At 33.6% G+C, this 72089-nt stretch overlaps 1 protein-coding gene and 1 long non-coding RNA gene across 2 annotated transcripts; one reads left to right on the forward strand and one right to left on the reverse strand.

Annotated features, from left to right (window-relative positions):
- Positions 1–18294: 18294 nt before the first annotated feature.
- LOC128281515 (uncharacterized) lies at positions 18295–18976 on the forward strand. Its single transcript, XR_008271733.1, has 2 exons — positions 18295–18555; positions 18725–18976. It is a non-coding gene; the product is annotated as an uncharacterized LOC128281515 (long non-coding RNA).
- A 23582-nt stretch (positions 18977–42558) lies between these two features.
- LOC108489627 (squamosa promoter-binding-like protein 7) lies at positions 42559–48863 on the reverse strand. The gene is made up of 10 exons (XM_017794296.2): positions 48143–48863; positions 46737–46909; positions 46412–46623; positions 46240–46314; positions 46027–46134; positions 45377–45494; positions 44918–45053; positions 44570–44729; positions 43731–44297; positions 42559–43310 (listed from the first exon to the last, which is right to left on the reverse strand). The coding sequence occupies exons 1-10, from the start codon at positions 48688–48690 to the stop codon at positions 43026–43028; spliced, it is 2382 nt and encodes a 793-aa protein (XP_017649785.1). The 5' UTR covers positions 48691–48863; the 3' UTR covers positions 42559–43025.
- Between the last annotated feature and the right edge of the window lie 23226 nt (positions 48864–72089).

Raw genomic sequence — 72089 nt, forward strand, 5'->3', positions numbered from 1 at the left:
TCCAATAATCGTTTGTCGAAACATAACTGAGAAACTCGGATTATCAAACTCTGACTGATGTTTCTGACGTGGTTGCATCTGTAGCTTTCAATTGATATTTGTTTCCCTTTTTCCATGAAAGCATCAAGCAATATCATTTTACACAACTGCAATAACTTCAACAACCAGGACGACTTTAACCCATAATAACATTTCCCGATTAAAACTAACCTAATAGATATATTTCTGTATCAAGTCTTCTAGAATCTGAATTTCTCATTCTGACTGTTCGTTTATTTACCCATGAATGCACAAAATTTATTCCCGGACTTGAGAATAGACTCAAATGCATATAACTCAATCAACTTTTCAATGAATAACCCACTCTGATTGGAATAACTTAGTCGATTTTATCTATCAGATAATAACATTTTAGAATAATCCTTTTTTCTTATTGTCAAGACAATCCAGATATACCATATATCATAATCCTCTCGGAACACCAATCGAAAATTACCACAAACTGCATTAACTCAAACGAATTATGACATCCCGTTATTGATTGTTGACACTAATCAAGAGTACCTAAGGAATGAAAACCAATATACAAGTTTGAGATTAATCTTCCTCCATCTACACTTTTGTCGATGTCAACCCTTGTCACGAAAATTAGAAAAGGATTATGTATAATAAAACTATTTCAATTATAATCATTGAAGTTTTGAACTATACCGAAGTCAGAACCATCAGATAGATTAAAACCATAGTACTATAATAGGACCGACATTTCAACCATATAGATAGAACAGTACCTCAACAGCAATAGTGCACACCAAAATAGAAGAGGAAATCAAGAAGTAATCCCAATAACAATCAGTGCAGTAATACAATTTCTATAATCTGAGATCCATATTACCGACTTCCCATAATCGAACTAGGATTTATAACAGTAATATATATTCCATCTCCAACCCATAAATATCTTTTACTGATGAACCATGTTTGATAGATAAGATTAAACCATAAGAATGACAAGAAAACCATGATAATGAAATCCAAGATGTGAAGCTATACTGAATTTTTTGAGAATAAAAACCACATTGAATAATAAAGAGATCGATGATATTCTAGAGAAAATTCAGAAGAAGAATATCACTCATACGCACTAGAAACAGTTGCGATAAAGACAATGTAAATTGCATATATGTAATTCAGAACATCAACTATTAGAAGTAGAAAATAATTTTATATGAGTCTGATCATCAAGTCTTCTATCTAACATAATAGATTAGAAAACTAAAGAAAGATAGAGCAATGCCGATCATGAATCAACCAGACTAACAATACTTCCATCTAACGTTATGATTAACCAGACTTTCTCTATGATAAGAATCACATCTGAAAATTAACAGTTGCATATACCTCTAAGGATAAAAGAACATATAGAATACCCATATAGAATACCCAGAAGAGATCGTTGTAAGATACCCGACTATAACAGCCGCATTCAGATATGTTTGCAATTTTCAACACTATCCCACTGACTACTAAAGTCATCAATAATCTCACATTATCCTAATCACTAAAGAAATCAATTCAGAAGAAATTCCGATTAACCCGTTCTCTAAATATCATACCTGAATAAGTCTATTACTCGCGAAAAACTTCTTCCTTAATAGTGACATTACGTATCTCGAATAATCTTCAGAAAAATCTAATATCTCTTCTAGAACTCTCTTTACGTCCTCGACTCTGGCCGCATTATTATTTATTCAACTATTGAACTCTTCAATTTCACACTTGTAAGCTTAATGAATATAAATCTTGTAAATTCCATTGTATAAGGCTGTACGGGTGAGGGGGTGAAGATCGTAAAGCCTCAAAATTTGATTCTCATATATATATATATATATATATATACGTATATAATCATTCGACATTTTCAACTATAAACAAAAACAAATATATCAGCATCCAAATCCCAACTCAATTTGACTCAATTATAACATGTACCTCTAGACTCAATTCCGAGCTCGATTTAGTCAGAGAATTGGCTAAACCTGCAAAGCTCTAATACCACTAAATGTAACACCCTAAATTTTCCTTTTCCTTTTTCTTTTTCGTTCTTTCTTTCTCCCATGTTTCTTCTCTGTTTCGTTTCAATTTTATTCATTTCTTATGTTTCTTTACCTATTTATATAATATATATAATATAATATAATATATAATAATATTCTTATTTATTAAGCAAACATATATATATATTTTAATCATAAAAATCTTTGATATTTTTATATGTATGCCACCTCAACTATAAAGAATGGCATAATTGTCTTTTTAGTCCCTTTAGCTTTTCTTTAATCTATAATTAACTTTCACCTCTATTGTAATTTAACCCTTTTACCTAATTATTTTTAATTCAAACAAATTTCACTTAACCTAAACCTAATTAATTACACAACTAACTTCGTAAATATTTATTAAAATATTTATGAATCCGATTTATCGGAACAGAGTCCCGGGAATGCACTTTTTTTTAATTTGGTCCTTTTTAATCAATTAACAATTGAAACGTTAAAATTTCTTAACGAAATTTTAATACCATCCTAAAGACATTTTGTAAATATTTATAAAAGTATTTACTGCTCAATTTATAATATCGAAGTCTCAATACCTCATTTTCAACCCAATTTACCTAATAATTTCTTTTAAATCACAAAATTCACTAATTCAAAAATATTTCTAAAATCACGCTTAACTTATAATTATTAATTAATAAATTTTTCTGACTTTTTCGTCGGATTTAATGATCTCGAATAACTGTTCTAACACTACTGAAAATTGGACTGTTACAATAAAATAATAATTAAACCATTGTTTTCTTATGACTAGTTGATGAAAATGATGATTTCTATTAAGCTAATTAATAACTAAATTATTAAAATTAAACTTAATTAATTAAGATTAATTAAAACTAATCATAATATATATATGAAATTGGTGGATGGAGAGATGAAAATTCATCTTCTCTAACAGGCCAAAAGAAGAAAAGAAAAAGAAAAATGCCATTTTTGAGTATTCAAGCTTTCAGTCATTCAATTCAAGTAAGCCCATTGCCATTTTTTTTATGGAAATTGAATCATGAAAGCTTAATTTAGCTAGCTTATGTACCAATTTGTAAAATCGTTAAGTAAAATCGTTAAAGTTTTTGAAAGATGTCGTTGTTGAGAAATGGATGAATTTGGTGCGAAAATGATAGAAATTAAGCTTAGATCATGAAAATGATTAAATTGTAAAACTTAATTGAAAAGATTACTTAAGAGGGAGAGTCAAGGTAAAGACTCACTTGATACTCACCTACTGTAGTTCAAAACTCCAGATTCAACCATCCTTCTCAAACCAATAGCAACAACTGCTTATAGAACATAATATCACCATATAACTCATTTACACACAAGATGTTATCATTTTAATCATTGATAACCCCCATGGAAAACTTTATTCTTACAACTTACTATTTAAATATCACATACAGACTTACTCATTCAAAACTTAACATGTCGTGTTATAATACTTACTCGTAGATAGGATAACCACTGATTAGATCTAGATTTATAACTTCCAGCTTAATGAGGAAGAGATACCATTTGATTTAAGAAAAAGAATCAGAGAACAACATTCAAGGAAGAAGAATGACCTTTTCCTGAACTCTTCTCGCATATATATATATAACCCATCCTACTCAGTGGAATTTAACAAGTGTTAGGCATTTCAGAATTTGCCTTCTTAATGGTCTACAGTTTTCGAGATAAATATAAATGAGAATCTCGCATTCTAAATATCAGACTAGTCTATCAGTTGATTCCTAACCAAGTTACTTTACAGCCTAATTGGCACAATACTTGAGACAAATAAGGCATATTATACCTTTGGCTATAATTCATATCATACTTACCCCTTTTCGCTTAACACTATCTATTCCTTTAAATAGTAGAACATCCAAAAATAAAATCTTCACTGACATAGAGAGTAGTTACAATATGCCCAGACCTATGTGCCAAAAGAAACATATGGGCAGATTACACTTCGCCAAACAAATTATTTTGCTGCTATACGCCAAAATCTTAGGTCCCCTAAACTTGGGGTGTGACATGTAATCATCCCATTCTTGAGTAATAGAATACTTTGGGAGCATTTACTCAAACACTTGGTGTGCTATTGCTTTCTTGTGGCTTTTCTATTCTCTCGTTGTTTCTTTATCCTTAAGTTGTTTTCGCTTTATTTTGGTGCCTTGGAGAATTTCCTTTGTAAATTCTCACTTTCGACATTAAGGTTGACTTATGTAGATTCAAAATAAAGGAATCGCCTAAGGTCGTGCAGCTTGCAAGACTAAAAGTCTAGCCCCGTGACATACACAAGGGCATGTCATAGGTACCCCACATGACTGAAGATAAATGACAATCAGTAGCCTATTTATAGGCTCTCTAACGTGATCAACAACAAGTGTATTGATAGGCTTGAAACACTCCTTTAAAGGTTGATTTTATCTATTAATTATCTTCAGTATTTATTTCACAATAGCCTTCATAAACAAGTTTCCCAACAGGTTGAAATATTCCCTCCAATAAATCTGACATATATCTCTAAAAAATAGCACTTCAATCACCAAGAGATAAAAGATTTTTATGCTTATTAAACCACCTCAAGGTATTCGATTGGGAGACTTAGTATCCAAGTTGATCCATGCTTCTATTTGTTCAAATATGCCATATTCAAATTGACCAAACTTAGCTTAACCGAAACTTGTACAAGGCCCAAAAGATGGCCAAGTAGAGAAACAAGTTCGTTTTAATGGTACATGAAACGAGCAAGTAAAAAAACACCCAATAAATTCTTACTCAATTTTCCTTAAAAAAATATGTATACATACGCACTAGTATTTCAAAATATATATAATACATAAGGTGATTATTAAATTATTTTTAAAAAAATTAAGGACTTTACACATACGATCATAAGTACAAGTATAACTCACAAATAATACATATCCGATGAAATAAAACTAGAATAAACTCAAGTCAAAGCACACTGAATTCAAAACCATAATATATTTAGATAGAACCCACATACTAGAATAACTTCAAAGAGAACCTATGCATGGCGCTTGAACATGGTGACACTCAAATTTATGCACTCAAGATTTTTGGACTTGAGCATTTGCTAACACTACCAAGGCTTTAATTATTAGTATATATATATATATATATATATATATATATATATATATATAAATTTACAAGTACAATTACAAGTAATTTATGTTGAAATAAATTATAATAAGAAACAATCACTATAAATTATAATTAAATATCCAAAACTAACTCAAAATAGATACGAAGAGATCCTACAAATTATAGAATTGAAGATATAAAACCGAAAGTGTGAAGTACCAAAATCTCAACATTTATTGATAATACCAAATGTGGGGAAGAAAGTAAAGATAGAAGAAAAGCAAATGGATATAGTATTGAGATTAAGTTGGGGAGATGGCATTGTAAATCAGAGTCGGAACCACCGTATCTCTCTTTCTAAACTTGTTTGAAATCAAAGTTGGGTAGTCTTTATTGGTCTATTTCCCACCCCCATTCTTGCTTCTTTTCATCCTATCCGTACGATTCTTGTTTAATTTGAATTAATTTTTGTAATTTTGGAAACAGACATTTGGTTTTAGAAATAATATCTTTGAGAAACAGTTTAATTAATCATTGAGTATTAATTAAGGATGTGGGATATTTAAGGATACATCATTAATTTATTGATTTATAAGAAGATAATCAAGTGAGAGGGAGACAAATTCCCATGATCACACCAACCAAATTAGTTGATTGGAAATTGATGTATCATCTTATTTAACATTTACTCAAGACTCCACTAAAAATTAAAAGTGAAAACAAAAAAACAAAAAAAATAGACTTTCAACTTATTTTTTGGTGATGGTAGATTAGATATACAATTCACCATGTTTAATACAAGGTAGAAAGTTGTTGGGCGAAGATGAGATGAGTGTGAGTCAAAGAGGAGGAATGGTCATGGATCTGTCCATTATGTTTGGATAAAGCAAAGGAAAATATATATTTATTTCTTGTTTGGATAATTAAAATTTATAAACCAAAGAAATTGTAACATCTTTTGTTTTGTTAAACCCTGAAAAACATAGTAAATGAATTATTTTTCATATATTTTAACCTTTATAGAAATAATATATAGTACCAAAATTAAATTAAATTAAATTAATGATACAAAACTACCAATATTCCGTATAAAATCATAAATATATCCACATTTTCTTGTTCTAAACAAATTTATTTGATCAAATTACCAAAAAGCCATCTTAAACAAATTAAATTTTTAGGACTCCTACTAATCTAACCAAATAAAGCTGTAAAAATTTTAAAATTAAGGAGATAATAATCTAGTGATAAGGTAAAAATATTGAGATATAATAAATCAAATATATATATATATATAAATTAAAATTGAATACTACTATTAGTCTAAAAATTATAAAATAAAAATAATATTATCACAAATTTTTTAAAAATAAAGAGATAATAATCTAAAATATAAAATCTAATGATACCATAAAAAAATAAAGATTGATAAGTTTTTAACTTCAAAGTTTAAATATTTAACAACTTAATGCAATAAAGAGTTAATAATTTTTTGGTTAAAATAAATAAATAATTGTAAAAATACTTGAAGGAAAAAATGATATTTTAAATATTGTAAAGTTGTTTACATTTTTTCTTTTTCCTCCCAAATTGGGGTATTAAAAATAGAGTAAAGTTAAGATTGTGTTTGGATGAAAATTTTAAATTTTGGAGATTTTAAATACTACCATTTTAAATTTCAAAAATTCAAAATGCTAGCAATTATAATTACTTTGCTTGGAATTATTATATTAAAATAAATAATATAAAAATTCAATATGTATATCATTATATTTGTAAAATTTTATAAATACTTTTAATAAAATGAAAAATTTAAAATATATATTAGAATTAAATAGAAAATATTTTTGAAGTTTTAGTATTTATCTTCTAGTGGAAACACATGTATTAAATAAGATAAAATTATAAGGAATTTTGAAAACCACCTCTTTAGGTGGAATTTGAAAAGGGAAATTGAGCTACTAAAATCTCCTTTTGAAATTACTATGAACTTCTCCAAATTTTTTCCCCAAATAAGTAAATCCACTTTTAGAATTTTGAAAACCTTAATACAAATAAAATCTCTCCTCCAAAGCCTTCATCCAAACAAACTCTAAGGAATATGAGCAATTCTCAACTCATACCCCTTTCTCTTTATATAAAAATAACTTATCCAAATAAGGAAAGATCACTTTCCGTCACATAGCTTCCCCTCAATTTTTTCCAATCCAAACATGTTAGCATAGAGAGAAAAGGGCTACTGAGTGGATAGACCTAGGTAGGGTGGCATTATGACGTGCCCTATGTTATTTTGGATAGGACGTAGTGATAGAAGTTTGGTGTGACAGCTACTGAGTGGGCTCTTTTAGTTGTTGACCCAAAGGGTTTCTACAAAGGTTCTTTTGAGGTGTCTGGTTGCATTGTTCGCGAGCTTATCACTCGGTCTTGACGATTGAGGTGTAACAATTTTTAAAAAACAAATTATGAAAAATTAATGTATAAGATAACCTTTAGACATTTAATTTCTTGAAGCTATACTAATATGCTTACCAATACTAAAATTAAGTGTTACATTGAATCTAGTGCATGAGTTAAGTGTCATCAGCTTAGTCATTAAATTAAAAAAATAAATCTTATATTTTGAACATCTTTTAGTTTTTTTAATAGTTTTTATTATTTTTTACTATTAATGTCTCTTTTTTTCTCTTATTTTTTTTCATTTTAAATATACAACATTTATAAAAATCAGATTTTTGAAGGAGACTACGATTTGTGGGGGTCCGGGTTTAACACATTTGTTCTTTGTTGATGATAGCATATTTTTGGGAAAGCTACAGTCATGGGAGCAGTTGCTATCAAATCGGTTATTCAACAATATGAATTACACTCGATTCAACATATAAATTTTAATAAATCGGAGGTTTTCTTTAGCTCAAATGTTTCGAGAATTGCTGTGATATGATTGTTCAGTTGCTTGGGGTTCTGAGGACATGGAATATTGAGAGATATTTGAGTTTGCCTACCATGGTTGTGAGAAGTAAGAGGGAAACTTTTCAAGGTTTACAAGATAGATTTAGAGGCTGGGTGGACAGTTGGAGTACTCGACTGCTTTCTCAGGGAGGCAAAGAAGTGTTTATTAAGTTGATTTTACAATCCTTGCCAATGTATACTATGTCTTGATTTCTGCTACCAAAAACTTTTTGTGTGAAGTTAGAATCAATTATTAGTAACTATTGGTGGTGAAATTCCCATAATTGAAGAGGAATTCACTACTATAAGTGGTCTCGATTATGCATTCCGAAGGAGGAAAGGGGTTTTGGATTTCGTGATTTAGCGAAATTTAATATTGTGTTGCTCAGCAAACAAGCTTAGCGTCTGATCATGTTTTCTTGTTGGGAGGGTGATAAAAGCTAAAAATTTTCCTCATTCGGATTTTGTGCACGCGGGTTTAGGCAACACTCCATCTCACTTGGAGAAGTATATGGTGTTTGGAAGGGATGCTATATTAGATTTAGAGCTAGTTTGGCAATGCTTTTGAAAAGTGCTTTTGAAAAGTGCTGTGAAAAAGTGCTTTTGAGAAGTACTTTTGAAAAGTTTAGTTTAAAATTTGAGTGTTTAGCATTGCTGTTAAAAAGTGCTTTTGAGAAATAAAATGTCCATTTTAGACATGTTATTATAAAGTAACAAATATGTATTTAAATAATATTTAAATTAGTTAATATTAATATATTTTAGTAAGAATATAAAAAATTATTATAACTTCTTTTAATATTTTAATATATAAAATATAAATTTTAAATATTTTTAAGCAATAAATATTAATTATTTATAAAATTTAATTAGAATATATAAACTATATTTTAAATATTTAAATATAACTATTAAATATTTGTAATTAGTATTTTAAAATTATTTTTTATTTTTAATTAATGATTTTAACACATTTGTAATTAAGTACCAAGAAAAAAAAAGAAAAAGTACTATGGTACTGGAGGGGTGAAAAAGTAATTAAGCATTAAAAGTGCTTTTGGGAGAGGAAAAGCTAAAAATTTTAGCTTCTCCTTTTCAAAAGTGCTTTTCAAAAGCACTTCTGAAAAGCTAAAATTTCATTAAAAGCGACATTGTTTCATGACTTTTCTTCCAGAAGTGCTTTTGGAGCCAGAAGTGCTTTTGAAAAGCAATGCAGAACTGGCCCTTAAAGTGGAGAGTTGGTGATGGTAACTCTATTTCAATATGGGATGAAGGCCCTGTAACATTCAATCAGAGAAGGTTAGTACAATTAATTTTGTTTCTGATTTATTAATCCCGGGCAGTAAAGGAATCTTAATTTAATTCATACCCTTTTCTCAGTTGATGAGACATGACGTATACTCTAGTACTCTACTCCTTGATCTCACATGTTAGTTTTTCCTACTTTTTGGTTTGGTGGCCGGACAACTCTGGCGAGTATTCAGTGAAGAGTGGGTATAAACTACCTCTTCTGGGTCTTAATTCTATCTTTACGAATGACTAGCATGCAATTGACTCAGGTTCCAAGACCTTTCATGCTTTATGGAATATTACAAGATCTCCGAAACAAGGTTATTTTATGGAGATTCTATCATGGTTTTTTGCCTACTCTAGAAAACTTTCTAGGAGAATTACATCTGATGTGATGTGTCTTAGGTGCGAGAACGGAAGAAAATCGACCAACATGTGGTATTGGAATGTCTTTTAGTGGCAGAGGTATGGGATACTTTAGGAGTGTGTTGGCTTGCAAACCAATTTTCTACTCCTCCTCAAACTATTTAGAGGATTTGTTTCAACAAATCAATGAATCTATTTGCCAATTAGTCGCGGTAGTGGTGAGTGATTTATGGTGGTCCCGTAATAAACTTCTTCATGAGAATGTTCAGCAAGTTAGTAAGGATTTGGATACTTAGGTACGAGGATATATCAGAGAACTTAATGCAATATCATCCGTTTATAGGATTCATCAATCAATAGAGATTGTTAAGTGGCTCCTGTAGGAACATTGACAACAATAATGTATCAAAAACACAAAGCAAATTTGTATTTGCAAAACAAAGTGAAAAACCAAAGAAAAAATGAATGAGAGAGCGATAAGTTTGAACAACAAAGATGATGAAAAAATCCCATGTCATTTCATTGATAATTCAAAATATATGTAAGTTACAAAAGCAAATTGGATAGTTACCTAACAATGTAACTGCTTCCACCAATACACCACTAACACAAAGTTAAATTTCAAACTAAAGCTAGCTGATACATCAACTATTACATCAAGTACAAATAAAAAAATAATCCTACTAACTTTGATTACAAGTTACAAGCTAACTACGCAAGTTACATTTGAACAAAATGAAACAAAATAAACTAAACAAGCTGCTGCACTTGGTTCTGCTTCATTGCTGGTCTGCTTGCTGAGCTGCTGGTCACATGTTGCATTGCAGGCCAATGCTCAACACTCCTCCTTGGACTGTATGCAACATACACCAATCTTGCTTCTTAAGTCCTCAAACCTTGTTGCACCAAGTGGCTTAGTCAAAATATCAGCCAATTGGTCTTGTAAACTGCAATGAATAAGCCTAACTTCTCTTGATTGCTCAGCTTCTCGAACAAAATGAAACTTATTCTTAAAATGTTTGGTTTTGCCATGAAAGAATGGATTTTTAGCTATAGCAACTGCTGATTGGTTATTAACTTTGATTTCAGTTACTTCCATCTGCTCTTCATTCAAATCAAATAACAACTTCCTAAGCCAAATAGCTTGGTCCACTGTTGCAGCAGCTGCAATGTACTCTGCTTCTGCTGTGGATTGAGCAACTATTTGTTGCTTCTTTGAACTCCAGCAAAATACTCCTGAACCAAGGGTGACAAAGTAACTGGAGGTGCTTTTCATGTCATCTGAAGATCTGGCCCAATCACTGTCTGAGTACAATTAACCTAAGCTCATTTTCCTTCTTAAATATGACTCCAAGCTTCAAGGTTCCCTTAACATACCTAAGTACCCTCTTAGCTGCCTTGAAATGAGATGTGTCACAACAATGCATGAATCTTGACAATAGACTAACAGCATGCATGAGGTTAGGTCTAGTTGCTGTTAACTAAAGTAGACAACCAATTAGGCTTCTGTACTCCTTCTTATCAACCCTCTCTTGATTCTCAAACCTGGTCAACTTTCCCCCTTGAGCCAATGGTGTACTCACTGGTTTGCAATTTGTCATGCAAAATTTATTCAAGATCTTCATAGCAAATGTATGCTGACTGATGAAGATACCTCGATCAGACTGGTTCACTTCCATACCAAGGAAGTATGTTATGATTCCCAAGCCTGTCATATCAAACACTTCCTGCATTTGTGCCTTGAAGTCATTGATCAAATCAGTTTTGCTTCCAGTCATTAGTAGATCATCCACATAAATTGAAACAATCAATAAGGTTTCATCTTCAGCTTTTTTCACATAAAGTGTTAGCTCACTCAGGCTTTTTTCAAATCCAAGCCTAGACAGATACTCATCAATTCTGTCATACCAGGCTCTAGGTGTCTGCTTTAGTCCATAAAGAGCCTTCTTTAGCCTATAGACTTTACCTTCTTTACCTGGAACTTTGAATCCATCTGGCTGTTTGATGTAGATCTCTTCCTTAAGGAAACCATTCAAAAATGCTGACTTAACATCAAGTTGATGAATCTTTCACAGTTTTTGAGTAGCCAAGGCAAACAAAAGATTGATTGTGTTAAGCCTAGCTACTGCAACAAATGTCTCCATGAAGTTAGTGACATATTGCTGACTGTAACCTTTCACCACAAGCCTTGCCTTGTGTTTGTTCAAAGAGCCATCAGCATTAAACTTAGCTCTAAAAACCCACTTGACACCTATGATTTTCTTCTGATCTGGCCTATCAACCAAATCCCATGTTTCATTCTTATGAATCATGTCAAGTTCAGCCTCCATTGCCTTCTTCCAACATCTGTCTCTTGTAGCTTCTTCATAGCTCGAAAGCTCAACTATTACTGCATTGCATCTATGATAGATGTCAACAATGGTTCTGGTTTCTCTCACAGAAGGATCATCAAAGTCTGTATTTTCTGGTTCATTTTCAGCTGGCTCTAGACTGATATCAAGCTGATCTTCATCAAACTGGCTTATGTCTGAGCCATCCCAACTCCAAACTTTATCTTCATCAAATTTGATGTCCTTGCTCACCAAAATATTCCTTGTTGAAGGATCATATACTCTGTAACCCTTCTTGGTACTGCTGTAGCCAAAAAATATGCCAAGAGCAGACATTCTCTCAAGCTTGGTTCTTCTTTCTGCTGGAATGGGAACATAACACATACATCAAAACACTTTCAGATGAGAAATAGATGGTTTGACTCCATACCAGCCTTCAAAAGGTATTCTATCCTTCACAGCTCGAGTTGGAAGCTTGTTCAGTAGGTAAACTGAGGTATTGACAGCCTCAGCCCAAAATTTACATGGAAGTTTGCTTTGAAATAGCAAATATCTAGCCATATCCATGACTGTCCTATTTTTTCTTTCACAAAATCCATTTTTTTGTGGAGTAGAAATAGTGGTTAACTGATGGTGGATCTCTGCCTGCTCACAAAGTTTTTGAAACCTCTCAGACAAGTACTCAGCACCATTGTCAGTTCTCAAGGCCTTGATCTTGCAACCTGACTGATTGTCTACTAGTGCCTTGAATCTGCTAAAGGCATCAAACACCTCAGACTTTTGTTTTAAGAAGTAAAACCATCAAAACCTGGTCAAATTATTAATGAACAGCATAAAGTATTTGTTGTCATTCAAGGAAGGGGACCTCATTGGTCCACAAACATCAGAGTGCACCAGTTCAAGTCTTTCTCGAGCTCTCCATGGCTGGTTAACTAGAAATGGCAATCTAGCTTGTTTAGCAAACTGACAAACTTCACAAACAGTGTCCCTTGCCTCAACTTTGGACATATCCTCAATTAAATTCAACTTGTGTAACAGATCAAGTGATCCGAAATTTACATAGCCTAATCTTCTATGCCATAGGCCGACATTATCAGCTAGGCTTACATAAGCCTTTTTTTCAAGCTGATGCACATCAAGTATGAAGCACTTGTCTACCATACCTACTATAATCACTTCTTGGCCATGAGAGTCTTCAATAACACATGAACCATTCTTGAAAACTAGTGAATACCCTTTTTCTACTAACTGACTAACACTTAACAAATTTTGATCAATGTCAGGTACAAAGAGCACATCTGAAATAACTTTGTTACCTGAACAAGTGTTGATTAGCACACTGCCTCTACTTTTGGCTTCAATCAGATCACCATTGCCAATTCTAATTTTTGAGCCATTGCTTCTGTCAAGATCCTTAAATAGACTCTCATCAGCTGCCATATGATGTGAGCAGCCACTATCCCCAAGCCAATTGTATTTGACCTTGCTTTTGGTGGCAAAACATGAGGCTGTGAAGACATGCTCTTCTTGAGCTTGAAGATCCTCAGCAACTTGGGCTTAAGTTTGCTGCTGTGCTAGTGTCTTTCCCTTATTTTTGCATACTTTCTCTACATGGCCAAACTGCTTACAGCTCATACATTGGATGTCTGGCCTAAACCAGCAATATTTCTCCAAATGTGTGGTCTTCTTGCAGTGGACACATGGTGGAAACTTCCTTTTGCCTGAATCTCTCCTTGGTTTGTCCTTTTTATCAAGCCAAAGCTTCTTTCCTTTCTGGCTCGAACTAGAGCTCTCTTTGGTCTTTACTTGGAAGGCTCCTTCAAGATGTTCTTCCTGTCTGTTGGCCCTTCTCTGCTCCAATGCATAAAGGGAGTTCACCAACTCAGAAAAAGAAATAGTTGTCAAGTCCCTAGAGTCCTCGAGTGATGAGATTTTAGACTCAAATCTCTCTGGCAGAATGGTGATTACTTTTTCAACAACCCTGCTATCACTAAAATCTTCACCAAGCAACCTTATCTGTTGATAGTTTCCACTATCCTGTCTGAATATTGCTTGATACTCTTTGATTCTTTCATCTTTAGATTCTCAAAATCTCTCCTCAAGTTAATCACCTGTTGTTGCCTTGTCTTATCCGATCCCATGAACTCCTCCTTCAGCCTTTCTCATGCTTCCTCAGGTGTGCTGCAAGCCATGATTCAAGTGAAGATTACATCTGTCACTCCATTCTGCTAGCAAGCTAAGGCTTTGTGCTTCTTTGTACTCTCCTCAGTATGCTGCCTCATTTGAGCAATTGTGGGATTAGCCCTCAATGGAGGTGGTTCAAAATCATTCTCAACTACACTCCACAAGTTTTGTGCTTGAAGGTATATTTTCATCTTGGCTACCCAAATGTGGTAGTTCTCACCAGCAAACACTGGAGGTGGAGGTGGAGTGAAACTCATCTTGTTGAAACAACCTCAACAGCTTCAAACTCTTGCTTTTCGAGCTTTTGTTTTCTCAAAATAAAACAACCAACAACAGAGGCCCTCAAAGACTTAGGCTCTGATTACCATTTGTAGGAACATTGACAGCAACAATGTATCAGAAACACAAAGCAAATTTGTATTTGCAAAACAAAGTGAAAACCAAAGCAAAAATGAATGAGAGAGTAATAAGTTTGAACAACAAAGATGATGAAAAAATCTCATGTCATTTCATTGATAATTCAAAATATATGTAAGTTATAAAAACAAACTGGACAGTTACCGAACAATGTAACTGCTCCTACCAATACACCACTAATACAAGTTAAATTTCAAACTAAAACTAACTAATACATTAGCCATTACATCAAGTACAAATCAAAGACTTAGGCTCTGATTACCATTTGTAAGAACATTGACAGCAACAATGTATCAGAAACACAAAGCAAATTTGTATTTGCAAAACAAAGTGAAAACCAAAGCAAAAATGAATGAGAGAGTAATAAGTTTGAACAACAAAGATGATGAAAAAATCTCATGTCATTTCATTGATAATTCAAAATATATGTAAGTTATAAAAACAAATTGGACAGTTACCTAACAATGTAACTGCTCCCACCAATACACCACTAATACAAGTTAAATTTCAAACTAAAACTAACTAATACATTAGCCATTACATCAAGTACAAATCAAAAACTAATCCTACTAACTTTGATTACAAGTTACAAGCTAATTAAGCAAGTTACATTTGAACAAAATGAAACAAAATGAACTAAACAAGCTGCTGTAGTTGGTTCTGCTTCGTTGCTGGTCTGCTTGCTGAGCTGCTAGTCACATGTTGCATTGCAGGCCAATGCTCAATAGCTACCTCCTTCGGATCTGTTAACCTGGGTCAATTTTGACGCAGCATACAAAAGCCAAACTATGCAAATCAGCTTCAAGGGTTGTAATTCGTAATCAAGAGGGTCTTGTGATGGGTGCTTGTGTTATAAAGAATGATTGTACATGACTCTTTTGATACGGAAGCTCGGGCAGCTGTGCATGCGCTCAAATTTGCGAATAATTTGGGTTTTACCTCGATTAAACTCGAAGGAGACTCAAAAATGGTTATCCAAAAGTTAGCTGATTTGAGGCCAGATAGATCAAATGTAAGGGCCATTATTGCAGACGGGAAGGCTTTAGCGCTGGATTTCAACGTTTGTCTATGAACAAGATCTCGAACTACCTTCAAGACAAGTATAGGAGATCTAAAGAAAAGACTTATTCGACCTTGTGATGAGTGTGGAAAACCCCATTGGGGTGAGTGTTGGATATTCTGTGGAAGAAGATTGTCCAATGATTGTTGGGGAAACCATAGAACAGTCTGTAAAGAGTGTTTCTAACTTTAGAGGAGATAAAAAATCTAGTACTAAAAGTGAGGCTAGAGGAAAACAAATAGTGATAAAAAAAGAAGTACAAATAAATCTAAGTCACAAGTGTTAGCTCGTGCATATGCTATTAGAATTCAAGGAGATTAAGAGGAAGAACTTGACATAGATACTAGTACGTTCATATGTTAGATCTCACAATATGTGCATCAATAAATTTTGAAATTAATTATGTATATATGCATGGAATTAGTAAAAGATAAAGATTTGTGATTAGAAATTTTGGATAGTTTAAGTATTCATGGATAAAAATTTCTTATAAATACGAATGAGAAAATATGTCAAATATATATATATATATATATATATATATATATAATGTTCTTTAGAGATCTAAGGTTATTTTGTAGAACTGAAGCAAAAACTAGCATACATATGGTACGTGATTGCAATTTTGTGAAGGCTTAATTTATGGTTTCAAGTATACTAAATTTTTTTGGTATTTAAATTTTTTTGTCTCAATTAAGTATTTGGAGTATGAAAATGTTATAATTTTTAGTTCTTTTTAAATAGACGTTAAAAAAAAGTTCAGCAAATGATTTTTAGTCCTTTTTCAAATAAAAATGTCATAATTTTAATACTTTAGTACCTAATTGGGACAAAAAAATTTATAGGTGCCAAAATAAGAAAAGTAGTAGATATTAGGGACCAAATCATGAATTAAGCCTTTTGTGAAAAGTATCTGACTGTGTGTCGTTTCACACTCGGTGCAAGCTCGTTTCTTCTCTTTAACCATTGAGGATTGGATTATTAGGAATTTAGGAAACATCGATAATGTGTGTACTGATGTAGGGAATTGGAGCATTTTCTATACAATTATATGCTGGTTTGTGTGTGAGGAAAGGCCGGAATAATTTTGTTTTTGTTTTCAATTATGGCTGCATGTCCTCTGATATTATTGTTGCGACAGGTAAAGCCTGGACAGCTTCGGTTTTATCTGCTAAGCAACGACAAGCATCAGTTGTAAGTAGGAGACCAAGGAGAGGGAAGCTCCTTTGGAAGGGTGGGTTACTGTTAATGCTGATGGCGTAATGTCTTGGGGTGGGGGACGAACAGGTGCAGGAGGGCTGGGTGGTTTGACTCGGAACTTGGGGCGGCCTGTCCTTGGCGCGAATGAAAGGGCCTCGTAATGTTCAGGTGGAAAGAGATAACAGTGATCTGATTTCGGTTTGAATAGAAAGTGATAACAATCTGATGTTGCATTTCTTTTATTCCAATTGAGACCTTTCTTTGATGTGAATCATGCATATATGTTTAGGCTCTTTTTTGGCAACATAATACATTGAGTGATTGGATTTGGGGCTATTATGAAATCATTTCTCTTGCTACGTTACAATTGATATCAAAAGAAGTTGATTTATGCAGTAAAAGTTGAAATTTACTATAGAAAATGAAATGGTCAACGCTTGTGTTATATCTACGCACATTAATTCACATCCACATTTGTGTATTAATTTACTATAGATGGAATAGTAAGACTTCGAAGGGCAGTAGTTTATGTTGTTTACTGGTATGTACATAAAACACCAACATAAAGCTGACATGAATTTTGAAAGAGATCAAGTTAGGGATGAAATAATGAGTCAAATTTTTGGTTTAGATGTTGAGGAGAAACAAATGGTTGTCACTTGCATCGTGTTTTAATACGTATAATAGAATTAGAGGAGAGACTTTTTAAACAACTAGATGGCTCAGATGAGATACTTGGAAACAATAAAGTTTTCCCCTACTTTTTTTTTTTATCGAAAATACGGATTTTTTTTTTAAATTTATACTGGTGCCGTTAACATGTCAAGCAACACTACTAAAAAATTATTATTTTTACAAACCCATGATCTGCTAATGATGATTGAAAAAGTGAAAGTAGTGTTGCCAATTAGTCAGGCGGCACTGATGACTACTGTAGTTTTCATACCATTCTCGTAATTAATTTGTTCCAATTCATTTATGTAATTAATTAATTTTTAAATAATATTTTTATAAAAAGGCCGCTCATTTTCGATTAGACTAAGGACATATTTAATTTATCTACTAATATAAGATGTTTTTCTGTATTACGATTCAGCTATGTAATATTGTTTAGTACTAGTTAAACGTTAGATAATTAATGAGCCAATATTTTCATTTATTTTGCTTTACATACAAAAATGATTGAAGATAATATACGAGAGTATTAATTTAATTTATAGATATTTTTTATTAAAATAATTTGTTCGAAAAATATAATTATACAAAATGAATATATGCTTATGACACTAGATCCAACAACCTTCTCCGAACCAATCGCTGCCGACCCTAACCCCAAAGCCCAACCACCATGCTCCCATGTTCCTTCAGCCTCGAAGTCGCGCGATTAGCAACCCCGCGTCGTCTGCCCCGTTACACCAGCATTTCGTTGCCGCAGCGGTTTCTTGCGCAGCTAACCTCCAACCCGCATCATCAATTCCTCGCCCAACCCAACAATATGCTCCGTCCCGCCGACCAGCATGCCAAGCCATTCATATATTTATTTATTTATGTATGTTTTCTTATTCATCAGAATGTTTTTTTATATAATTTTATTTATTTGCTTTTCTTCTTTACTTTTTCTTGTTTTGTAGGCACCTTAATTAGTTACTTTCATTTTATTTTACAGTATATCACTCCACTTTCATTTTGCAACTAAATGCTTGGCAATATCCTTTTAGGTTAAACGCATGGTTTGGAGCATATGAGAACAACGAATATGGCGGCTTTCAGGGAAGTCCTCTTACCTCTTAATTCATTCATTTGATTTTATTGAGGAAAATGTATAAATTAAATCGAATCATAATTTGGTATATTCTAACTGTATGTGGTGACATTGGTCTATTGTGTGTTTAATCCTTGTGTATTAATTGCGTTTTTACATCCTTGCATGCTATTTTCATTTGGGAAAATTAAAAAAATCACTTTGACAATCCTTTGAAGCATATAGATACTAGAAAAATTTTGATCCAATGACTTGATTCTAATAAGAAATCATGTAGATTCACTTAATTATTTGGGATAATAGTTGCATGCGAAACTGAATGCTTCATTGGTTTGCACTAAATTGATTAAAATACCTTGTTTACATGAATTCTTCATCGTAAATAATCTTTTGTTGTATCCTGTGTTTGGAAAAAAACAAATAATTTTGAAGAAAAAAATGAAAAAAAAATGTCAATAAATTCTCCACTAGTTGTTTGGATTATTAGTAAAGGCTTAGAGTTGTGATTAATTGAGTAACCAGAGTCTTAAATGCTTAAGTTGTCATTTGTCTTTGTTTCGAAAGATTGAGTGATGTTTTAAGCTATTTACTTACTTCGTTAATCTTAACAATTATGAGCAGAGCTAGTAGTTATCTAGAGATGTGACGAATTGAATAACCAAGGTCGGGTGCTTAGGTTGTCATCCTTCTTGGCTGTAACACTCTAGATAAGCCTTTCATTTCTACAAGAAATGGGATAATTTTGTTTAATTTTGATGTATTGGCAATTTAGCATGAATTAATATTGTGGAGCCTAATTATGATCTGATTTGAAAAATTATGTGCTTAATTGAATTGTAAATCGACGAGTTAGTTGAGGGAGACAATTGTAGGATATAAATTTTACTAATGACTATTTGTTAGTTTGAATTGAGGATTGTGGTGATCGAATTGACTTGCATGAATGTGGTATGCCCAGATTGATAAATGCATGAAATGCTTAAGTGGAGGGAATTTAATAATGCGCTTAATCAACATATTTTTATTATTTATTTTAATTAATTTTGGACATGAGTTTTGCTTAATTTGGCACTTAATTGATCATTTTTTTATGTAGGTATAATTATTGTCCAATGTGTCTGGGTAAGTACTTAATTGATCATTTTCTATGTAGGTATAATTATTCGTAAATTATTATTACATTCTTGGGAAAATTCTAAACCTAAACATGAAGGGCATGCATATAATTACTAAACCTAAACATGAGTTGGGCCACCCACTCAAAAAGCTAGAGGATTCAAGTAAAAATACAAATTCGAAAAAAGAATTTGGACAAAAAAATAATGTCCATTTTCTAAATGGGTCGGGACTCAAGTAGAATATTTTGGCCTGAACCCGGCCTAGCCTGAATTACTTGCCTATTTTAAGCTTATTTTTGGACAGAACCTGAATCTAGAAAATAGACCTAAAATGTTATATCAATCTGACCCGACCATGATCAGGTCTATTAACCACCCTCCTTATAATTTTTAGGTTTTGTTTTTATTAGAATTATATTTTATACATATGTATATATTATATATATACACATATATCTATTTATAGTTAGAAGGAAAGGTTAGGCGCACAACTAGAAGTATTCGTGGACCAGGTCGAGATGGGTTCAGGCTGGGCCCATCCAAAATTTTAGGCTCGTTTGTTAGGTTTGGACCAGCCCAAAAAATGGGCCTAAATTTTTCCCAAGTCAGTCCTTTCAGATTATTTTTTTATATATATTTTTAAATATATATAATACATAAAAAATACTAAATACATATAAATGTTTCTCAACAAATTGAAAATAAATTTAATAAAAAATATGTATACTTAAATAACACTAAAATAGGTGCAACTTAATAAGCAAATGCCTCTAAAATAGTAACTAAATTAACAATAAAACAAGAGTTATACAATATCCAAATAATAACAATAAAATAGTAGCAATATAATAGTGAAATGGTAGCAAAATAGTAAAAAATAACAAGAAAATAGCAAGAAAACAATAAAAAAAAAGTAAGAAAACAGTAAGAAAAATAGTTTTTTTTGCATATTCGGGCAAGGCTCGAGCCAAAAGAACCTTACTTGAGGCCTGACCCATTTTTTAAACGGGCCTTATTTTTTTTCCCAAGTCTAATTTTCGGGCCTATACTTTTACCTAAACTCTTCCATTTTTCAGGCGGGCTTGGCTCATAGACAGTTTTATGCACAACCACCTAAAAACAATTGCCCTGCTTCTTTTCTTTGTTTTTAATAAAATTTCCATTTAGATAATTCCTTTTCTTATTCTTTGTTTTATGAATTAATTTTAATAGATTAATTTTTTATAAAGTATTTGATTCGTGAAATTTAAATTCATACCCAAAATTCTTCACTTCAGCATTCGTTATTTCTTCAGTTTAAGAGATAAGCCTAATAATCTCATAAAATCGTGATAGCATCAAGTTAAAAAGGATCCAATGATTTGATATTGTGTGTCGTAGAATTGATAGGATTCTTAATTGTCGTAATCGATCTATCGAAGAACAAATTAACGTGATTAATTGAATAAGTAATTAGATCTGTCAAGGGAAGTAACTATCGGATTTAAACTAATCACAATTGAGGCAATTTATTCAAGTCGAGTCCTTCTAGTTCGTAAAGCTACCGAAAAGTTAAATTGTGAATGTAACGCCCCAATTTTCGGGAATTCTGTGAATGTTGGTATAGGTTTAATTATGTTAGTGGGCCTCTAGAAAGCCCAAACTTAAGATAGAACCCGACAATTTTAGTTAATTTTTGTTCCATAAGAAAAAGGGGGTGAAATTATGAAATAGGACCTATGTGAAAATGTTTGAAAATGCTATAGGCTAAATTGAAGTGGCCAAATAAATAGGAGTGCAAAATAGGAGGATTTGCATGACAAACCTCCCATTTTACATGAAGTGGCCAGCCATCATGTTGTTGTAGACAAAATGTACACTTGATATCCATAATTTATGGTACAAATTGATAATAGGTTAGGTAAATGTTCAATGATAATAGGTTAGGTAAATGTTCCATGATAATGGGTTAGGTAAATATTTCATGATAATGGGTTAGGTAAATGTTTCATGATAAGAATTTCATGTCTTTTGTATTAAAGAATTAAATGGATGAAATATGAAGTTTTATTAAAAGAAAAAGGGGTGAAAAGAACAAAGTTTTGTCCATCTTTGTTCATCATAGCAGAAAGTTAGAGAAGAGAAAGGAGAGGAGAAAGCTCTTGAGTATTCGGTCATTAGGAGGAGGAAAATTGAAGGTAAGTTCTTGGTACTTTGCTTCTATTTTGAGGTTCATGAGTTCTTCTTGATTCTACCTTAACTCTTGAAGTATATTTTGATTTTTAGTTGTGTTGTGAGCATTTAGTCATGAATTAAAATGAAGGAAATGGTTGTTGTTTCATGTTCTTTTGATGAAAAATGGAAGATAGGTGAAGTTGAGCCAAACAAATGAGCATGCATGTGCCTTAGATGCTAAAGGAAAAAAATCGGCTAACATGTTCGCTTTAAAATGATGAAATGGAGATTATACTTAAGTAAAATCATAGATATGTAATGATTGATTGGTGATATACATGTTTAAATAACAAGCATGCAAGTTAGGTGTGAAAGAGTGAATTTGGTAATAAATCTGCTTGGGACAGCAGCAGTAACGTGACTTTGGAAAATCACCATAAATTGTAAGAGATGAGTTAGAAGCTGCATAAATTATGTAATTAAAGCTTAATGAGTCTAGTTTCAAATGGAATAAACAAGAACATATTTTGAATTCTGTACAATTAGAAATTTGATTCGTAATGAAGAGTGGTCAGATTAGTCAAACAGTGAAACATGGGAAACTTTAAGAAAAATCTGGTATTGATTGGCCATACCAAAAATTCTGAAAATTTTATGGATAAAAGATATATGAGTCTATTTTCAGGGAATATTAACGGCACTTGATTTGGAGTTTCGTAGCTCCATTTATAAATAATTTAGTGACTGTTGCTCAGGAAGACAGCTTGCGGTGAAATTATGATTATGTGGTAAACATTGACAAAAATTTGTTAATGAGTTGCTTTTTGATTTCTTATAAGCTTACTATGATCTGTAGGTGTGGTTGGCGGAATATTGTAAGGGGTCAATACATAATTTGCATTTGAATAGTTAGATTAACGTGTTAGTAATCCAATTGTAGGCGGTTTGTGTGTGGATCTCACAAGATATCGTCGCAAAATGTGTGTAATCGACACCTTCTCATAGACTAGATTGGCAAAAGTTTAAAAGCGAAATGCCGAAAAGTCGGTATTTTGGGAATTTTTGAAATGTCTGAATGCTTGTAAGATAGTTGGGTTTGTATATTTGGTAATCTAAAGTAATAAACTGCAGTACGCGCGATTTCGTACATTTTGATAATTTGGGCTTAATGGGCCAAAGATCGGGTTCATGGGCCAACGGGCCCAATTCAGTAAGTATGTGCGGTAAGTGTTCTGATAGTACGTAAATAGTTAGAATATTCATGAAAACCCTAAAAGTAGCTAAATTACTATAATACCCCTATGTATGGAAAATTACTGTTATACCCCTAGGTGCAAAATTACCGTTATACCCCTAGGGTTAATTTTGACTGAAAAGCATGACGATCTGATTCTGTATGATGTATGCCATGATTATATATCTGTTGCATGGGGACATGGGTTATATTATGGAGGAAGCGTTCTGGTGGCTATGCCACAAATATCTGATCTGGTGGCTCTACCACATATATCTGTTCTGGTGACTCTGCCACGATTATCTGTATCTGGTGACTCTGTCACATTATTCGCTCCGCGCCATGCTGCAAATTCTGTGGTGTGTAGCTGTTGGGTGGGTCGAGTTGTCTCCCCACACGGTGTAAGGTTGGTACGGGGGTGTATACAGTTGGATATGGTTAGGTTTTTGTATAAACATGTAATATCTGTTCTGTTCTGCTATGGACCTATGGGTTTTGTTCTGAATTCTGTTCTAGGCTAAGGCCAACTTATTCTATTTCTGTGGTTTGAGCTGATTTAGACTATGGTTGGGTTATTTTACACACTGAGTTTCCCCAAACTCACCCCTTTTATTTTCATCCACGCAGTAATCCCCAACCATAGTGGGCTTGGGTCGTGAGGGAATTCGGAGTGGCCACCGCTCGAAAGTTTGATTTTCTTCCGTGAACTGGACATCCTTTTATTTACGTTTGAAGTTTTGGGTTTTTAAATGTAATAAGGCCGCTTAATTATTTTTGATGGTTTTAATATGTATTACTAAGATAGGTATTACTTATTTTAACTATCGAAATTGGATAGCTTTAGGGCGCGTTTTCAAAAACAACAATTGATTTCAAAATAACACGACAACAAGCAAAGCTTCCGCAATGAAAGTATTTTCCAAAATTAATCACTTTTCCTAAAAATGACTTAATCAAATCGGTTTCCTAGAAATATCCATGACATTAAGGTGTGGCAATGGTGGTATGCATGTCTAGGATTAGATCCGAAGGGAGCTTGGTACTTAAGCAGTCCGATAGACTCACCACCTCTTTTAGGTTCCCTACCGGTGCATGACTTCCATTCACTTTAACCTATAATGAAATTATCTTTTAAAATACTAAGTAAGTTTTTCTGGATCAACAATATAAAATGTTTTGAACGCTTCGATGTGGCATGTCGGATCCGGTCATAACGTCTGGGCCGGGTTTGGGGTGTTACAGTGGACGCATGTTTCAGAGTTATTCGTACAATAAGAGTTAACTATCGAACATTCCCACAATTAATATACACACAAAATAACCGATGGTGTAAGGCGTCTCCTCGATCACTATAACCAACTTATCGATTGAAAGAGAAAATTTGCTATCCTAATCAATTTGAAGCTGGAGCCTAAATAGTGGCTAAAGCTAATGCGTCGTTTTATCAATTCATTTAATTTTATCTCGTTCTATTTATTTAACTGTAATTTCAACTTATATTTATTTCTGCTATATTTGTTTTTAATTAGATTAAACTCCACTTTTATTCTGCAACGTTATAGACACAGCACCTGCCTACCACGCCTTCTGATCAAAAAGAAAATAATTTTAGAGGTTTTTTTATAAGAATAAACTTAAAAAATTAATTAATTACTTAAATAACTTATTTTTTTGATAAAATACGAAAATAACTCAAAATCTACAGTAAAAGGTGGTGGCAAAAATTGGTGGAGCCAAAGTGTTTGGCGCCACCAATATGCCACATCAACAATTTACATGAAAAAAATTAATTTTTTGGTAGAGCTATGTAAAATGACACCACTTGTATAAATACTAAGAAACTACTGTGATTTTTGAAAATATAAGGAAGACTTTGACAATTTTTCCTTTTTTCTGGTGGAGCCAAATAAATTGGTGCCACCAACTTTTAAGAAATTACCTCCGGACACCCTATTTTCCCATTAAAATAGCTAAAGACCAATTTTTTTTATTTTTTTTCCTTCACGTCAGTTTTTTGAATTGTCCTTTTACTTTTTCTTTCTTTTTAAGTTTTTATTTATTTACTTTTTTAAAGTTTTTTATTTGTCCTTATTTATTTGTCCTTATTTATTTTATTTATTTGTTTATTATTGATTTTAAAAACTTGAAATTTATTTTTGAAATGCTTTATAATATATTTTTAAAATTTTAAATATATATTTTTAAAATTATTTTTAAAATTTTAAATATATTTTTAATAATATAAAATATTTAAATATTTTAAAGATATGAACTTTCAAATTTATTATTTGTTTTATAATATTTTAAATGTATAGTTTAAATATTTTTTAATTTTACATATAATTTTTAAATTATGATTTTTAATTATTTTAAAGATAGTCAAACCTTTTTTAAATTCTATTTAAAATTTTAAAAATATATTTTATTTAAAAAATGAAATTTGAATTAATAAGAAAAAATAAAAACATTTGTTAAAAAAATTATTTGTTAAAAATATGACTTTATTTAAAATATATATATTAAAAAGGTAAAATTTAAATTAAAAATTAAAATATATATTATAATGGTCACATCGTGTTAGTGATATCAACGATGTGACCAGTCATTAACCTAATTATTAATTAAAAAATATATGAATGTTATATAATGTGGGGTTTGGTCCTCGGTTTGGCCCCCCTTCAGAAGGAAGGAAGAAAAGAGAAAAAAAAGTAAGTTATTTATAATTTTTATTTTGTATTTTTATATTTTATAGTTATTGTAATATAATAATTAATTATATTGTATTTATGTTTTTTATATTATCTGAGATATCAAAATGTTTTCTGGAGTAAATACGGATCACACTTCATCGAGGATCAACGAAATAGTAAAATTAATTATAAATTAAATAAAAAATCATTTTAGTTTCTCATTTTTCTTCCTAAGCTCTACTTTACTCAACTTGTTTGATTGCATGAAAATGATCTCTATTTAGTTGTTATTATTCCTTTTAACTCTTTTCTTGCATGAAATTAATCTCTATATGTTAGTTATATTTTTTTAACTTATTACACATTCATAAATTTATATATTAATTTTTTAATATGACGACCTTTCTACTTAATTATACTGTTTATTGTGATTGGTTTTATTTGTGGGTACAAAAAGTTATATTTATCTTTAACGAGTGAATTTTTTTATATAAAAGTTCTTGTATGTAAGATAAATTTTCGAGTTTGAATATGCCTAATTTATATTATATGTAAAACTCTATGTATTATTATAGATATCAATTCAATAAAAATAAGCCTTTTTTTATTTTTATATTTACCCATACCACCTATAGTTGTTTAGGACATTATTATTATTTTTATGTATTTTTGTAATTATATAGTTGCCTTTAGTTTTAATGCTTAACTATGATTAGGACATAATATCACATTTGATTTCTACGTGTTATTATTAATATTTTATGACAAATCTTTTGATTACTTATTTAATTTAGCTTCAATAAAAAATCCTTAGAATGGCTAAGTTGGTATAGTATAAGTGTGATGCTTTTTATTTTCTCAACCTTTCAATTTTACTCTTCAATATATAATTTTATGTTTAAATTATATAGATAATTGATTTATCATATTTTTATAAAAAATTTACCATAAAAGATTGGTATTGGGTTTTGAGGTCGCGGTTTCATTTTCCCAAGTACGATCCGGACAAGCGGGTCATGCCATACCTACAATTGGCGAGATTTGGGGACATCGCATTGATCTGGAGGTTTGACCTGAGGGCAAACTTAATATCTGCCTTGGTTGAGTGGTGGTGTACGGAGACCCTTACCTTCATTATACCATGCGGGGAGTGCACTATCATAGTGGAAGATGTCACTATGCAATTTGGGTTATGAGTTGACAATGTTGTGGTCACGAGTCGAAGCAAAGTGTTGGAACCCTTAGTACTATGCCATAGATTGCTTGGACGGTCCCTTAGTGATGGGGAACAAAATTTCACATGCTTGACATTGCCATGGTTGAGAGTAAATTTTAAGGAGTTATCGAGCACTGCCACTGAGCATGAGGTGATATGTGCTGCTCAAGCCTATATTATGCAGCTGATCAGGGGGTACTTATTCCGAACAACACGTCAATAGGGTTTACTTAAAGTACTTGCCTCTATTGAAGGATTTTTCTCGTGCGATAGTTCCAGCTGGGGATCGACAGTGTTGGTCGTATTGTAATATGAGCTTTGCCGAGCAACAAAACATGGGGTTAGTAACATGGCTAGTTGTCTGAGTCTGCTGCAGTCTTGGGTTTTATACAAGATGCCATTTCTAACAGCTGTTAGGTACCAACCATATTCGTGGCCACTTATAAATAGGTAAAAGCAAAATTATACTTAACATTTAACGACTTATAAGTGTGGATAATATTTTCCAAAGTTTAACTGCTAATGTGTTTGTTTCGGTTTCAGATGGGCCATGTCTCCGGGAATTGGTGCGAGCCAAACATTAATCATTTACCGCCAAATGATAGAGGTGTACGCCGGAGACAAAGTAATATATATTAATATGGTTTAAGTGACATTGATTTAGCTTATCCACTTGCAATATATGATATGACTTGACTCATTAAGTTATATTGTGCAGTTCTTGTGGATGTCAAGTTCTGCACTGAACATTGCAACCCTTATTCCTCAGTGGGTTCACGCTGAAGCCCATATGTGGTGTATTAACACGCCGGTGCTCAACTTCTCAACTGTTGAGTGGTACAACGATGATCGAGTTATGCGACAATTTGGGTGTAGACAATTTATGCCGGTCAAGCTACAACAATTTACTGATGTCCATCGTAAGACCATAAAGGGGAAACATACAACAGATTGGAGCATAGAACATCAATGTTATATAGCACTATGGAATGTCCAGTACGACAGGTGGCCTGAAATGCACTCCTACATGTTTGACTTCAGTCCCTCAACTGAATACATGCAGTGGTACATGACTCAATGGCGCATTTTTTTATATGGTGGACAACTTATGATAGTACTAGGTCACGGCTACAAATGTGGAAATCAACCTATGGGGGAGCTAAAGGATCAACATATGGTGGAGCTCGACTCGGAGGACCAACCTTTGAACACATCGGACCAATAGGTTGACGCTTTTTGTGATAAGTCCCAGAGCAGTTCATATCACCTGGACATGGGCGGTTTAAGTTCATATCACCCGGACATGGACGGTTCGAGTTCATATCACTCGGACATAGGCAGTTCGAGTTCATTTCACCCAGAGCAACCACCGATATCATTTGATATGTTTGGTAATAACATATACTCCACCCCACTTCAGGCCACGTTCGATCCAACTGGCGATCCTCCTGATGTGTAACGTCCACCCTAACGTCCACCCCGTTAACGAAGGCTCATAAACTATTATACCCCGAATGATGATACCTCTTCCGATTCTTTTCAATTTAGTGTTATGTAAATTTCAAATGTTATGTAATATTTTTTGTATTGGTTTAGGGATCCACAACATATATATTAGTATTTTTTTGTATAATTTATAATATATTTTAAAGTATTAAAAGTTGCAACTGTTAATTTTAAATAAAAGCTTAACACTAAATAATACAAACTTTATTTTTAAAAGATCATAAAATGCAAACATCAGGTACAATATTTAATTTCTTTTAAACAGTGAAGATTGACCAGTGTAAATGTTTCTATGGGGACATTTGCTCCGATTGTGGCCAACTGTTCTACATATGGTGCAACGCTTTGGATCGACTTGTTCTCTTATATCCATGTTGTTCCAAATCCTCATTGTTGTTGGTTGACCTTTAACTCTCTTACGTAGTGATCGATCTGGCAACATATCAAACGCAAGCTATTGCACTTCCCATGTTGATACATCCCTTAATACGGGGAACTCGTTACCCCAAATACACAACGTACGTTCAAGTGTGTACACATTGTCGATATATTGTTCAACATTCAAACGGTAAGCAGCACATGCTACAACCACATGCGGAAACGGGTACCGTAGTGTTTAGAACATCCCGCACTCACACCACCTGTTTCGGAGATCAACTCCGTAAGACTATGGTGGGATTCTTGACCGACGACTGATGTACTCTGTCACTTGAAAAATTTTCAAATTTCGAGAATATAGTTTTACATTCATCGACCTGCCCCTTTAAGCGTTCTCTTTCATGGCATCCCTAATTTTTTCGACGTGCACGTGTCCTGCCTCTAATTGTTTTGCTTGTTTCAACCCCATTTTTGGCATTAGGGTTGCTAGCCTATAAAATGTGGCTGAAAAAACCGCTGAAATTGGCAAGTGACGCATACACCTCAAGATAGAGTTAACGGCCTCAACGAGGTTAGTTGTCATATGACCATACCGGTACCCCTCGTCAAAACATTGAGCCCATTGCCACGGCTCCATGCTACCCAACCACTGTCTGAGAGAAGACTTGGACCCCACCATATCAGTCTCTAACCTCGCCAACTTATGTCTGAATCAGTGTGCTTCCAGCTCGTATCCTACGTATGTATTCCAATAAAATGCGTTACCATCCCAATTAGGAAATGGACTCGAAATATTTACAAATACCAATTTAAATACGATATTTTAACCCATGTTTACAATTCATTAACACCAGTCTTTTTTCTTGTACTCATTGCGAAAGTTGAAAGCGATGTGACGAATACAATAGACGAACCTCCACGGAACCTCAGATTACCGAATCGCAGCAATAAGACCCTTCGGTCTGTCGAAGATAATGTAAATGTTGTCTTGCCTGATAACATGTCTCTGCAAGTTCCGAATGAAATATTCCCATGATTCGGAGTTCTCCGACTCCACGATGGCAAAAGCGATCGGTAGTACATTTCCATTACCATCTTGTGCAACCGCAATAAGAAATATCTGCGTGTATTTTCCATAGTCATTTCCCCCTAACACATGGATCGAAAGTTTAGAACAGTCGACAGAAAACTCTTCTCCCCAGTTCCAATTGTTCATTCGAGCCTCTATAAGGCAACGTTTGCAAGTCCACAACAGTTCCTGGGATGTATTTCACCATCGCTGAAATCCAACCCTGAAGTTCATTATATGACTCATCCCAATCGCCGTACAATTGTTGCATGGCCTTTTTTTTGCCTACCGCGCTTTCCTGTACGACACTCTGTACTGAAATCGAGTTTGCATATTCGCAATCAATGTCGACACAGGAATGATTGGGCTATCTTTCACTAGTGGCATGATGCAGTTGCAAATACTTTTGGCATCCAATTTACGGTGATCTTGAGACATAAGTGCGACAGCACATGTATGACGCCCTTCCAATTTTTGTATTTGCCACTGTTAAGTCCTCTGTATAAATGCAGCCCGGACTCACCAACCACACTCATCGTCGGCTGTTCAATATTCTCCAACATATAATGTAGGTGTAAATTTGGCAACCTTGTAATCAATCGACAACTTCATGTTGTATTTTCTGATAGCAAACACACAATCCGCCTTATTCTCAAACTGTTGTCTAACAAACAACTCCTTGAACAGCGAATTTAACGCCAATCTATGAGCAAGTACTATATCGGCGTACTTAGTGAACTCGGATGCAAGCTGTAACGCCCCTAACCCGAATCTATCACCAGAATAGAGTTACAGAGCATTACCGGAGTTACCAATTTATTTACCGGAGTTACCAATTTATTTATCAGATATTTTATTTCATCTAACATTCATATTTGGAACCAATTAAAATCAAACATATTGTCCCTTAAACGTACTTATTTTTCTCGACATGTTTTACTTGAATTTATTACTCGTCTCAATATACTTAATTTCCTCGTATCAACGTATCAAAGATAATCACATATTTACATGTCATGATAAATATCATTCTCTTGCCATTTCTTCATAAACATAAATCAGGTAATCCATTATATCGATATTTCATGCATTTAAAAATACAATTCAAGTTACACTAACTTACCTCGTTGCTTGTTCATGTTTATAATTTCATTAATCCAATATCTTTTCTTTTCCACGTTCAAGTCTCGTATTCGAGTCATCCAGATCTTTATAAATAAATTTGATCGTCGTTTTCATTTATTTCATGTTCTAATACATTTAATTAATGCTCTAAACAAAATTACCATTTTACCCCTAAACTTTTAATTAATGATGATTTCATCCTTAGGGCCATTCCACAGCCTTAATTTATATAACATGCTACAAGTAACATTATTAATAATTTCACTATTTACTTATATGTATATTCAAAATGTCCATTTGCGTCATAGTCACTAAATTACTTATATCTTGAGCTACAGAACTCGAAATTAAGATCTGATAATTTTCCATGAAACTATACTTATGTATCTTCTTACCATAAAATTTTCAGAATTTTTGGTTAATCCAATAAGTACATTTTATTCTTTAAAGTCACCATTATTCTGCTTTCTGACAGTTCTGACCCTTCTTTACTAAAAATTAATTATCTCATTTTACAGGATTCAGATGATGTTCTAATTTGTTTCTATTGAAAATAGACTCATTCAGGATTTTAAACATATAATTTTAAGAACCTAATTATTTTTATCCAATTTTGATGATTTTCCAAAGTCAAAACAGGGGAACGCAAAATCATTCTGACCTTGTCTCACAAAATTTATTATATCTCATGATTCACAATTCCATTGCTTACACGGTTTCTTCTATAAGAAACTAGACTTAATAATATTTAATTTAATATTTTATTAATTCTCTAATTTGATTTTTAAAATTTTTGGAGATTTTTTAAAGTTAGATTATTGCCACTGCCCAAAACTGTTTTAGTGCAAAATGTTAATTATTAAGTTTATAACACCCTTATTTCCTTTCTCTACAATATTTCCCACCACTTTCTCTTATTTCTTTTCACTAATATATCAAGAACATAGAACCATATATAATAAAACTCTACTTTAGCTTCATTTCCATGCTTTTTCAATAATATCAAACTTAAAAATACATGAAAATCTTGATGTTCTTACCTTGTCTTATTGTTTCCAATCTTTTAACTTGATTTACTCTCTCCTCCAGCTTCTATTTCTTGAATCTAACTTGATATTCTAGCTTCTCATAGTCTCCTTATTATTTTTCTTTCTTGGTAACCATGAAAATTATTTTGATTTCTAGGTGAAAATGGTGAATTTTTGGTAGGACTAAATTGTAAATAATAAAAAGTTTCTTTATTCTCTTCACTTCTTTCTAACGTGGGATGCATGGACAATGATGGAGTGTCTGTGTGTTTTTTTTCCACACACACACACATATATATAGACTAAATAAAATTGTAACACCCCGAACCCGAGCCCGTTGCCGGTGTCGGACACGAGGGGTTAACAAGCCAAACCCACTTATAGCACCGACCAATTTGACATTTCCGGGCAAGCTGGAAAACTGCGTCACTGTCGCCTTAAAAGGCATATCTCGAGTTACAAAAATCGGAAACTGATTCCGTAAATTTTCCCTGAATTTAGACTCATATATACATCCCTGTATTTATTTCTAGAATTTTTGGTCGGGCCAATTGGTACAGTTTATTAGTTAAAGTCACCCATGTCACAGGGGTCGACTACACTGACCTTCGCGCGTTACAACTGGAATATCTCCCTGTACAAGGCTTCAATGCTGATGCCGTTTGTTTCTAATGAAACTAGACTCAAAAAGGAATCTGTACATATAAGGCATGACTTCTAATTCCTTCTGGATAATTTGTGGTAAATTTTCAAATTCAAGACAGGAGATCCAGAAACCGTTCTGGCCCTGTCTCACGAGAACTTTAATATCTCTTAGTAAACTGATCATATGATCGTTTCGTTACTTTCATATGAAAATAGATCCATCAAGGTTCGTTTACATAATTTATTCACTATTTAATACCATTCCTACTATTTTTAGTGATTTTCACATTCACGTCACTGCAGCTGGTAGCATCTGTTTTAAGGTAGGCCTTACCTAAATTGTAGTCTCTATGGACCAACTATAGTCTTGTCATACATAGGTCCACTTATGATCATATTTAGCCATTCCAATGGCTGATCATGTGACTAACACTCCCATTCCAATCCATAATCACATCATGAAACCATATATAAATACAAACCACAAATTGAATGGTCTAATGCCATACTCCACCTTTACGAGCCATTTTCGCATGGCCGTACACATATACATCACAAAGATACTTGAAAACAACCAAGGGTAGTCCTATACATGCCATATCCAAAATTCAACTAAAGGAGTACCAAAAGGGCTTTGATAGTGTGGTTGACTTCGACTTCGATGATCCCGAATCCGATCGCTAACGAGCAAAATCTATAAAACAGAGAGCCAAAGCAACGGGTAAGCATTTTTATGCTTAGTAAGTCTCAAGTAATGAAATCGGCTTTGACTAAAGCATTACATTCACATAGCCAAATGAATCACTTTATTAATACACATTCACATAATCGTACCTACTTCACACTTCATCAATATATACATTCACAAGATATCAACCCATTTCAAGAGCTGAAAATTCGTTAGTCGATTGAACGAATATTATTTCAAACGATCGACTTTTCCATTGCACATGTAAACATACCTTATCCTTTGGGCTTTTCGAGCGTACTAATTGGATTTATTACAGCAACCAACGCCACCTTCAACCCAAGCTTCTTCGAATACAACCGGATATAACCACACGACGAATGCCCTCGGTCTTAGCCCGGATATAACGACTTGCACAAATGCCTTCGGTATTAGCCCGGATATAACAACTTGCACAAATGCCTTCGGTATTAGCCGGATATAACAACTTGCACAAATGCCTTCGGTATTAGCCCGGATATAGTCACTAGCACAATTGCCTTCGGTCTTAACCCGATATAATTACTAGCATAAATGTCTTCGGACTTAGCCCGGTATCATTCAATTGCTCATGCACACATAAATCAATAATCATTACACATCCATATTTCATTTTCGTTACTAAGGCTCGAACACAAACATATCACTAGCATAATTGCCTTGGGACTTAGCCCGTACCATTCAAATACTCATACACACATATATCAATAATCATTACACATCCATATTTCATTTTCAGTTACTAAGGCTCAAACACAAACATATCACTAGCATAATTGCCTTCGGGACTTAGCCCGGGTACCATTCAAATACTCATACACACATACATCAATAATCATTACACATCCATATTTCATTTCACATAATTCAAGTAGGGTCATTACTCGAAGACTTACCTCGGATGTTGTCAAACGGCTTCAACGGCTATTCGATCACTTTTTCCTTTCCTTTATCCAATTGTGGCCCTCTAAGCTCTTGAGCTAATTCAAACAATTTCAACTTATTAAAGTCTCACTTGCTAGCCTTGGCCGAATACACATATCATTGACCCAACATCACATAACTAAGCACTTTAGTCAATTTTCTTTAATTTCGCACACATTCGGCCTTAGCTCACATCAAGGTAGCCGATTACCTACTTCAAGAATAGGCATCATTATGCTTGCCTCTAACCGAATGCATGCACAACAATTCCCCTATTGTGGCGAATATGCATGTCCATGTTAGCCAATTTTATACTTCAAAACCAAACATCATCACATATAAACATATATCAAAACACAAATTTTACCTATCATGCAACAAGCAAAAATCGCACTTATGAGCATACCATGGCCGAATACATCACACACCATCCCTTTCAATTTTCGGTCATGGTTAAACATAGAACTCCATGTCTTACTCAAGAATGCTAAGAGAAAATTCAAGAGTAGTCAATCCATCATTACATGCATCATCAACAAGCTTCATATTTAGCATGCAATGGCTTTAACACAATATCAACCTTGGCCAAATACCATTTCCATGGCATAACAAGGATTTGAACCATGGCTAACATGAACATCAAGTTAGCAACTAAAACATGCATGAATCTCATGACACAACCTCATACATACCTTAATCTTGATGCAAGTATAGCCAAATCTCCTTCTAGATCTCTTCTAAACCAAAAATGGAGCAAAAATCCTCCCTTTTCCCTTAGTATTTTCAGCCAAAGAATTGAGAATGGATGAACAAATTTTCTCCTTTCTTTTCCTCTACTCACGGCAACAAGGGGCATCCATCCATTTTTTTGTCAACCTTTTCTTTAATGCTAACACATTATTTAATTGCTCCCAACATGCCTCACTAACCCAACATGTTGGAAACATGTTTTCCTTTGCCCATCACACCCATCTTGGCCGGCCACTATAGAATAATTTGGGCAATTTTGACATGCAAGTCCACCTTTGTGTCAACATGCACAAATAAGCCATTACAAATTAGCCTATCATTTTTTTACCATGTTTCACCTTGATCCCTATTTAATAATTTCTCATACATTTGGTAAAATTAGAGAATGAAACTTCCACATATTCATGTACACACATAGTAAGCATAAAATATAACAATTAATTATTTTTATGCCTCGGTTTTGTGGTCCCGAAACCACATTCCGACTAGGGTCGTTTTGGGGCTGTCACAAAAATAATAAAATATCTTATTAAAATATTAAATAAATAATTATTATCTAATTAAATAATTATAAAATATCACCAACATCATCATTACTTTCTAGATTTCTCTCTCTTCCAATTGACCATTTTGCCCTTTGTGATCTTTTAAAATTCCATTCTTGAGTCACCACTTAATTTAGTAAAATTGCAATTTAGTCCCTCATAATTCTTCACCTATTCAATTTGGTCCTAATTCATCAATTTTCCTTGGTTTCTAGATCATTCCACCCTTAAAATATTTTCACTATTAGTCTTTTAACTTTTTCATATTTACCTTTAATCCCTCAGATTTTAAGTATTTACTCTTGGGCCACAAAACTTTTCTCACTTTTACAATTTAGTCCTTTCTTGAATCAGTATGTCATAATATACTTTCCAGTGACAAAACTCAATTTTCCTCTTCTTGTTTCTTTATTTCCTTATTTTACTATATTAAGGATAATATCTTACTGTAGAAATTTTCTGGGTGTTACATTTCTCTCCCCCTTAAAAGAAATTTCGTCCTCGAAATTTCCTTATTTTCTTTTGATCATGAACTTCATTATTTCCATAATTCTATAGCTTCTTTGTGCACATATTCATCTAGTTTATCATTTATATCCATTCCCTATCCTTTCATTTCATAATTTATTTTTAATTCAATATTGCGAACATAACTTATAACGAAAATTGCTTACCTTTTTATAAGAGGTCCAATAGACTAAACAGAACACTTAGGATATACGAAACAGATATAGAAGTGTATTATTATGCACTATTAATCAGAGAGCACTTGGTGAGTACCAACGTGCTATTATCGAATAATACGCTAGAGTCTCTTAATGGAATACCACTAATATCTTAGTAGATCTAATCTCATCTTCTTGGGCAAATTATATTATGCACACATATCACTTTTACACTTTTAGCATAATGCTTTTACATACTTTACAATTTAATCATTGTCCTAATAACCTGTATGTTTATATCTTCTCTTTCTTTAATACATGTAATATATTTCAAAATTCACTAATAATCTTTATCATGTACTTCATATATCACTTTCTAATTCCAATTTCACTTTCAATTCATTCATAACTCAATTTAATTTCCATTCAATTCAACAATAACACTACCTCATACTTCTCTTACCTATATACATAATTTAAATTTAACATTTAATAATAATAAATAATTTGAATTATATTAATACAACCGCATAATCGAGTATGTCTATACTCAATGGTATTACCATAATTCAAATTATAAAACTATAATAAATAATAGACATCAAACATGTAACAATATAAGTCATATGTGTTAATTTATGCTTTAATTTCATATCTCAACAATAGTCTTACATCAAATGGCATCATTTATCATCTATATTATCTTTAATCAATTCATAAACCATTGGTTCAAGCTTTCAATCTCATATCTCAATTTCAATTCACATTTCAATTCTTAATTCCACTTTTTTTTTCATACTTTCAATAATTCAATCAATCAAATTCATTCGATTTTCTCATTAATATAGTAAAATAAGGAAATAAAGTGAAAAGAATAGAAAATTTGAGTTATGTCACTGGTAAATGTATTTTATGACATATTGATTCAAGAAAGGACTAAATTGCAAAAGTGAGAAAAGTTTTATGGCCCAAGAGTAAATACTCAAAATTTGAGGGATTAAAGTGTAAATATGAAAAAGTTGAAGGAGTAATAGTGCAAATATTTTAAGGGTGGAATGATCTAAAAACTAAAGAAAATTGATAAATTAGGACCAATTTGAATAGGTGAAGAATTATGAGGGACTAAATTACAATTTTACCAAATTAAGTGATGACTCAAGAATGAAATTGTAACACCTCCTAACCCCAAACCATCACCGGAATAGGGTTACGAGGCATTTTTGGACTTATACACTAGAATTTATACAAAATCGAGTCATAAATTTTCATTACAAATCAAAACCTTTCAAATTTCATCTTAAAGTCTCTAATATGGGCCTACAGGGCCCAATATATGTTTTAGAAGTGATTCGGAACTAAACTGGCAACTTTAGAAATTTTTTCTTGAAGATAGGGGCACAAGCCCATGTGGCCTGGGACATGGCCGTGGGGCCAGGCCATGGGCAGATTCTAATTTATTCACACGGTCTGGGCATACGCCCATGTGACTTGGCCTTGTGAAAACATGATTTTTGACCATTTTTAAGCTATTTTCACATGCTAAACACATCTATTTCATGCCTAAACATTTACTAATAGTTCTTAAATTAAATATCATTCATTATGCCATTCAAACTTAGCAAATATTCATTCATTCACTTCAATACCTCTTAAGAATTATGTACCACAATTCATATCAAAATTATACAATATTATCGTACTAGTCAAACTCATGTAAGATATGCATATTTCATACCATGCTTTAACAACTTTCACATTTATACACTATCATATACAAAATAACACCTTAACGACCTAGGTACATGTCATTTTACCAAAAGAAAAGTATTCACCACTTTAAGTCCGGGATTGGCTTGTATGCTGAGTCCTTAACTTTTTTTCATACCTAGACCTGAGCATGGAAACATGCCGTACGCTGAGTATACACTCAGTGGTATTTCTATAAACTAATAATTAAAACAATAATAAGCTATGTATATACATTGTAACATAACTTTTTATTTCATAATCTTGTTAGCTTCATCACTCACCTTTAACTTATAGCTCTTAAATGTATTTAAACAATTCTTTTTATACTTTTCATATCATTCAATATCTTTCAATACTTGTATAACAGTCACAGTCACAGTCACATAATCAATAGCAGTCAGTCTTTGTCTTTAGTACTTTCAATTACCCCTATTAACATAACTCGAACCTGGACGGATACACGGATCCAACCCACACACCAGGGACAATGTATAGTGTTTCATCGACCGAAACCGGAATACACCATAGGGTAATAGTAACAGTAGCAGTAATAGTCATAGTCAGGTACAGAGTACCTCTTCGAAACGAATCCAGAACAGTCACAATAGTCGACACATATAGTGTCTTATCGACACACAGTCGGAATATCCCTGAACACTTCCAATCCTATGGCATGCCAATTATATCCGACTAGTTCGACACTTGAAAATAGGGTGTACAAATCGTTACATTTCAATACAAAAGCAGTAATAATTTCTATCATATCATTCATTATACATTCTAACTACTAAGAATAGCAATTACGTTGTATTAAATCATTAAGCATAGTTTATAGAAATACAAACCAAATTTCTCGAGTTTACCCGATATCCTCGTTCACTTTCTCCTTTCCCTTTTTCGATGATGTTTCCGGTGCTACTTTGGCTACATAAAATTTAACATTTAAAATTATCAATATATATTATTTAATAACACACTTTTGTATTTCCATGTATCTTTTACTTAAATTCCAATTTAGTCCTTCCACCATAACCATTCTTTTTCTTCAAAACAAATCCTATATTTTCATCCAATTATCATTTTAAACTATTCCAACTCTTAACTTTACAGCATAAAACACTAATTATAACATCTTCTCAATTCAATCCCTATTATTGCAAGACCTATATTTTCTTTCACAATTTAATCCTTCTCCTACTTCTAACTTGAATTGCCATCAAATTAACACTTAATTCTTCCATTTATTCAACTTAATCAACATCTAAAAATTCAATAACTTTCTAAATTTCAACATAACTCAAGTAGTATTCTTTCCTAGGATTCCATAGACATCAAAATTACAAGAAAATGGATCAAATTGACTTACCAATCAAGCTTGGAACTCTAAAACCCTAAATTTTCTTTTTCTTTTTCTTTCCCTTTTTCTTTCTTTCCCTGTTCGTTTCATTTTCATTCTTTCTTTTCTTTATTTGTTTTATTTAATTACTTTATTATATTATATTATTATAATATACTTTAATCATTTATTATTTTCTTATAAAATAAGTAAATACACATGTTTATTACATGAGTACCATTTATATTTTTACACATTTTATTTATTTTTACCATACATTTGTCACCTTATGACCTAACTACTAATTTAGTCCCTCGGCTTTCCTTTATTCAATCTAGTCATTTCACTAAATTAGCCTTAATTCAAGCTAATTCACTTAATCAAAGTATAATCAACTACACTACTAGCTTCGGAAATATTTCTAATAAATATTTACGAATTTATTTTGCAAAAATAATGACCCGAAAATTTCAATTTTTCCAATGACCTTAAAATTTGGGTCATTACAGGAATTTTAAAATATCACCAACATCATCATTACTTTCTAGATTTCTCTCTAGTCCAATTGAGCTGCATCTATATCTACATTCAGCTTGTCGCCCCCAGGTTCATTTCATAAAATAATGCCACGACTCGGGTTACTGAATGAAGGGCCATAAACATCTTCAACCTCCTCCGGACCTTCATCATCGATACTGTCCGGAACCTCATCAACATCGGGGTCAATAAAATCTTCAACGTCTTGATCAGAATCTTCACCATTATTGGTCTTTTCTCTAACATTTTCCTCTGTGCTTATTATCACCTCTGGATGTATTTGTAGATGGGGACCGGGAATAGGGTTGTTATACGAACTACTACCATAATTAGGATTTTTGGGTATCTGCAATGTCCCTTCGCATTCTAATTGGTCTGTCCATCCGACATTAAGATCAAAGTCAAATTTGCAATGTTGATTTATTGGACTAACATTCTTAACAGGCTCTAAGTCTGCTAACTCGATAAATAACTCAACTGGTTGGGGGTTCTCACTCTCAATCGACCACCATATTTCCATCATAGTGCCCAAGTCATCATCATCTAACAGCTGCATCTCACAAAATTTGAACGGATCTGTAGAGATTGGAAACTTGTAAAATAATCTAAACACCACCCTTCTACAACGTATAGCTATTTTTGCACTAACCTTCATTTTCATTTTTGCTAGCTTAACATTTCTTTTTGAATCGCAAACCTACTCTTTGCCGACTTTGAAATACATAACCAACATCACCTTCTACAATTTCACTATAAAAACATCAAAAACACATCATTATTCATCTTCAATAGATTTTTTGAACTCTCCTACTGAACACAATAATTTCACCATTCTATATATGCTAGAGAACCAAGTGGTGGAAAAATAAAATATTAAATATTAAATTTTTATATTAAAAAATACAATATAAAGTGATGGAACCATTCTAAATGGCTCCACCAAATAAAGTATTAATTTTAAAATTTTAAATTTAATTTTAAAAACTTTTGAATATCTTTAAAATTAATTTAAAATTAATAATTTATAAAAATTATATTTAAAATTAGAAAATATTTAAAATATACATTTAAAATATTATAAAAAATAAATTTGAAAGGTCATATCTTTAAAAATAATATATTTTAAAAATATTTAAAATATTATAAAACAAATTAAAAATATTTAATATTTAAAATATTATAAAACTAATAACAAAATTTGAAAGGTCATTTTTTGAAATATTTAAATGTTTTATATTATTAAACAATATATTTAAAATTTCAAAAATAATATTTAAAATTTAAAAAAATAATTTTAAGAATATATATTTAAAATTTTAAAAATATATTATAAAACATTTCAAATATATATTTCAAATTTTTAAAATTAATAATAAACAAATAAATAAAATAAATAAGGACAAATAAAAAACTTAAAAAAAGTAAATAAATAAAACTTAAAAAGAAAGAAAAAAAGTAAAAGGACAATTTAGAAAACTGACTTGAAGGAAAAAAAAAATTGGCGTTTAGATGTTTTAATAGGGAAGTAAGGTGTCAAGAGGTAATTTCTTGAAATCTAATTGCACCAATTTATTTGACTCCATCAGAAAAGAAAAAACTGGTAAAATCTCCTTTATATTTTTAAAAATCACAGTATTTCTCTAATATTTATACAAGTGGCGTCATTCTACATGATTTCACCAAAAAAATAATTTTTTAATATAAATTACTGATGTGACATGTTAATAGCTCCAAATACTTTGACTCTACTAAATTTTACTGTAGATTTTAGATTATTTTCATATTTTATAAAAAAAAAGTTATTTAAATAATTAATTAACTTTTATGGTCATTTTATAAAAAAATTAATTTTAGATAAAACAATTTTAGATATCCAATCTCGAGATTAACTCTACTCCCTACACTCAAATTTATATTCTATTTAGGCGTAGGAATTTACTTTTAATAGATTCATATCACCTCCAAAACAGGAAACGGAGCCAACTAGTGATCACCTTACCGCAGAGAGCACTGGTTGGCGAGAGAGGGGGAGACCCACTGCGCACGACCCATCTACAAGGGACGAAGAAAACAACAGGGGAAGAAAAGAAAAGGATAAGAGAGAGAAAAAGGAAAGGAGAGAGGGGGCGCCGGCAGCGGAAACCGACAAAGGAAGATCTCCTCACGCTTGCAAAATGAGAAAAAGCAGAGAGACTAGGAGAATTTTTTGTAGACTTTATATTTATTATTACTACTTTATATGACTATTAAAATTACTTAATAATTTTTTTTTAACTTCCCACTCCTTTCTTTTTCTTTTCCTTTCCTTCCTTTACTACTTTTAATCCGAACATAATGTTAATTTTACAGATATAAGCATCCCTCTTCATATAAATATATATACACACACGGGAGTTACTGAAGCTCACAAATCTAATTAAATTTCAAAAAAAGAGGGAGTTTCTTTGCATATGGAGAGTGCTTAGACAAATACAGGAAAATAGCAGCACCTAAACCTGCTTAACAATTGTAGTTTATATGATTTACAATGATGAAAAAAAAAAAAAGAGTCCCTCTTGCATGATTCAACAACCTTCATGTTCCCATCTACTGTACTTGGACTCTATACCATGTCTGAATTATTGTACTGATAAACTTCAAGGAATATGAAAAGTCAATTACCTTTCTACACCTACATCGCCCACTTGGATTCAGGCAACAGTGTCAAATCCTCTGAAACCCATCTCAAAACTGGAGGATGTTTTCGAACACCCTGATTTCATCAAACACTAACATACATATATTTACATCCTAACAAAGCAATGGTCCAAGCATGCCTCGTCCCTGGTCGCATGCACTAATTGTTTTGTCCATATACCCCCTTATACCCTGTCGAACAAACACCTGCGTATTGTTACTGCAAACTCACCAACTCTGTTGGGGTGGAAAATGACTGCACACATGCCTAAGCAAATGATAGTAGCAGCAATTATGATTACAGCCGGACGGGACCTCAATCTCATGGTAGCAAATCCACACGATTTTCTCGAGTAATCCTTGCTGAGGTTCACATTCATGATAATTTCTTTGTTTAAAAGTGGAACAGTTTCACTGGGAGTAGGTGCTGCCATTATTGTCTGTAGTTTACTAGTTCTCTCCTCCAAAACCTGCAAATAGAAAATCATTCATTATAAGCATTGAAATTATGTATAATATGTAAAAGCTAGGTATTATGAAATATCAGTTTCAAAATCCCTCATAGTTTCCTCGTAAGTTCTTCAACTCTTCATCCAACATCCATTTCAAAAACCTATTCAAACATGACTGCGATATCCAAATAAAGGAAAAAAACTTCTAAAATATTTGAACATACTTGAATCGGACATATACCCCTATTATGAAATATAGGTTTTTGAAATCCCTCTTAAAATTTCATGCACTAGAAATCATATTTCTTAAAAGTTCTGAGGCATAACACAAGATCTGTAGAACACTCGACAAACTTTGAGGCCTTGAATATTTTTTGAATCACAATATACAGAGCCAAGAAAGTAAATTTGGCTAATTTATCAAAATTGAGTCCTCACCTGAGAAATATTTGGAACAATTGATAGCTCATTGTTATCGAAACTGCTTTGAGAAACCTGGTTTCTTTCTTGCTCAATGTACTCTGAACGAAAGACGGGAATTTCACCTTTCTGAAGTTCGTTACTTAGGATATCTCTAGCATGATTCATATATTTCTGTAATAACCTTACATCTGAATCATTAGTTCCATCAAACCTGATCATCTCCACCACAATCTTCAGATTTTGTAATATTTTCTTCAAGATGAATGTTGATTCATTTTGTATGAGAAAGCTCAATAAACGATTGAATCTTAGAATCTGAGAAGAGGCCATAGTTTCTTTAAAATTTTCCAATGTAGGCTCCCTCAATAACCATGCTATATCTAAGAGAAATTCAGAGTAAGCTCTGTGTTGAGAAGTTAACGTTTCACATGCCTCAAACAACGACCCAGTGGAAGAAAAAATCGATCTTTCTTGAAAAACGGAGGCATCAAACCTCTGCTGTATTGATTTCATCTCAGAACAAACTTCCTTGTCTCCGATTAGGACAGGAATAAAATTTGACAATCCAGACTGATTCTCAACCTACAAAAGAAATCCACATATGAAAAATGAAATACCCCAAGAGATGACTCAAACATATTACGTTGAAACTTCATTGAGATCGATATATATTTTGTATCTCAACCAAAGGGGAAAATTCATTCCATAATTTATAACAATAGAAAGATAAGTATTTAATGTAAATCTTCTCTGTTCATTTAGCAAGATGCAGCATGGATTGAAATATTTTGTCAAATATTCTCCTTAAGAAGGGATGACAACTGAAATATTAAGACAACTTTCATGGTACCCACCTCGATGAATGCAGGACCAAAGAGATCCGGTTCAGTTTGTGGGATGTATATCTTGTATAATTGATGATCACAACTAGGAGAATCATCTTTACTCTGAACAAGTGAGGATGCAACACGATAATAACAGGGCAGATACCTTCCGGCAAAAGATACTAGAAATCTGTAAAAATCATATTTCTTATGCATCAACTAATCAGATAAGGGGGATGATTAGCGGTTAGAGAAGGATCACTCATAAGAGTTGTCAACTGAAAAGTTTTCAGAAAGAGAAAAAAAGGATAATGAAGATCAGAAAGAAAGTGAATTTTGGATAAATACATATGATAACTTATGAAGGTAAATCCATACCGAAATTTAGGCTGCAGCCAATTACTTCCACAAGCAACAAACTCCATTGGCTTGCCAGCCTCAAAACATGCAGGATAAACAAAATGAAGTCTTGGGACCTGCACCTCCGCATCAATTTTCACCATTGAAGTTCCGTCTGCACATACAAGAGACCTTAATCATACAAAGAGATCCAAATGAACGAAATACAGATACCTACAAGACCAAAGAATTTAAACCAGGAACTGAAGCAGTTTAGATTTAACATGAAATCAAGAGCTTATTTTGAAATATAAAATCATAACTCCAGCTGCAGATTGCTTGGTTTGAGACCACCAGATGGCCATGATGAAGGAAAAGATTCATTCACTGGAAATTCTCTTCCAGAAATTTCAACCATCATTTCAAGGCTTGGAGACATCAATTTCATAAAATAAAATTAATATAATGTGTTAGTGAAAAATTACATTTGATTCTCACCTTTCCTAGAACGGAAAATCATGTTGTTAAGATAAATAGTCATGAAACCTCTCCCATATAGCATCCTTCCGGGTCTAAAGACAAAATCATGCATGTAGGCCATTGGATTTTCCGTTAACTGTTTGGTAGAAGAAAGAAAAAGTTAAAATCTGACAAATCTGCCAAAAACATGAAAGAAAAGGAAAGAATTGCAAGCGCAAGAAGATAATTTTCAGTCAGAAAAAGAAAAATCATAATGTTGGCCTGAATTGTTATTCATTATTGTCATTAACTAAATACAAATAAGGGCATAAAAAGTATCAAGACATAGCACATTTCTGATATGTCCATAAAGTTGATTTCCATCCATAGAAAGCATCAAAATTACCACATTACTACATATGTACGTTCTAAATTATTTGATGTATATACCATATACCAATTATCATTGTTTCTGGTAAAACAAGCAAGTCATCAAAACCGGATAAAACTCAAGACTTTGAAGAACTATGCAGTTAAGGTAATATCAGCAAAAGCTTTTTCTCTTTACATTGTTGATTGAGATCAAAGGAAAAACAAGTTATCGGCTTTGAAGTTGAAAAATTGATGTCATGAACAGACCAAATATAACCAAGAAAGAGATTAAAAAAGCCATCTGATCAAACCATTACCTTCACCCACATATTGTTTGGCATTGAAATAAACACAGTCAAGATAGTGCAACCGGGACGGATGTAGCCTTCCAACTCAACAGGCATGTTGGCCAGCCATTCAAAAATCTGTAATTCAGTTGGCCAAATGCTAATAAATTCCCCAGACCTCTAACCACAGAAGCGTTTGATCTAATTAAATACTAAACTGTTAAGAAAAATTGTTTAAAATACTTGGTGCCGAAGTCTTCGTGGGAATTCTGCCGGATTCCAATCATAAAGCTTGAAAGAGATCCTGCCTGTAGGGCACTATAATGAAACACAAAATCAATATATATACACACAAAGACATGCAACAGAAAGTGAAGATAAAACATGGCTAGCGCGAACAAATTGGAGAACCCACCATGGATGAGTATGCCGTCTTACAGTCACAGTAAGAAGCAGAATTGGAAAACTTGGAATCATCTTTCCCTCCATCTGTTTCAGTGTCAATAAGAGTTACAACACTATCATTACGAATATCCTGCAACAGGGGAGCCGAACAATGAGCAGAAACAAGAGCTTCTTCAGACTCAAAGGCTGGTTCTTCTTCAGCTATCAGGCCACTCAAACCATCTGAATGATACAAAGTAATAAGGTATGCAACAAGGAAGGAGAACTTGAAGTTTCAAAGAGAAGAAAAAGGATGATTTATCCACAACAGCAACATTAAATCTAATTTTAAAAACCTTTTCCTGCTTCACCATCACAAGCAATGCCATCGCTTTGTATAGCACCTTGAGATTCTTTATTGACAGCAGTCTTAGAACCAACAAGCTTCCTTCGCCGTCTAATGTTGTGACGCTCTAGTTTCCTTCGACAACTCCTCTTACCTTCATCAAAATCAGACAGCAGGTGGAACCTGAAAAGTAATTGAAAGACAAACTTCAATACAATAAATAACAATAGCCGTGCACCCAACCCAACCCCAGCCCCCACCCAAAAGAATTCCAGCTCTTAAAAATTACCATTAAGAACAACTCCATTCATGTTTTAAACTTCAAAATTCACTTCTAGACTATACACTTCCATGAACAGAAAACACTAACTGTAAACATCAGCAAAAAAAAAGATGAAAAATTGATTACAACTTCTAAAGGTTCCGTTCAATTGTTATTTGCTTACCCAGACTTGGGAGTGCTTGCTGGATACACTGCGTATCGAACACGGTACAATTAGATTCTAAGTAGTTTCATGTATAAAGGGATCCGTAGATGTCACTTCCCTATGTCTGCAGAGTTGGACACTGGTACTTAAACAAGAATGAAGAATCCGAGCAACATAGCTTTTGCTATTTAATTTTCGCCCTAAAATTTCATTTCTACAGCTAAATATACTGTAGAGGGTCTTTTGGTAAGGTGAGGAGACATTAAAATCTAGCAAAATGAGATGTCGTGGAGAGATGGAGGAGAGGAAGATCGAAGCAGATTCTAGAAAACAAGTGCGGCGGAAGGCACGTAGCTGTGATTGTAGAAAGTTGTAGAGAGAACCTTAGAGTGCTAAGTTTGCCAAAAAATCAAAAAGTCCCAAATGAAACGTTCAAACCTTTATTTATAAATGGTTATGAAAAGAAAGTGGGCATAAACTCGTTAAAATGATGGGTAGTAGGAAAAGTAAATTATACAGACAATGGGTATAAAAACAGTTGCATAAAAATTACACCCACTTAAAATATTTTAGATAGCGAGAACAATTTTTAAGTGCAAATGCAAGAAAAAAGGAGGTAACACTTTTATTCCACAGAAATGTTAAAAGAAATAAAACTTATTAACATTTTCTATATATGAGCCTTCAAGCCATGCTCTCTAGGAGATCCAAAAAATGAAACAACTCAATAATTCTGCCAACCTCTTCCCATTTCCTAAAGTGCAGTTAACGATTAATAGAGTAATTAGTTAAAAAAAATCATCTACATATACAAACTATGAAACTAAGCATTGAATTTCATAATGAAAACAAAAACCTTCAAAAAATTTCAATAATAAAGCCTAATTTATAAGTAGATAGACTTGTGTTTAGCCTAAAATTTGAGAAGCAACCGGGGGAGGGGGGGATATAGCAGAAGAACAAGAAAATAGTGTAAAATAGAGCTTACTTGCCACACTGTTGGCAATATCTCTTGGTTTCTCCATCGATCAAAACGGTGCTGGAGTTGGCGCATCGTAGACAAATTCTATGCCTCCTGTGATAACCTTTAAGCTCGCTAATATCCACTTCGCAACCCGGAACTTGGCATCGACACGTCCCCGACCCGACTCGACCGGTTCGGGCCCTCTTTTTCCCCGGCGCCCCCGCCTCTTCCTCTTCAAGCTTCTCGACTTGGGCATCGATCTCGGGGCACGCACAGGGGACCCGACCAGCTATGAAATTCGAACAAGTCATCCTCGGGTCCCGCTTCCGTACACGATCGGGCGCCGGAGCTGTATTGGGATCGCCAGCCAGAGCGTCTAAAGGAGGAGGAGAGAAACCATAGTCGTCAAAGGAAATGGGTAAGTGATCGTCAGAAGTTAATTCGAGGAGATCATTCCAGTCCCAAACGGAGGAAGTCAGTTCAGGTCCGGTCACCGGAAAGTCCATTTTACGATTCTCAGACCGATGATCGCCACGAGGCGTTTGCGTAGCAGGAGATGGATCTTGGTCCATAATATAAAAAAATCCCCAAAGTCCATACGATTTGGTTATTTTGGTGGTTGGATTGGTTGACGGGAAAAAGGGACAAAATCAACGGGTCGGTCGGGTCATATCGATACCCGGAGTTTTTTATTAACATTAGGTGGCGACTCGTATCGAAGATTCCAGCTCTTTATTTTTATTTTTTTCTGGGTTAATGCCATGATATGTCCTCAAATTACAGTGTACATTTCAAATTAATCTTTAAACTTCAAATCGCTCCAATTGAGTTCAGTTATGAAAGTGTCACTATCATAACCAATTTACTCATTAACTTGGATATTAAATTATAGCTCAAATTTGACATGTAATGTATTTAAGACACATGTATACTTATTTAAATCTAATATTGTAAAAATATATTCTAAATTTTTATTGACATTGCTTTTTATTTTTAAATTCTTTTCCAAATCCGAACTAATATTTAACTTATAAATCAATGTCTAGACTGATGGAAAACCACTTTGAATTTCAATTATAATATTTTGAAGTTTATAGATCAATTTAGAATATATACAATAGTTTGGGGATGTTTTGTAAAAAAACCCTTTGTGTTTTAAATCATTTCTATTTTTACCATTTTTGAGTCATGGGAAATGACGAAAATGTGGTTATTGTGGCGACATCGTATATAAGGGTGTGACGCGCCTGGGAAGGACACGCGGAGGGTGGAGCCGTGAAGGGTATACGTGGGGAGGAAAGCGCGTGGGATAGGAAGGTGGAGAATTGTTGTCGAAATTAGATGAAGCGGCGAGATGATGACATGTCTTGTTCCAAAAAAAGGGGATATTTATAAGACAATAATAAGCTCAGAACCGATTCACCAAAGTCAAATCTCAAAAGTCACGCATTTTTATGGTTTTGCTTTCCCCTCAATGCTGTCTTAAAACTGTTTGCACTGTACCTTTTCATTCAATTTAATTCTAAGATGCCTTGTATATTTTTGTTGAGAATAGAATTGTAGTATCTTATCCTGTAATCATCATATCTTAATAAACAAATTTAAGTTGAAATTAAAATATATATATATATATATATATTATGTCCAATCAAATCATGGTTGTCGTTACCATAAATAAAGAATTGATGATTCAAAATGTGATTTGAAAGTTTTCATTTTTATAATTCAAAACTTGGAAATCTGTTTATTTGCCTTTGAAGCAATTATTATTAATATGTAAGTCGGTTTTACCAGTGAGAATTTTGAATTTTTTAATTATGCTGTTCAGTTTATTTGAAATAAAAAAAAACCAAAATTTTATTTATTATCTCTCATAAAGACAAAAATACAACATTCTTTCACTAGAATTTAGAATTAATGAAATAATTATATAGCTAACCTATCTGCATTTGAGGTTAGATACACCCTTTAAATTAGAAACATAATTGCTTGATATATTTCATCATAAATCAAATGATAATTGGTGAATAAATCAGCTTAATTAGAAAATATATTTTGTTATAAAATTTAACTTTTACGCCTAGTTAGGAGTTATGTATATGGGAGTTATGTGTATGGGAAAGATAATTCAGGCCGATTATTTAGGATGTGCTCAACATGCTGAAAGGGTTTACATCCTGTCCTTTCGAATTCGTAGCGAAAGAAGGTAATGTTACTACGCATGTGATGGCATCCGAAGGTATGAAACATTCGGAAGATTATTTTTGAGTTAAAGAAGCTCCACTTAAGGTTTTGGAACTAGTCAATCTGGATTGCCATTTTCACCAATCACCGTAGTCCCCTCCTCTTTTTTTGAAGTTCTTGGTTGAGAAATGTGGTCTTTCTTGAGGAATCTCAACCCTAGTCTCTGATTGATGCCACTGTTTGCCAGTTATGGAAGTTTTGGCCATTTTTGGTTTGCTTTTTTCGTTGAGTTTGGAAGTCGTTTCTTGTAAATTTTGTGTTTAGTTTTCCTAAGTTTGTTTTTTATTTTCTACCTAATTTTGTTGTTGCTAATTTTTGTTTTTAGACTGCTGTTTTACTTTGGTTTTGTTTTTTTTTTAGATTTTCAGCCCATGTTTTAATCAAAACGGACTGTTTATTTATAAAAAATGTATCTTTAATATTTTAGTAGAAGGATTATGAATCTCACATTGTTTAAAAATAAAAGGTGAATTTATACAGAGGCAAATTTAGGAGCTGACAGAAGTCCTACTCCCCTTAAAATGAGAAATTAGTATTTAAGCTCTTTAAAATTTTAAATTAATAAAAATAAAATTATATTTTAACCCCTTAAAATTATAAAAAATTAATTTAATCTTTTAAAAATTATAAAAATATAGACTGTTAAAAAATAAGATTTCATTCGACCCCTCCTAAAACAATTTTCTAATTTCACCCTTGAGTTTATATAAAAACCCATTTGTTAGCTACAGAAGGCTTGAGAAATGGGAAACATAGAGATATGAATAGTGGGGTACCTGGTTACGTCGAGGAGCTAGTGGAAAGAGACCGATAGAGGAGTGTGAATGTCTTATGTGCGTTGTGTCAATCTGCATTCTGGGATAGTTGAAAAACATGGGAGAGGAAAGAGGGACGGTAGATGAAAAGTTTTTTTGAAGGTTAGGAAGGTGTGATAATTAATGGAGTTATTTTACAATTTTTTTTTTCAGGAGTCGTGACTATCTTGTTGCTGATGGCTTGGATGCTTCTAAAGCAAACTCCTTCTACTGAGTTTGGGTTGTTCTTGAGTTGGCTCATTTTTATTTGTATTGGATTTCTTTCTGTTTTGGGGCTTTGTTTTTTAGATTTTAATAATAAAATCCAGCTAAATTATCTCAAAAAAAAATAAAAACAAAGATAGTAGAACCTTGGGTTTGTATAAAAATCTATGCTGTAAGTCTTATTTGCACCAAACTAAATATTAAATTTTTCATTTGATTTTTTCTAAATTTTGGAATATTGGAAAATGTAACTAAATATTAGGTTAGTGGTGTTGTCGCCATTGATATTTTACAAATCAAAACTTACATTGTGTTTGTTGAAAAATTATTTATTTATAAAAAATTTAGACATTTTCTCATTTTCATACCTCAGCATTTTGAATTTTCCATTTTTAAAAGAACACTTTTGATGCAGTTAACAAAGATTTCAAATTACTTAATGTTGAGTATTGGAGGAATCAATTTTCAGTTAATATTTCATAAAGATTCCTTATGTACTATTCTAATTCCAAATCCATATTGCATTTTACACCTAGCCTACAATTGCCAATTAAATTCAAAACTAATTTCTTTCCCTCATTTATTTTTTTAATTTTATTATTTTTAGGATAAAGTATATAATTAGTTTACCCTATTTTTTAATTTTATTATAATTCTTTATTTTATTATAATTTTTCATTTATGTATTTTTGTTTTAATCATTGAACTACAAAACCTTTTAATTTGCTCACTAATGTTATCATTCAATTTTGTTTTGGTCACCCTTTGTTAAACCATTAACAAAATTGTTGATTGTGATCTTTTTTTTTTAATTGGTATAATAATACATTTAGGTAGAAACTTCGTTAATGGTGGGTGACCAAAAAAAATTAAATAATAACATTAGCGATGAAATTAAAAGTTTTTATAATTTGATGACTAAAACAATATATATATTACTAATTAGATGTCTAATTATATAGTTTGTGTAACAGCTTGATTTTGGGCCTAGTTGGAATAGTGGTTTCGGGACTACAAATCTGACTTAAAAAATTTATTTTTATTATATTTTATGGTATAAAAATTCACGGGATGATTTTGTGAAAATTTTGTTCGAAAATTTTGACGTTTGGGCACTCAATTTAGTCAAAAGGACTAAATCTTAAAAAATGCAAAAGTTGAGTTCTACATGTTAAAGGTGTCCAATTGTTATGAAATTTTAAATTGGAGGTCCTTATATGGTAATTAGACCATTGGTTAATTTTTTGGTCAAAAATGGGCATGAAATAGGTGAAATAAAATATTTTTAAGTTAGGGGCATTTCGGTAATCTAATAATTAAAAGAATTAAAAAGCCAAAATAAGTCAAATTGTCCATCTTCTTCTTGTTCCAGCCGAATCTACCATGGAATCCATGGCTAGGGTTTGGTTCAAGCTTCCAAGCTTCATAGTAAGTGCATCCTAGCCTCGTTTTTAATGTTCTTTACATTTTTTAAGTCCCCGTAACTCGATTTACTTATTTCTAACATTATTTTGAGCTAGGATTCATGTTTAAAAATTAAACCATGAGTGATATGTATGTGTTTTGATGTCTAATGGCAGAAAATAAATGTTGAGTGTTAAATAAACGACTTTTACTAAGTGATTTTTGGTGAAAATGTCTAAAAGGACCATTTTGTAAAAAAAAATATAAAAATGTCATAAAAGTGTGATTGAGTGGAAATTGTGGGCTGTTATAGTTATGAAAATGATTCGGTTAGGCTTAAAGTGCAAAGAAATTGAATAAAAATCATTTTACGAGCTTAGAGGCAAAAGTGTAAATATGACAAAGTTTAGGGGCAAAAATATAACTTTACCATAATATGATTTTTGGGTCACGATGATTAATGTCACTAATTATCAAGCTAAATGTGATATTATAGATCAAGGAAAACGAGATTCGGACTTAAATCGGGAAGGTACGAGAGATTATGGAATAAAATGGAATAATTAGTCGTGCTCGAATTCGAGGTAAGTTCATGTAATAATAATAATAATAATAATAATAATAATAATAATAATAATAATAATAATAATAATAATGCAATTTCATACTTGAATTATAAATTATATTATTGTCTCATAAATTGAATGAGTTGTCATACGGATGCATATGACGAGAATTTGACAAGTAAGTACCTACGATAAGTTATCGTTGATTGTGATTGAATCTAAATTGGTAAGTTGATTTGAACTTGTTGAGCTAAAGGTTATTGTATGCTATGCATAAAAGGTGATCTACAATATGTCTATGATGTGTGATGACAATGTGATGAATTGTGATTTGTGTTAAAAAGCGATTATCATGATTATTAACATTATGTGAAATCATGAGCTTAATTACCATCATGAGATATATGATTCGGTCCTAGGGACAAGTTTCAACGAGATGTGTATTCGAAGAAGCCCCGAGTGATCGTGAGGAATGCTTAGGATTCAGATATCATGACACCATGGTTAATGAGATCACGTGTAAGACCATGTCTGGGACATGGTATCGGCGTTGATATGTGTGCCAGTGTAAGACCATGTCTGGGACATGGCTTCAGCGGTGATATGTGTGCTAGTGTAAGACCATGTCTATGACATGGCATCGGCACCGATATGAGACTTCGTATAAGATCATATCTGGGGTATGGCGTCGACATGTGGATCCATGTAAGACCATGTCTGGGATATGGCTTTGGTACTTTATTTGGTGTATGATGATTGTGACGTCCTTCAGTATTCTAGGTGGTTCAATGGGCCATTCAAGATTATGGTTAAGCAGTGGAGTAATATGTGAAAAGTGTTGAAAGGGTACAAGTATGAACACTAATCTTATGGTTATTGAGACTATGAAATGTCGAGACCTCGGTGAGCTAAGATGTATGAATTATGATTATGAATTTTGTTACAATATCATGCTAACTTACATTGTGTAATTGAACATGGAATCCATGAAATGGTGAGTTCATGATTAGTTGAAAATGAACGTATGATAGTTATCATCATATTGCACTAAAATAGTTTTGGACAGCAGCAGTAGTTCGACTTTGAAAATCCACAAAAAATCGTGAAAATCGAATTAGAAACTGAATAAAACATGAATTAAAGTACACTGAGTTTAGTTTCACACAGAGGAAACGGTGTAAGTAAAAGAATTTCATATTATGAGATATTTGAATTTTTGTGAGACAGGGTCAGAGTGATTTTGGGCTCCCCTATCTTAAATTTGGAAAATCACGAAAAATTGTACAAGAATAATTATGGGTTATAATTTATATTCTTAAAATCTTTGATGAGTATATTTTCAAAAGAAACAAATAGGAATATCATCTGAATCCCGTATGAGGAGATAATTAATTTTTAGTGAAGATGGGTTGGAACTATTGGACAGCAAAATAGGGGAGAATTTAAAGAATAAACTGTACTTATTTGCTAGACCAAAAATTCTAAAAATTTTATAGGATGAATATATGTGAGTCTAGTTTTAGGAAAAATTAGCAGATCTTAATTTGGAGATCCGTAGCTCAAGATATTAATAATTTAGTGACTATGACTCGAGTAGACAGCTTGGCTGGAATATGAGCAAATAATGGAATTATGTGCAACTTCGATTGTGTTACCCTGAGAATATGTTGTAAGAATTTTACAAAAGCATGTTAATAAATTACTTATTATTATTTTCGTACGGATTTACTAAGCTTTATAGCTTACCCACTCTTTTCCATTTCTTTAGTGTTGTCAGGTTAGCTCAGGGTTGGAGATCTTTGGAGGCAGCATCACACTATCAAATTATCAAGTTGGGGTATTAATAAACCTTAAGTGTTTTGAAGTGAGTGGCATGTACAGAGACTTAGTACTTTGTGTTATGTGTTTAATGGTTTTACCAAATGTATTGGCTTATAATGATTCAAGTGTATATAGCCATGAGATGTGGCTTATATTAGTTATGGGTTTGTAAACCTATTTATCCATGTGTAATGTGCTAACACCTTGATATGTGATCATTTGCTTATATGTACCGAAATCTTGTGTGATGTGGTTATACTTGTTTGCTATAATTAAGTTGAAGTTAATTAGTATGATGATAACCGTGGTATAAAAGCATAAGTTGTATTATAATAGACAAGGCCAAATGAGTATGAGAAACACAAGTATGATGACATGGAAATGTTATGTTTGTAACTTAATTGAGGATGCTTAATCTTTAATTGGATACCATGTTGTATGCCTTTGATGTTGTATAAGTGTGTGAGGGATTAAGGTTGACCAAGGCTTGGAAAATAGCCTAAGTGTTGGCCACACGACAGAGACAGGGCCGTATGTCTCAGTCGTGTGGAAGACACGACCTAGCACACGGGTATGTGTCTTGGCCGTGTGACCTTAAAATGTTGCTGACGTCATAAATAGAGAGTTACACAGGCTAGGGACAAGGGCGTGTCCGAGCCACACAGGCGTGTGTGACCACATGGCCTACCCATACGGGCGTCTGACTCTCCAAAACTAGAAAATTTTCTAAGTGTTGTAAAAAGTTTGTAAGTTCTTGGTTTAGCCTCGTACCGCCCTCGAAGTATGTTTTGGGCCTCGTAAGCCCATATAAGGGACATTATGAATTTGAATGAATGTTTTTAATTTGAACGAAATTTTTTTATGGCCCGATTTTTCATATATGTGTATGTTTAAGTCTGGTAATGCCTCGTATCCTGTCCCGACGTCGGACAAGGGTAAGGGGTGTTACATTTTGCCCTATTTTCTATTATATTATTCTAATTTTCATTAATTTTCATGTTTGAAATCATGCTAAAATTCTAAACTGAAAATCCTTAATTGAAATTTTTTTTCCTTGGTTTTATTATTCTATTTTAATTTTAAAGAAATTTTTTTATTTAACGATTAAAATTTAATTATAACATAATTAAAATTCTTTCATTAAATTGAATTATGTGGCATTTTTAAAATAAAAAATTACTCACGTGGTCAATATTACACATGTGAAAGACCAATAAATAAATAAAAATACTAAATCTATAACACCCCTTACCCGGTCCGGTCATCAGACTCGAGTTATAGAATGCTACAACATATAACAAAACAATTACATCTAAAAGCAGCATTTAACAATCAATCCAAACATTAAACATTTTATATATTCAATAAATCAACAAAGCAAATCATAATCCATGTTTAACATGATATACAAACAAATTTGAGTCTAAAACGAGCTAAAAAAAGCTCTTCAACCAATTCGAAAACAAATAAGGACCTAATTAAACATATATCAAATAGTATGAAATTTTTTGAAAACAGGGGTCACACAGCCATGTGAAAGACTGTGACCATGTGTGCAATAAGTACACGGCCGTGGCTAGGCTATGTAACTAACTGTGACCGTCTGGGATGCATGCATTCCAATTCCAAAAGAGCACATGTTCGTGTTATTAGCCCTGTGTGACACACGAACGTGTGTCAAACCGTGTGCTCAAGAATATGTCTCCAAATGCCTAGTTTTGTGTAAACATTCAATAAGGCCTAAAATGCACTCTTTCATTAACATCAAAACCTACACAAAATATACATATTAACATGCCAAAAATGCAACTTAAAATGCGTAACTACTATGCCACATTTGGCACCATATTTCAACCAAAACCAAACCAATCCAATACGTGCTTATCGTACACACCATTCATTATTTAAGCATCGCTATACCAATACCATATCAAAGCCTAATAACACTTTAATTTAAGTCTATTCAATGTCACAAGCATATAAGCATATGCATGAACCAAACCTACCAAAACAACATCAACATCTCTTTTAGTCATTACACTTATAACATATCAACATGAGCAAGTTCATAACTTTCAAATTCAAAACATATATATACATTAACACCTATTACATGCCAATTTAGAACATGGTGTTAGCTCAGAAGGATCAGCTCGAGATCGCCAATAGGGAAGTTGAATAAGCCTTTGAGAAGTTGTGGTGGAAGAAATGAAAATTGTGCAACAAAGAACACAATAATTTATAGTGGTTCAACCCCAATTGCCTACTCTACTACCTTAGCTTACCATAACTAAGGATTTTCCCAAATTCACTAGTTTGGCAACCTTTGATGACAATGTTTAACCTTACAATCTCTCTTAAGATTTATGCTCCAAAATCTAAAGATATAACTCCCTTAAAGTTTCTACCAAACCTTAAGAATTAATCGTCTCTCAAAGAGAAACAAATAAGCAAACAAAGAAACAATCCTTACAAGATTAGAATGTTTGCCAATTAAGCACAAATACAAAGAAGAAAACTTTAGATAAATGAATACAATGAAAACTCACAAGTGTTTACAAGAAAAGGTATGAAAGAATTGAGCTCAAGGTTGTGTTGATTGATCTTTAAGCTTTGCGCATGTTTCTTGTTATTGCTAAACCTTTGAAAGATGGTATTTATACCCTTTAAATGATTTCCAACCGATGTGGTTGTTGTAGAAGTGAATGTAGTCATTGGGATGAAATTCCATGTCATTAACTTCACCTACAGCAATGAGTATCGATACCTACTAAAATGATATCGATATTTTTTGTAATTAATGTTGATTTCAGTGACCATTGGAGCAGGAATATTGATACTGTAATAACCCGATTTCAGTGGTGTTGGAAATGGTGGTTTAGGATCACAATTCCGACAAGGGAGTCAGTAAATATTATTAATTTAATATTTACAAACATATAGTAAAGTCATATTAAACTTTAGTTAAAAAATTTAAATGTTTGAACTGCTAATTAAGTAAAAAGGATTAAATTGTAAAAGCTACAAAAGCTAAATCCTATTAGTTAAATATACCAAATAGCCATGAAAAAAGGAATAGGTGGACTTAAATGGTAATTATACCAAATGTAACACCCTATACTCGGGTTGGCTGCCAAGCCCAAATATAAAGATGCCACATCACCATCTCGTGTCATACACAACATTTTAAAATCTCGTTATAAAAGAAACGTCTTTTATTTTAGTATTTATATAGGTGTTAAGTCAATCTTACTTTTTAGTTATCATCATTACATGCTAAACATACATTACACAGTCTTATAAAAATAATTATACATGCATTTAGACTAATCGACAAATTTTCTAAACTGTTAGTAAGTATCGATACAAAAAGAGTGGTATCGATATTTCTCTCAAGTGGTATCAATACCACTTGGAAAGTCGATACCAAATTAGCTTATTGTTTCTTGTTTCAAAACCCCAACTTTCAAAAAATATCGGTACCACTGACGAAGTATCGATAATTTCATCCGAATATTGATACTCGAGATAAAATATCGATACCTACAAACAAAATAGACTTCCTAAAATTCAAAAATAGCAGAGGTATCGTTTTTAAAGCCTGAATATTGATACCTCTGTTCTAGACTTTAAAAATATAACATGTATCAGCACAATGATCATTCTTGATTAGTCTTAAACGTCATGCATCAAATATCTTATAAAATACATACAAAAATACCTCAAATAGTAGTCCCAAACATCATATTTTCAACTCTACAAAATACTAATCATGTAACATCCCGAATTAGGACCCAGTCGGAATAGTGATTTCGGGACCACAAATCTGACATTAAAATAATTATTTTTTTATGATCATTATGAGGTCTAGGATATGAGAATAAGTATGTGTTAAAGTTTCATGAGGAAATTTTATGTGCAAGGTGTCCAATTGGACATTAGGGACCAATTCGAATAAATTGCAAAACTTGGGTTCTAGAAGCAATTTTATGAAATTACTTTGGAATATTAATTAGAGGTCCTTAAAGAGTAATTTACCCAATTTCTAATTTTTTGGACAGAAACGGACATGCATGAAAAATTTTGGAAATTTAGTAAGGAAGGGCATTTTGGTTATTTGGTAATAAACTAAATAAAAAAGGAAAATCAAGCTAAAAGCCCATTTTCTTCTATACGCTACCAAAATTCTAGGGGTCTCCATAGCTAGGGTTTTCCAACATTTCAAGCTTAATATTAAGTCAATCCTAGTCCCGTTTTTAATGTTCTTTGTATTTTTGATATCCTCGTAACATGCTCTTTCTATTTCTACCCACATCTCATGCTAGGGTTCATGTTTAGAAAATTACCCATACATGAGATGTTTGTGTTTTGATTATTTATGAAGGAATATGAGAGTTTAAAGGATGGCAAACAACTTTTACTAAGTGATTTTTCATGGAAATGGCTTAAAGGACTAAATTGTAAAAGTTGTGAAAATGGGTAGAAAAATATAGAATGAAGAGAAAACATGGGCTGCTATAAGTGTGAGTAACATTCGGCTAGGCTTGGGTAGCCAAAGAATTACATGCATTTCATTATACGAGCCTTAGGACTAAATTGTAAATATTGTGAAAGTTTAGGGGCAAAATAGCCCTGGGTGAGTTTTAATCCTAAAATGAAAAATGTGATGTATTTTTAATAGTCTAATTTTATTAATATAGACCTCGAGGAACTAATTCCAGAGGTCGACCGTGGAAAACGAAAAGTTTCGGAATAACCGAGACACAAATCCGAAACGACTACTAGGTAAGTTTGTATAACCCGAAGTAAACTCTTAATATACTTAAAAATGCATGTTCTTAAATGTATGATAAATAGATATTCATTGCATGATAATCCATAAGACGTGCTAGTGCAAATGAATAGATAATAAATGTCCCGGTTGAAATAAAAAGGGAAATCCGATGGTTAAATTATTGCTTACATGACTTGAGATCCTGCATTTGTTGCAGAGAAGGATTTAGCCCTGACGGGTAAGCTGATCTCAATATAGAAAGGATCTAGCTCGATGAATGTTCATTGAGTGATCGAGCCTCCTAAGAATATGGGTGCAATAAGGATTTAGCCTGGACGGGTAATCCGATTGAGGACTGAATTTAGCCTGGACTGGCAATTTAGATCCAAGCTCATGAGAGCAATTGTCGTTAAAAGGGATTTAGCCTGGACTGGTAATCCCGAAAATGCTCAATGAGTTAATACTATGGGGGATTTAGCCTGGACTGGTAATCCTACTGTAAGATGTAAGGTTCGCAGGAGTGCGTACTTGAGATGATCACTTGTATGACTTGACAGTAAATGGGCTATCCATTGAGATTTTCGAGGAATTCAACAGGATTAACATGAGAAATAGAGAATGGAAATATTGAATTGATGAGCCCATCTAAAACTAATGACATGATGTATTGATATGAGACTAACTTGATGATTGAGTTCATGTGATAGGGAAACTATTTCATACTTGATGGAATTATTACCTAATATGGTTGTATGCTAATTAACCGGTAAGTTTTCTTTCCAGTTATCAGGACTTACTAAGTATGTAAATGCTTACCCCTCTTTCCTTTCCCTTATTTTTCAGAGCTCGAAGACTCGTGAAGGTTGGAAGACGGTCAGAGCTTTGTCAACACTATCAACTTGTCTTATTTTGGTATATAAAAACTTTAATTTCATTATAATGGCATGTATAGGATTTTTTATTATTTTGTTATATGTGTCATTTGGCTAGCCAATATAAGGGCTTGAATGATATGCTTACACCATTTTGTATATGGCCATGAGGTATGGCTCATTTTGTTGTAGGTTATAAACCTACTAAATGTGCATGGTTATGTGTAAATGTTTCTTGTGAACACTAAATGTGTTATACCATGAATGAACATGAAAATGATGGCCAAAACAATTGGGAATGGTTTAGGTCATAAAGGTCATGAGTTATAAAATGTGATTATTGGAAGAGTAACCCTAAAACAAAGAAGTTATTATGATCATAGTTTAAAATGAGACATGTAGTAACGTGTATGTCCTTGGCCAAGAAAGTTTAAGGGTACAACTATACCTTGTTAAATGTCTAAAGACCATAGTGGTATGTATGGATGTTAGAGGGAAACCAAAGGCTTGGAAAATAGCCCTAAAAAGGTTCACAGGGATAGACATACGGGCATGTGTTTAGGCGGTGTATGACACACGGTCAGCCCTCATGGGCGTGTTGCTTGGCCGTGTGTCCCCTGCACCTAGAATTATAGGTTAGTTTGCATGGTAGTAAACACACAGACAGTGACACGACCGTGTGTCTCAACCGTGTGGAGGACACAGCCTAGCACACGGGCATGTGCTTGGGCCATGTGCCCCCAAATGAGTGATGATGTCATAAACAGAATGTTTGGGTTTTTGGACACTAGCGATGACACGGGCCTGTCTAGGCTGTGTGAGGGATATGGGCCACGGACACGATCGTGTGCTTGGCTGTGTGAAAACCCTTGTAGGTTCGAAATAGAAAATAAATCAAATAATTCAACACGGGTGAGGGGCACAGACGTGTCCCCAAGCACACAGGCGTGTGATTTGCCTCCACACAGGTGTGTGAGGCATAACCCTAGGCATTTTACTAAAATTTTCTATAGTTTTCAGTTTAGTCCCTGACCGCTAATAATACACAGTTTGGGCCCCGTAGGCCCAAAATAGGGACAATATGATTTTGTTCAATTGGTTTGAATTTGGAAATGAAATTTTATAACTCATCTTTCTGAGATGTTCGAGAACGGGTCTGGTAATGCCTCGTACTTTGTCTCGATCTCGGGTACGGGTAAGAGGTGTTACATTTAGTGGTATCAAAGCTACGGTTTAGTCGATTCTTGGACTAACGTAGCATGTAGCTATACATGCCATTATACAAATTTTGATAGTGTGACATCTCCTAACTTTTTAATTGTATTTGAATATAGTAAATGTTTTCCAATCAAGCCCAAGATGAGTTCGAGGGAGCCGAGAGCCATGCTTCAGCTTCCGTACAACGAGCTGGTTCTAGTAATATTAGAAGGCCTACGTCTGAAGGCCGGGAAGTAGCGAGAATAGCCTTTTTCGATATGATGGATGAGTGCTTCAGGGAATACCTAAGAAACCGCCCTGAAATACCACGTCCACCTCCACCTACTAACTGACCTGATGAAGTACCAGGGGTTGTTGAACCGGTGAGAATTGGTAAGGCCCTAGTGGATAAACTTAGGAAATACGGGGCTAAAGAGTTTAGGGCTAAAGTTGAGGATGATGCTTAACGAGCTGAGTTCTGGCTCGAGAATACTGTGCGAGTTTTGGATGAATTGTCAAGTACACTCGAGGAATGCTTGAAGTGTGTTGTATCTCTTCTGACAGATACTGCATACCACTGGTGGAAGACAGTATCCTCAGTGGTACCAAAGGAAGACATTACATGGGAGTTCTTCCAAGCTGAGTTTAAAAAGAAATACATCAGTCAAAAGTTTTTAGACTCGAAGCGAAAGGAGTTCTTAGAACTCTAACAAGGAAATAAGACTATGTCAGAATAGGAAAGGGAATTCGTAAGGTTAAGCCAGTATGCAACAGAGTGGGTCCAATTAGAGATAGAAATGTCTAAGCTCTTCGAGGAAGGCTTGAATGAGAAAATTACATTTCTGATTGGGATCCTTAAGATACGAGAATTTGCCGCATTAGTTGATCGGGCCAAGAAGGCCGAAGAGCTAAATAATGAAAGAAAGTAAGCTAAGAGAGAAGCTCGAGTTTCAAGTAAGAGGTCTGGCAGCAGAGCACGCTCCTTCCTCACAAAGAAATCAACTGAAATCGAGAAGTCAACAAGAACGCTCCACTTCGTCGATAGAATATTCGAGTAGAGTAAGAAACTCCAAACGACATAACTCGAAGTCTCTTTCCCCTATGGTAACTAGTGTGGGAAACGTAGATGAACAAAAGCTGAAGTGTAAAAGCTGCAACAAATTCCACTTCGGAGAGTGCCGAATGAATAGTGGTGCGTGTTTTAGATGTGGGTCTCTTGACCATTTTCTCAGGGATTGCCCGGATCGAGCTAATAAAGAGGTTGAATTAGCCCTGCAGCTGAATGCTCCTATTTCTCGAGGTAGACCCCCGAGACATCCCAGTAGTGCAAGTGGTAGTCAAACTGTTGCTAAGGATGCTACTACAAAATCAGAGGCTTGAGCCCTAGCAAGAACTTATGCAATACGCGCTCGAGAGGAAGCCTCTGCTCCTAATGTTATCACAGTTATATTTTTATCTATAATACTCGTTTCATTGCCTTAATTGATCCAGGGTCAACCCATTCGTACATTTGCATGAAATTGGTGTCTAGCATGAACCTGTCTGTAGAACCTACAGAATTTACAATTAAGGTGTCAAACCCTCTAGGCAAGTCAGTCTTAGTTGATAAAGTCTGTAAAAATTGTCCCTTAACGATTCAAGGTCATTGTTTTTCGGCTAGCCTTATGTTATTGCCATTCGATGAGTTTGATGTTATACTTGGCATGGATTGGTTAGTTGTTCATGATGTGATTGTAAATTGTGGTAGCAAGTATATCGAATTGAAATGCTCAGATGGTGAGATTCTCCGGATTAATTCAAGTGAGTTGAATACTCCGTCAGTTGTGATTACCTCAATGATGGCTCAAAGGTATATGAGAAAAGGATATGAAGCCTACCTTGCTTTCGTGTTGAGTAGTAAAGAATCTGAGTTGTAAATTGTGGTAGCAAGTACATCGAATTGAAATTCTCAGATGGTGAGATTCTCCTGATTGATTCAAGTGAGTTGAATACTCCGTCGGTTGTGATTACCTCAATGATGGCTCAAAGGTATATGAGAAAAGGATATGAAGCCTACCTTGCTTTCGTGTTAAGTAGTAAAGAATCTGAGTTGAAGTTGGAATCGCTACCGATAGTATGCAAGTATCCGGATGTGTTTCGGGAAGAGCTACTGTGACAGCCCTAAAGTGACCCTAGTCGGAAAGCGGTTTCGAGACCGCTAAACCGAGTCACCAAATTATTTGAATATGATAATTATTGTCTAAAATATGTGAAAATGAATGTGTGAAAGTTTTAAGCTTCGATTTAGTTAATTGTATGTGAATTTAGTTAATAGGACTTATGTGAGAAAATTTAGAAATGTGCTAGGCAAATGTAAGTGGCCTATTAATGCATGTTATAAAGGTGATGGGTTTGCATGTCAAATTACCCAAAATTTGACTAGTGGCCGGCCATGCTATGGGATAAAAGGTATTATAAACCTTTTATGTTAGTGTTTTATGTTAGGAAAAATAAAATAAGGAGCATGGGCAATAAAATAATAATGGTTAGTAAGATGATGAAAAAAAAAAGAGGTTCTCATTTGTTTCTTCTTGACCGAAAAATCAAAGGAAGGAGGGGAAGAAAAGGTTGAAGAGGTTCGGCCATACTAGTATCTAGATTAAGGTATGTTTGATGATGTTCCATGAGATGCATGCATGTTTTAGTTGTTAGCTTGAGTTCTACCTAGCCCATGGTTTAAATCCTTGCTATGTGATGGAGATGATATTCGGCCATGGGTGTTGTCTTCTTGGTTGGTGTTTGATGTTGTGGTGATGATGCATGGAGATGAGTTAAGTTTCGGCTAAGGTGGAATTGTGTTGATGTCATTTGCATGCTAAATGTGAAGCTTTGTAATGATACATGTGATGGTAGTAAGGTGAAGTGCAAAAAAATTAGTATTTGATTACTAGTGTACATATGTGTATTAGCCGAGTTTTGAACTTGAAACAAAATGGTATGTAGTTAATACAAGTAACCATATTTGTAGGAAGTATTAAGCATATAATTAGCCTCATCATAGACATGCATATTCGGCCACATGAGATAGATTGGTGTTGCATGTATTCGGTTAAGGGCAAGCATATTGATGCTTTTATCTTGACTTAGATAATCGGCTCAAGGAGAATTTGTTAAAGTGCTTAGTTAATTGATATTAGGTTAATGATGTGTGTATTCGGTCATGAAGGTGCACATGAGGAAATGTTAGATTAATTGTATTAAATTGCTCAATGTGATTAAAATGCGTATGACCACTTTGTATTTGAGCTAAAGGTGGCCATATGACCTATCAACTCCTTGTCATATTCGCCATAAGCTAGCATAATGAGACTTTAATAAGTTAAATTTGCTTGAATTAGCTCAAGAGCTTAGAGGACCAAAGTTGGACAAGGGAAAGGAAAAGTGATCGAATAGCCACCGAAATCGCTCGACAACATCCAAGTAAGTTTTTGAGTAATGGATCTTAGATTATGATTCGATTAGATCATGTTTTAAGTAAATTAAAATCATGCTCTTTGTATGTACTATTGAGCCGAAAATGATAATGCTTGATAAGTGACTTGTGTTTGAATTCTAGTTATGAAAATGAAATATAGATGTGTCATGATTTATTGATATGTGCATGGATATTTGGATGATAACCGGGCTAAGTCCCGAAGGTATTTGTGCTAGTGACTAATTCCGGGCTAAGCCCGAAGGCATTTGTGCGAGCTACTATATCCGGGCTAAGTCACGAAGGCATTTGTGCGAGTTACTATAACCGGGCTAAATCCCAAAGGCATTTGTGCGAGTTACTATAACCAGGCTAAGTCCCGAAGGCATTTGAGCAAGTAGTTATATCCGGCTAAATTCCGAAGGTACTTGGTTTGGGAATGAGTGATCTTGCTGTAATAATTTCAATTAATACGCTCGTAAAATTCCAACGATGAGGTACGTTTCGTATATGCATTGGAGTAGTTGATCCCTTTAAATATTATTCGCTCAGTCAATTAATGAGCTTCCGGCCTTTGGTTAAGTTGATCCCTTATGTGTGAATATAAGGGTTGGAAATGTGAAGTAGGACTGATTTTTTTGGGAATATGTGTATATGAAATTATCCGTTTAGTTATATGAATGCTATACTTTAGTTGTGCCTAATTTCATTGCTCAAAACTTACTAAGCATTAAATGCTTACTCCGTTCTTTGAATCTCTGTTTTATAGATTTTGGTTCGTCAGCTATCGGACTCGGGAAGGTTAGAAGAAGGTCGGAGCTTTGTTAACACTATCAACTTGTCTTATTTTGGTATATAGAAACTTTTATTTCGTTATAATGGCATGTATAGGATTTTTTATTATTTTGTTATATGTGTCATTTGGCTAGCCAATGTAAGGGCTTGAATGATATTCTTACACCATTTTGTATATGGCCATGATATATGACACATTTTGATGTAGGTTATAAACCTACTAAATGTGCATGGTTATGTTTGAATGTTTCTTGTGAACGCCAAATGTGTTATACCATGAATGAACATGAGAATGATGGCCAAAACAATTGGGAATGGTTTAGGTCATAAAGTTCATGATTTATAAAATGTGATTATTGGAAGAGTAACCCTAAAACAAAGAGGTTATTATAATTATAGTTTAAAATGAGACATGCGGTAACGTGTGTTGAAACCATCTTTTAAAAAAATTTAATTTAATAAAAAAATGGGGAATCAACTTTTTGAAATACGGAAATGGAGTCGCCACCGATCTTTCTGTTTTGGTGTGATCGGATCACCTAAGGATTTGGTTATTTTAATAAAACATTTTGGTTTACTAAAACAACGATTTTGGTCTACGAACTTTTGAGAAAAACGGGTTCGGGAGTCGGTTACGCATGAGGAAGGATTAGCACCCTCACTATGCCCAAAATTGGTACCAAATCGGTTAAATACTGTCCTTATGTCTAAGATTTAAAAATGTTTTTGAAATGTGGTTCCCTTTTTGATAATATTTGAATAACCCGAGTTAGTCATCAAAATTCTCTTGCTTAAGAGGAATATAGCACCACATCCAGCACGATAGGACATGATCCTTTATGCCCTCGAAAACATGACAAATTTTGACTTCCAAAAATATATACGTTGAAAACCGCAAGAGGATGCCCAATTATTTAGTCCAACGAGAAAATCGAAACCCAGCACAGTAGGGCACGACTCTTCGTATTTCTAGATGTCAGACATTGCCTTATTTTCAAATTTAGAGAGTATTAGTGAAATTCTAAAGGAATCTTCGATCATTTTGGACAAGCAAGAAATCGTAACCCAGCACGATAGCTCACGATTCTCCGAATTGCCAAACATCGAATATTACCTTCGTTTTGAAGAGTTTTTAGAAAACATAAGTGAAATTCAAAAGGGACTTTTGATTATTTTGAACAAACGAGAAATTGCAACCCAACACGATAGGCACGATTCTATGAATTGCCAAATATCGAACATCGCCTTTGTAACACCCCAAACCCGTGACCGTCACCGGATTTGACCACGTGGTGTTACCGGGCTTACTTCCCTTTATTTGTCTCTCTGAAATATTTGATTTCTGTTCCAGGCAGGCTAGTTAACTGCGTCACTGTCACCTTAAAAGTCATATCTCGAGTTCCAGAACTCGAAAATCAGTTCTGTCAATTTTCCCTAAAACTAGACTCATAATTCCATCTACAAATTTTTTTCTAGAATTTTTGGTCAAGCCAATTAGTACAGTTTATTAGTTAAAGTCACCCCTGTTTCAGAGTTCGACTACACTGACCTTTGCACATTACGACCTGGATATCATCTCGTACAGAGCTCCAATGATCATGCCGTTTGTTTCTAATGAAACTAGACTCAAAGGGGAATCTATGCATATAAGGAATGACTCCTAATTTTTTCTGGATAATTTATAGTAAATTTTCAAAGTCGAAATAGAGGATCCAGAAACTGTTCTGGCCCTGTCTCACAAAATCTCGAATATCTCTTAAAATACGACTCATATGGTCGTTTCGTTTCATCCATATGAAAATAGATTCGTCAAGGTTCAATTTCATAATTTATTCACTATTTAATTCTACTTATACTATTTTTAGTGATTTTTCCATCTCACCTCACTACTGCTGGCAGCATCTGTTACTGAAGCAAACAATGACTATTTCATAATTCTTCCATGGCCAACTATTTCATCATACATAATACAACTATGGCCACCTTATCAAAATTAAGGTTTCTAAGGCTCGTGACTATAGGTTTTAGGATCACACTCAACCGACCACATAGGCCATTTTCGCATGGCTTAAAGTTTACAACCCACAATTCAACAAAACAAAATAGCCTATACATGCCAAATGTTCTCCTAGTTTAACTACGAAGACAATACCAAAAGATTTCCAGCCGGTGTGATGACTTCAACGACAGCCCGAGCACGCAAACGATACGAGTCCAAGAGACCTAAAATGGGTGACAAGAAAACACCGAGTGAGTTTATAACTCAAGAAGTCATAAGCATTCATCAACCATCCATTAATAAAATTATCACAACATGAAACGATAAACCACGCTAGGTACTCCATCCATATCAAAACTATACCATAATTCCTCGGACCTTTCGGTTCAATCTCATACCAAGTCATACATCCACATTTCATATTCCGTATAATAAGATATTTGAGGCATTTTCACACACCAACTCATTTTCACCATAATCATACAATTGCAATCATCACATAGATTTAAAGCTTACCAAGCTCAACCCGAGCATGAGCATATTGCCTATTCGTCATGAGCTCAAGGTACTTACCCGATCCGCTGTCCGGATTAACTCGATAATGTCGCACACTCAAGTGCCAATTGTAATGCAAGAGCATATAGTGAATCCGCACACTTAGTGCTATAAAATCAGCTCGCACACATAATGCTATATAATCAAATTCGCACACTTAGTGCTATAAAATCAGCTCGCACACATAGTGCTATATAATTTGAGCTCGCACACTTAGTGCCATATATTTCCAGCTTGCACACTTAGTGCCATTCTCGTCACCGTACACACTTATTGCCCGCACACTTAGTGCCGAAAGCAAATTTTCTACACTTTTCACTATCTCTTTTACATTCATCAATATCATCTTTTCATACACATACATTCGTATATATTTCATCTCATTAAACACAATTGCATAGATATTACGATCATTTAATCAATAACAAATATATGCTTAATGACTTACCTTGTGTTAGGTAAAACGGTTCCAACTCAACTACTCGATGCTCTTTCCCTTGCCTTTGCTTGATTCTCCCCCTTTAACTTCTTGTGCTAAATCAATAAGTTAACTAGTTTAACTGTCTTGCTAAATATTTATATCAAAATATTAATAATTTCATAGCATAGGAGACACATGACAAATTCATATATTTCTACTTTATGCTTTTGAGCTATTCGCTAATAACCTTATGCAATCACCATACTATCATGAGTCCAATCACACATGCATATCCATACTTGGGCATTCGGCAATCACCCTTGTTAATTTCTCATTTTCATTCGGTTATATGTATATGTAATCCTAAGGTAATATTACGAATGGGCTTACATATATATGCATCTATGGCCGAATGACCAAGCTCAACTCGACATCACATATGCTCCTTATTGATGGTCGAATATGTATATATATATATATATATATCAACTATGCTATCACCTTTAACTCATCAAATCACAAAATTTTATCTCATGAACACTTGACCCATTTCTCATGAGAATGAAACAACAAATAAGATGAACATCCCATTTTACCCCATGTGGCCGAATGCACCATTTGCTACCCAACTAATGATTTCACAATTCCAACCTCATTTCAACCTCTACTTATGCCATATAACATGAAAACAACCTCTACCCCTAACTCTTGATGTACGGCTTAGTGCTCCAAATCTCCATAGTAGTCTTGAGTTTCTTGACATTGTTAAAATGAATGCAACAATTGGATAAACATGTATAAACAAAGGTTTAAACAACACTTCAAGACTCACCTCCAACTAGCAAAAGGGTTGCCGAACTTCATAAATGAAGACCCTCTATTTCCTTCCCTTAGTTTGGTTTTGGCAAGATGGAGAAGAAGATGAACACTCCTCTTCCATTATCTCTTTTATTAATCTCTATTTCTCATCTATTTTAATTTTACTTGCCAATATAAAATGATAAACAACATAACTTGGTGGGATGAAGCCTTGCTTGGCCGGCCACTTAACATGGATTGGGCTTTTGACATGCAAATCCAATCTTTCCTATTTTAATACTATTTGGTCCTTACTCATTTACCTATCATAATTCTCTAAGTCTCTCAACTAAATCCTTTCAAGCAAAATTCACATTCCTCCTATAAAATTAAAACATCAAATTTTTATACAAGTACTATCACACATATAAGATATGCAAATAAAATTTTAAATAAATTTTATGACTCGATTTTGTGGTCTCAAACCATTTCCGACTAGGGTCAATTTGGGTGTCACAACTCTCCCCACTTAAAAATTTTCGTCCCCGAAAATCTTACCGTAAATAGGCTCGGTATCGCTCTTTCATAGAGTCCTCAAGTTCCCAAGTGGCTTCTTCAATTCGTGTTTATGCCACAACACCTTCACTAATGGGATTTTCTTATTTCGCAACTTTTTACCTCACGCATCGAATGCGAACCGCTCTTCTTCATAGCTCAAAATTAGGTGAATCTCAATCTCGGATGGAGTGATTACGTGCGATGGATCGGACCTATATCGTCGAAGCATCGAGACATGAAAAACGTTGTGAATCTTTTCGAGCTCAGGGGGTAAAATTAATCGGTATGCGACTGGTCCAACTCGTTCGGATACTTCATACGGACCGATGAATCTCGGACTCAATTTTCCCTTACGGCCAAATCTAAGCACCTTCTTCCAGGGTGAGACTTTGAGAAATACCTTGTCTCCAACCCGATATTCAATGTCTTTCCTTTTCAAACCGCATACGACTTTTGGCGATCCGGCGACCTTCAAACTTTTACGAATTACTCGAACTTTTGCTCGGCATCCTTAACCAAATCAACCTCAAGATTTTACCTTCACTAAGTTCATCCGAATAGTGGGGTACGGCATTTACGATCGTATAAAGCCTCGTAAGGCGCCATCTTAATACTTGATTGAAAGCTATTGTTGTGGCGAATTCAACCAAAGGTAAATACCGTTCCCATGAACCACTAAACTCAAGGATGCAACATCTCAACATATCCTCGAGTATTTGAATTATCCGTTCGATTGACCATCGGTTTGGGGTGAAAAGGCTAAAATGCACTTGGTACCCAAAGCCTCTTGCAATTTCTTCCAAAATTGCGATGTAAATCTTGGGTCTCTATCCGACACGATAGAAATAGGCACCCCATGCAATCGAATAATTTGGGAAACGTATAATTCTGCCAATTTATCAAGCGAAAAATCCGTGCGAACAGGAATAAAATGAGCAGACTTGGTCAGTCTATCAACAATGACCCAGATCGCATCCTTCTTACTCGCTGACAATGGCAGTCCGGATACAAAGTCCATGGTGACTCGATCCCATTTCCACTCGGGTATCGTGATCGGCTGAAGTAATCCCGATGGCACTTGATGTTCCGCTTTCACTTGTTGACATATCAGACACCTTGAAACAAATTCAGAAATGTCTCATTTCATACCGGGCCACCAAAATTGGCGTTTCAAGTCATTGTACATTTTAGTACTACCCGGTGGATTGACATTCGACTCTCGTGAGCCTCGCTCAAAATCATCGAAACAAGTTCAATTCCTTGGAATACATAATCGACCCTTGAACGTCAAGCAATCATGGTCGCTCAATCTGAAATTTCGATTCCTCATTCAAACACATTCGGCTCGCTTAGCGACCAATTCAGCGTCGACCTTCTGAGATTCGAGTACTTGATGAATCAATAACGGTTTGGTCTCTAATTCGACTACTAGCACCTCATCGGGTGAAACAGATAGATGAGCATCCATCGCTCTCAAAGCAAACAGTGCCTTGCGAC

This window comes from Gossypium arboreum, chromosome 10, assembly GCF_025698485.1.
Source record: "Gossypium arboreum isolate Shixiya-1 chromosome 10, ASM2569848v2, whole genome shotgun sequence".
Taxonomy (NCBI): Eukaryota; Viridiplantae; Streptophyta; class Magnoliopsida; order Malvales; family Malvaceae; genus Gossypium; species Gossypium arboreum.

What these genes read in the sequence shown, in the direction of transcription:
- LOC108489627 (XM_017794296.2), bottom strand. Translation starts at nt 48,690, where the DNA reads ATGGACCAAGATCCATCTCCTGCTACGCAAACGCCTCGTGGCGATCAT. An exon ending in CACGAAGACTTCGGCACCAA is followed by an intron (nt 46,135 to 46,239) that starts GTATTTTAAACA and finishes ACTGAATTACAG; the next exon opens with ATTTTTGAATGGCTGGCCAA. An exon ending in CAAACAATATGTGGGTGAAG is followed by an intron (nt 45,495 to 46,026) that starts GTAATGGTTTGA and finishes TCTACCAAACAG; the next exon opens with TTAACGGAAAATCCAATGGC.